Source organism: Medicago sativa, chromosome 3 (assembly GCF_051527215.1).
Source record: "Medicago sativa cultivar Bolivia chromosome 3, Bolivia_mono, whole genome shotgun sequence".
Taxonomy (NCBI): Eukaryota; Viridiplantae; Streptophyta; class Magnoliopsida; order Fabales; family Fabaceae; genus Medicago; species Medicago sativa.
This window is the reverse complement of record NC_140751.1, coordinates 31316612-31388700: the sequence shown is the minus strand read 5'-3', so window position 1 is coordinate 31388700 and position 72089 is coordinate 31316612. Positions and strand designations below refer to the sequence as shown.

The 72089-nt window shown below is 34.6% G+C and overlaps 2 protein-coding genes and 2 long non-coding RNA genes across 7 annotated transcripts; 2 read left to right on the top strand and 2 right to left on the bottom strand.

The window, feature by feature from the left end:
* Positions 1–24051: 24051 nt before the first annotated feature.
* LOC146937129 (uncharacterized) lies at positions 24052–26197 on the top strand. The gene is made up of 5 exons (XR_015030847.1): positions 24052–24547; positions 24641–24719; positions 25069–25132; positions 25346–25469; positions 25624–26197. It is a non-coding gene; the product is annotated as an uncharacterized LOC146937129 (long non-coding RNA).
* Positions 26198–27129: 932 nt separating this feature from the next.
* LOC146937128 (uncharacterized) lies at positions 27130–28242 on the bottom strand. Of its 3 annotated transcripts, none has more exons than XR_015030845.1 (3): positions 27837–28235; positions 27609–27759; positions 27130–27481 (listed from the first exon to the last, which is right to left on the bottom strand). It is a non-coding gene; the product is annotated as an uncharacterized LOC146937128 (long non-coding RNA). The 3 variants fall into 3 exon arrangements; XR_015030846.1 differs by having other exon boundaries at positions 27609–27734; positions 27837–28231; XR_015030844.1 differs by having other exon boundaries at positions 27609–28242.
* Positions 28243–34930: 6688 nt separating this feature from the next.
* On the top strand, positions 34931–38680 carry LOC146937127 (IQ domain-containing protein IQM3-like). Its single transcript, XM_085751587.1, has 9 exons — positions 34931–35381; positions 35512–35620; positions 36149–36214; positions 36319–36407; positions 36870–36957; positions 37118–37264; positions 37353–37445; positions 37589–37690; positions 38044–38680. The coding sequence occupies exons 1-9, from the start codon at positions 35104–35106 to the stop codon at positions 38548–38550; spliced, it is 1479 nt and encodes a 492-aa protein (XP_085607713.1). The 5' UTR covers positions 34931–35103; the 3' UTR covers positions 38551–38680.
* An 11752-nt stretch (positions 38681–50432) lies between these two features.
* Positions 50433–64674, bottom strand: LOC146937126 (uncharacterized). 2 transcript variants are annotated; one of them, XM_085751584.1, is made up of 16 exons: positions 64361–64674; positions 61600–62758; positions 60927–61062; positions 60724–60776; positions 60459–60549; positions 57954–58939; positions 56653–56778; positions 55613–55685; positions 54505–54550; positions 54297–54369; positions 53212–53277; positions 52272–52349; positions 52016–52188; positions 51706–51752; positions 51043–51283; positions 50433–50954 (listed from the first exon to the last, which is right to left on the bottom strand). In XM_085751584.1, exons 2-16 carry the CDS (start codon positions 61920–61922, stop codon positions 50596–50598), a joined length of 2871 nt encoding a protein of 956 aa, XP_085607710.1. In that variant the 5' UTR covers positions 61923–62758; positions 64361–64674; the 3' UTR covers positions 50433–50595. The 2 variants fall into 2 exon arrangements, with proteins under 2 accessions (XP_085607710.1, XP_085607709.1); XM_085751583.1 differs by having other exon boundaries at positions 61600–62060.
* Positions 64675–72089: the final 7415 nt, after the last annotated feature.

Below are 72089 nucleotides of genomic sequence, written 5' to 3'. Positions count from 1 at the left end.
TTTGTTTCTAATTCTTGATATACACTTGTGATGCATGGTATGTGTTCCTCTAACTTCTTAACCACTGTTTGAACATGATTTTGGTACTTGTGTGTGAAATTTAGTTAGTTGCTTAACCTACAAGTTAGTTGTATAGTTAAATAATGTAAATATGCCCCAAATTTGTTTTAAAATGCCAAGTAAATCATGTAGCCTTAATTTCCATTCCAAGACTTTATTATAAACCTTTTAAAATGTAATTGGAATGTGAGAATTATAGGTCACTTGGTTCTTGCATTTTATGAATAAATTTTAGCTATATTTGCACTCTTTTGCCTTTATTTTCTATCCTTTATGTCCTAGTACTTCTCTTGCTTTATTTCCTTTGATATTGCCCTATGCTACTAACCTTTCCATTTCATGTTTCATATTCATCATAAGCATTCCCACTTCATCTTCTTCTTCATCTAGTTTCTTGCATTTTAGGTTTCAATTTCATGCCAAGTGTAAAATGTAAATACTTAGAGGTTTTGTAATATTTTACCTTCATGCAATTTTAATTTCTTGGCAAAGAGGCCATAGAATGTATCTAGGGTATGATGTAAAGGACAATGGACTCTAATGATGTACACCGACACAAGCACCGACACATGCACACACATCACTAAGTAGCTAGAATATGCATGTTTAGATGTATGTTTAGGATTGTATGTTTAGATGAATGCCTATGACTTATACTTAGAAAAAACCAATTTTCCAAACAAATGTGAACAACTTCACTCAAACCTTTTCCAAATAAACCTTGGGATCCAATATCCCATTGTTTTTTCTTTTCCATTTTTCTTAATCAAATTTCAATGAAAATAATCATACTTAGACCATATTTTGCAAATGACTAATCAAACCCCACTTTTTCTTAATCTCATGCCCTTGAGGCCTCTTTCTATTCTTCAAACTCCATTTTCAAACTTAAAATCAACCAACAAAAACAAAAACATTTTTGAGAGAGAACTACGGTGGATTTGATCCCTTAAACGGGTACGTAGGCAAGGAACAAAATTCCTTCAATTCAACTAAAATAAAAATCCAAAAACATTCTTCTCCCTCCAATTCTTCATTTAGTAACTCTTAGGTTTAATAACATCCTTTCAAATAGCATTTAAAAATAAAAGCGCGCGCGTAGAAATTAAAGACGGTTCCTATAGGATACTATAGTCGTTATGGGTGCCTAACACCTTCCCGTAGCGAAAACAACTCCCGGACCTCGATTCTCAAGGGTTTTGCTTACTTTTTCCCTTCCCAAGAAAAAAATAAGATATCACCGGTTTAAAAGGTTCAAACGTAATCAATGTTTGACACCCGAAAACCAAGATAAAACACGTTCTTCTTCTCTCTCTGTTTTATTCCGCTGCATTTAGATTCTGATCATCACTTCAGAAGCTGTCTCACTTAGCTTCTGATCAGTGTGTTCAGTTTTTAGGAGAAACGAAGAATTTTTCAAAACACAATTCAACCCCCCTTCTTGTGTTTTTCTCACCTTCAATTGGTATCTAGAGCCTTGGTCTGTTGTGAAACACTTAACCGTGCAACAGTCAAAGATCTGGGAAAAACATGTCTACTCCTCCTCCTACTGGTTCTGGTGATACTAGCTATAAAAATGTCTCACATGATTATAGTGATAGTAAGAAATCCAGTGTTGGAAAGATTCCAAAATTCAATGGAGATGCTGAAGAATTCTCTTGGTGGAAGACCAACTTTTACAGTTACATCATGAGCCTAGATGAAGAATTTTGGGATATTCTGGAAGATGGTGTTGGTGATTTAGTCCTTGATGAAGAAGGAGCTGCTGTGGATAGAAAGAAACATACTCCAGAACTGAGGAAACTCTACAAGAAGCATCATATTATCAGAGGAGCCCTTGTCACTGCCATACCCAAAGCAGAATACATGAAGATGAGTGACAAATCCACTGCTAAAGCTATGTTTGCTTCTCTCTGTTCAAATTATGAAAGGAGCAAGAAGGTCAAAGAAGCAAAGGCTCTCCTGCTTGTACATCAGTATGAGTTATTCAAGATGAAGGATGATGAAACTATTGAGGAGATGTACTCAAGGTTTCAAACCTTAGTTTCTGGGCTACAGATTCTAAAGAAGAGCTATGTTGCTTCTGATCATGTAAGCAAGATACTCAGAAGCTTACCTGCCAGATGGAGACCAAAGGTGACTGCCATTGAGGAAGCTAAAGATTTAAACACTTTAAGTGTCGAAGATCTTGTTAGTTCTCTCAAAGTTCATGAGTTAAGTCTTAATGAACACGAGTCTACTAAGAAGAGTAAATCAATAGCTCTTCCATCCAAAGGCAAGTCATCAAAAGCTCTCAAAGTGGTTGAATCTGAAGAGGAAGAACAGTCAAGTTCAGATTCTGAACCAGATGCTGCTGAGATGGCCATGCTCTCAAACAGACTTCAATATCTGGCCAAGAAGAACAGAAAGTTTCTCGCCAAAAGGGGTAACTCCAGAAGCTCAAGGAAAGAAGATCAGAAGGGATGCTTCAACTGTAAGAAGCCTGGACACTTCATTGCTGAATGCCCTGATCTTCAAAGTGAAAAGTCAAAGGACAAGTCAAAGAGGTCTACATTCAAACCAAGCAAATTCAAGAAGCAGATTAAGCAGAGTTTAATGGCAACCTGGGATGATTTGGGTAGTGAATCTGGATCTGATAAAGAGGAAGCTGATGAAGATGCAAAGGTAGCTGTTGGGTTGGTAGCAACAGCAACTTCAGAAGCTGGATCAGATTCAGACTCAGAAGATGAAAACGAGGTATATTCCAAAATTCCCAGAGATGAACTTGTTGAGTCACTTAAAGAACTTCTTACACATTTTGAAGTAAGAACCAATGAGTTGAAGGATTTAAAAGAAAAATATGCTGATTTGGTACAACAACAAAAATCAACTCTATTGGATCTGAAAGCTTCTGAACAAGGACTTAGGGGCTTTGACTTCATGTGTAAAACATATGAAGATCAGCTCAGGTTCTTATGCCAGAAGCTACAAGAAAAGTGTAATGAAAAACCTTTAAGTAACCATGAAATTGCTCTTGAAGATTTTATTATATCTGGCATTGACAGAAGCAGAGTAGCTTCTATGATTTATAGCATTTACAAAAACAATGGCAGAGGAATTGGTTTTCCAGAAGTGAAACTTGAGAAAACCAATCTAAAATCTTGTTGTGAATGCATCAAGGAAGGTCTGAAAACCTTCTTTGTACCAGAAGGGGCTGAGTTGGAAACTGTTGTTCAATCAGAACCTGAAGCTTCTAGTTCTAATGCTAAGATTACTTCAAAGCAAAAGAACTTTAAGTCAAAGGCTATGATCAAATATGATTCCAAGATTTCAAAGGTTAGGATCCTGAAAAGATCAGAACCTATTCCTCAGAGTCTGGTGAAACCAAAATCTGGGGTTCTGAAGTCTAAATTTCAGAAGAATTCAGTTACTGCTTCTGAAGTACCAAAACCTAAGGTGATGGTTAATCAGAAGCAACCCAACTCACAGCACAAGGTACAAGAAGTGAAGAGTAAAGCCTTAAGTACTAACCTTCCAGGACCCATAGGACAATGGGTACCTAAATCTAAAAATGTCAATGATGCAGGTATGTCTAAGAGCAGTGCCAAAGCAAAGATCATGGTACCTAGACAGCGGTTGCTCAAGACACATGACAGGAGACAAGTCCATGTTCCTCAGCCTAACAATGAAAGAGGGAGGAAATGTGAAGTTTGGAGGAAACCAGACAGGCAAGATCATAGGTACAGGAACTATTGGTAATTCCTCTACCTCAATTAATAATGTATGGTTGGTAGATGGTCTTGAACATAACCTCTTGAGCATTAGTCAATTTTGTGATAATGGTTATGATGTGCTTTTTGAAAAACCCAACTGTACAGTAATCAACAAGGAAGACAAATCCATTGTGTTCAAGGGAAAGAGAGTTGACAATGTCTATAAAATCAATTTTTCTGAACTGGCTGATCAGAAGGTGATTTGCCTACTATCAGTGAATGATAAGAAATGGATGTGGCACAGAAGGTTGGGACATGCTAACTGGAGGTTAATCTCTAAGCTTAGTAAGTTACAACTTGTGAAAGGGCTACCAGACATTGACTATCATTCAGATGCACTCTGTGGTGCATGTCAGAGAGGGAAAATTGTGAAATCATCTTTTAAAACCAAAGACATTGTTTCAACCTCAAGACCTTTAGGATTACTCCATATTGATTTATTTGGACCAGTGAGTACTGCATCCTTATATGGAAGTAAATATGGATTAGTCATTGTTGATGATTACAGCAGATGGACTTGGGTGAAATTCCTGAAAAGTAAGGATTATGCATATGAGGTATTCAGTAACTTCTGCACACAAATTCAAACTGAAAAAGAGTCAAAAATTTTGAAAATCAGAAGTGATCATGGTGGAGAATTTGAAAAAGAGCCATTTGAAGCTTTTTGTGAAAAACATGGAATTATCCATGAATTCTCTTCTCCTAGAACTCCACAACAAAATGGGGTTGTAGAGAGAAAGAATAGAACTTTACAAGAAATGGCCAGAACCATGATCCATGAAAACAATTTGGCTAAACATTTTTGGGCAGAAGCAGTGAATACAACATGTTATGTTCAAAACAGGATCTATATTAGACCTATTTTGGAGAAAACTGCATATGAACTATTTAAAGGAAGAAAACCCAATATCTCTTACTTTCATCAATTTGGATGTACATGTTACATTCTGAACAACAAGCTCTACCTAAAGAAATTTGATGCCAAGGCCCAAAGAGGAATCTTTTTAGGTTACTCTGAAAGGTCAAAGGCATACAGAGTGTATAATTCAGAAACACTCTGTGTTGAAGAATCTATGCACGTTAAATTTGATGATAAGGAGCTTGAAGATAAAACTTCAAAGCAAGATGAAAGTTTTGCAGAGATACAGGTTCCTGAAGTTACTTCAGAACCTGATCAGATAGCTGAATCTGAAGATAGTCCAGAAGCTGAACCCACATCAGAAGCGCAAGATGAAGCTGCTTCTGATGAAGCACGAGATGGCTCACATCAAGCAGATCCTCCCAGAAACACATTCAAACACAAGTCTTCACATCCTGAGGAGCTAATCATTGGAAACAAAGATAGTCCAAGAAGAACAAGATCACATTTCAGACAAGTAGAGTCAATGATTGGACTAATCTCAATGATTGAACCTACAACAGTTAATGAAGCACTTTCAGATGATGGATGGATCCTAGCTATGCAAGAAGAGTTGAATCAATTTCAAAGAAATGATGTGTGGGATCTGGTACCCAAACCTCAGCACAAGAACATTATTGGAACAAAATGGGTATTCAGAAACAAGCTGAATGAGCAAGGTGAAGTAACAAGAAACAAAGCCAGGCTTGTTGCACAAGGGTATAGTCAACAAGAAGGCATTGATTACACTGAAACGTTTGCTCCAGTTGCAAGATTGGAAGCAATCAGGTTACTTCTTTCCTATGCAGTTAATCATGGCATAATATTATATCAAATGGATGTCAAGAGTGCATTTCTAAATGGTGTCATAGAAGAAGAAGTGTATGTCAAGCAACCTCCTGGATTTGAGGATATTAAATATCCTGACCATGTTTTTAAACTGAAGAAATCACTATATGGCTTGAAACAAGCTCCCAGAGCTTGGTATGATAGACTAAGTAATTTCTTAATCAATAATGATTTTAAAAGAGGACAGGTTGATACTACACTCTTCAGAAGGACCCTTGGGAAAGATATTCTTGTTGTGCAAATATATGTTGATGATATAATATTTGGTTCTACTAATGCATCTCTTTGCAATGAATTTTCTGAGTTAATGCAGGATGAATTTGAAATGAGCATGATGGGAGAGCTGAAGTTCTTCCTTGGCATTCAAATCAATCAATGCAAAGATGGAGTCTATGTTCATCAATCAAAGTACACAAAGGAGCTTCTGAAGAAGTTCAAACTTGAAGATTGTAAAGTGATGAACACTCCAATGCACCCTACGTGCACCTTAAGCAAAGAAGATGAAGGAGCTAAAGTTGACCAGAAGCTGTATAGAGGTATGATTGGTTCTTTGTTATACCTCACTGCATCTAGGCCAGATATTTTATTCAGTGTATGCTTGTGTGCGAGATTCCAATCAGATCCTAGAGAATCTCATATGACTGCTGTCAAGAGAATCTTCAGGTATTTGAAAGGAACAACTAATCTTGGACTCCTTTATAGGAAATCCTTAGATTATAAGCTAATTGGATTCTGTGACGCTGATTATGCTGGTGATAGGATTGAAAGAAAGTCAACCAGTGGCAATTGTCAATTTCTGGGTGATAATCTTATATCCTGGGCTAGCAAAAGACAAACAACTATTGCTATGTCTACAGCAGAAGCAGAATACATTTCAGCTGCAAGTTGTTGTACACAACTACTTTGGATGAAACATCAGTTGGAAGACTATCAGATAATTGCTAACAGTATTCCCATTTATTGTGATAATACTGCTGCTATTTGTTTGTCTAAAAATCCAATTTTGCATTCAAGAGCTAAGCACATTGAAATCAAACACCATTTTATCAGAGATTATGTTCAAAAAGGAATTTTAGATATACAGTTCATTGATACTGAAAATCAATGGGCTGACATATTTACTAAGCCTTTAACCGTTGAAAGATTTGATTTTATAAAGAAAAATTTGAACATGCACTACGTGTCTGATTAAAGTTTGCTTGCTCCTGAATAGGATTTTAGGTTCTGAAGTTAGTTCAGAAGCAGTAGTCCATCAGAAGCTCTGTATTGAGGTTCTGAGGAAAACTCGCTTCTGATGATAACGTCAGCATCTGAAGTCCAGAAGCTGGATTTATTGCTTCTGAATAGTTGAATTAGTGGAAACGTTGGGAGTTACTTTTTAAAAGTAACTTCTGGCCCACTAACTTGGTAGTTACTCTGTGAACTTCTTACGTGGCCTGTATGTGTTGGTGTATAACTAAAAGGGCAATGACGATTTAATAGCTTTGAAAGTACTTTTCACGCGCCCCCAATTTTGTCATTAATATTATGTTTGTTTGTCTCTTTTGAATTGCAAACGTTTTTACTCTTAAACACTTTTTCGATTCACACACTACTCACTCACAACAAACACATTTTGCTCTCAAACCTCTTGCGAAGTAAGCGCAAAAACCTTTGAACCCTAAATTCTCTAAATCTTCTTCATTCATCATCAAATGGCATCATCAAGCTCAAAAGTTTCTGAATCTACCTCAAACATGCAAAGCGCACCAGAATCTGGGTCCGTCTACAAAGAGAAGACTATGGATATTCCATGGAAATCCTTAACAGTTCAAGTAGAATCACCGGTGGACTTCGCTTCACTTAAGAAGTACAAAGTGAACATGGAAGGATTGATAGAAACTCAGAAGCTGTCTGAGTATTTCAAGATGCTAAATGGGCCAACTTATGTGAACTTGGTCAAGGACTTTTGGTTAAAAGCTGAAGTGTACAATGAAAAGCCTGCAAAAGTTGTAAGCAAACAAGCTGGGTCAAAGAAAGGGAAAATGACCATGGATATGAATCCTACATCATTTGATAGCTTAGAAATAAGGTCTGAAGTGATGGGCATTCCTATAAGCATCACTGAGGGCGTTATAGCTAAGGCTTGTAGAATGAATGCAGAAGGAAGGTTTCAAGAAATAGTTAAGAAGGAAGATGTCCTGCTGCAAAGCTACTACAACACTCTTCTGGGTGGTAACAAAGATGCTAAGCCTTCTGAAATGGAGATTCACAACAGAATGTTGGTGAAATTCAGTAACGATTGCTTCTTTCAAAGAGCAGGTGGGTCTGATCAACCCAACAACCAACAGAAGCTAGCAATTTACTTCATGACCAATCTGGAAAAGATAAACTTCCCAAGATATGTAATGGATCATCTCTGCTGGGCTATAAATGAAGGCACTATTAAAGGAAGAAAACAAGTACCTTATGGAAGATTATTGTCTGAGATCTTTCATCAAGGAAGAGTGCTGGACTTCTTGAGAAATACAAGGAGTGCTTCTGACAAATGCTTTGAAGTGTCTACTGCTGAAAGGACTATTAGTAGTAGGAGCTTATTCTCTATGAAGTTTATCAAGAAAGCTCCTGAGAATGAAAAGTGGTTGGAGATGACCACAGAAGAAATTGAGATTATCAGGAACTTTCCTTCAATCTTTGAGGAAAGTAATTCTAAAATCTTGGCTAAATCAGTAGCTGAGTATGTCTTGGAAGAAGATGCAAGCACTCAGAAGGAAGCTGCTCCTGCTAAAGTGAAGAAGGTTAAGAGTGCTACTGCATCAGAAGCAACTACTGATAAGGGCAAGCAACAGAAGGTTGCTAAGAGAAAGAGAGGGAAAGCTGAAACCGTTTGTCATAAAGAAAGGTTGGAAGAAGCTTGGGAGGAAATAGAAAAAGAAGAAGCAGAGCCTAAGCTGAAAAGAAAGAAGGCTCCACTTGACAAGAAAAGCTCCATGGTTCAAGTGACTCTAGCCATGAAAGAACTTGAAAGAGAACATGAAGGAGAAAGAATACTAATCGTGGATGAAGCTGATGCTGAAAATGTAAAGCAAGTTCAGAATCTTGGAACTTCAGAAGCAGTAGATAACTCTGCAATGTTATCTAAGGTACCTCAAGTTTCTCACACATCTTGTACCACATCCTCTATTCCTTCTGAAGACACTTCTCTTTTAGATCACCTAGAAAGTCATTATCTAGGTGAACTACCCCAATCTGGCTTTGACTCAACCTCACAAAAAGCCTCTGAGACAACTCCAGAAGCAGCTGCTTCTGATAAAGCTGTTTCAGAAGACCCCCCACAACAAAAACCTTCACCAGATAAAGCCTTTTCACCCCCTACAACTTCATCACCCCCAACTGTTCCTGAACCATCTGTTCCTGAACAAGTCTCTCCTCAAAAGACCGTTCCTGAACATACTGTTCCTGAACAACCAGTTACTAAACCCACTCCTGAACCTGAATCCATACCAGAACCTGCATCTGAAACTGCCGCTCCTGAACACATTGTTCTTGAGCCAACTCATGCTTCCATAACTCCTTCACCAGTACAAGTTATCAAGATCACCCATCATACTGGTGTATGTGATATGGACACAGACTCTGAGGATGATCAAAATGATCATGCCTCTGATATGGTAGTTGACCCCACTTCTGACCAACCATCAACTAGCTATTCCTTAACTACAAATGACCAATCATCATCAAACCTACCAATTGTTCCCCTAGCCCCTCCAAAACCCTCTAAACAACCTTCACCTCCCACCATTTTCCTGGATTCTCAAGTACTAAAAGATGTGTGGGAAGATATTGCTTCTGAAGTTCTCAGACTGATAGCAGGAAGAAATGACTTGGGTCATCAAGTTAGCTATCAGAAGCAATGGAGAAGGATAAAAGAAAGGGTCGTCAACCTAATTTCAGCTTTGCATGATTCCTGCATTGAGGCTCAAGAGCAAGCCAAGCAGAAGCTGGAAGATTGGTTGAATGGAATAGAAGAGAATACTGGAGATGTTGAAGTTCTTGGTACTTGGGTGAAGAATCCACTCAGTATCAGAGGCAGAGAACCTGATGAATTCCTGCCTAAGGAGCTGCATCTGATTATTCCTTCTGAGATCCTGGAGAAGATTGATGCACCTAACCTGGCTCTAGCTCAGGAGAACAAGGTGCTCAAAGAAGAAAATGACAGGCTTGAAACAGAGCTACTAGAGCAGAAGCTGAAGATATCAAAATTGGAAGCTGATATGCAAGAAGCCAAGATCAGAGAAGACAACTACAGAAAAGATATGGACAAGAAGTATGCTGATGTTCAAGAGCTTCTGAAGAAGATTTTAGAGAAATAAGCCAAACCCATAGTTGCACACTTTTAGCTTATTTTTTTTGTCTCTTTAGGCTTTTAATATTCTTTGATCATCTCTGCTTCTGATTTAGTTCTTTTCGCTTCTGATATTATAAGCTTCTGAATTCTTCCTGCTTCTGAAAATCTTTAACTGTTTATACCTTGTGTGTTATTATTTGCTTTGATAATAATGCTTGCTATGCTTGTTTATTTAATTTTTGAAGATGGTTAATATGCTTTAAAATAATTTGAATTATGCTCTGAACCTTTAATCTTACGTTTTTCTCATCTCTTCTTTTTGTTTATGTCTTTTTGCTAATGACAAAAGGGGGAGTATATGTGATAGTATTTAAAGGCTCTGAGCCCCATTAATAATATTTGAAAATTTTGAAAAATTTCTATCTTTTTGTTTTACCTTTAAAAGGGTGTATCAAAAAGGGTGAAGTATCAAATTTCAAATAAAATTAATTGAACCATTCTTCTTATCGATAAGTCAATTCTTTCAATTTTTTAAGCTCTGATATTATTGTGCGAAAAATGAATTTAATTAACCTGGATAGAACTTAGGGGGAGCTTACAAACCTCGCCTTAAAAGCTATCAGACTCAGGGGGAGTTAGAGCTTACAAACCTCAGACTCTGAGCTTACAAACCTCAGAAACCCCAAAGTCAACTCGTTAATTAGATTAACAACAATTGACCAATTTTAAATACTATTGTTTGTCATCATCAAAAAGGGGGAGATTGTTGGAACAAAACGTGTTTAACAATGAACCTTAAAGAGTTTTGATGATAACAAGGTATTAAAAATTGTAAATTGGACTAGCTAATATTTGTTCAAGTGTACAGGACCACAGTTAAAAAGTTACATCATTAATTGGTTCTGAATGAGCAAATAAAGAGCAAAAGAAGATGAAGCTTAGACGATTCTGAAGGCAATACGCTCCTGAAAGTAAAAGTGCTCCTGAAGTCAAGCTGCTCCTGAAGAATAGTGCTCCTGAAGACAAGAGGTCCAGAAGCCACATCATCAGAAGCCACATCATCAAAAGCTGCATCATCAGAAGCTGAAGAAGGTGCACCATCAGAAGCTGCAGAAGCTGCTTCATCAGAAGCTGCACCATCAGAAGCTGAAGAAGCTGCACCATCAGAAGCTGCAGAAGCTGCTTCATCAGAAGCTGCATCATCAGAAGCTGCCTCATCAGAAGTCATTTCACCAGAAGCTGAAGATCAACTGGATTTGCAGAAGATTCAAAGATTGAAGAATCTACATTGCAAAAGCTGTCTATTGGATTCGAAAACACAGCAGAAAATTAGTGGAACATTGCAACGGTCATTTCAAAGGTGTTTGAAGGCATGTGCTTGCAATTTGGACGAAAGCGTTGACATTGTACTTTGTACGAATTGTACAACCACGTTCTCCACTACTCTGTTTTGTGTCCACGCTACAAGACAAGAAAACAGCTTCAGAATACGGCTTCGCCTGCAAAGATGTTCCTTTGGATAAGGAATGGATTTCAAATTTGTTCTTCATAGGACAACAACCAAATCAGGCAAAATATCATTGGTGAGAGATCAAGCTTCAACAACGACTCTTTGGTGTGCTGGCAATTTCACAACGTCTCTTTCACACCTCTATATAAAGAAGTGAAGACTTAGAGTTTTGGTAATGCAAGAACGCTGAACGAAAGACTCACAACATTTTTTACAAGTGCCAAACCTCTGCTGAAATTGTTCTGCATTCACTTAGAATTTCTGTGTCTCAAAGTCATATCTTAGAAATTCTTAAGTCCATTGAGTCTGTATCTGATTTATATTGTGAGCACCTCTGATTGTATATCAAGTGTTCAACCTTAAACAATTTTCTGTGTAATTTTGTTTAGTTAGGAAGTCTCTTGCAGTTGTGCTTGAGCAGGAAGTCTCTTGATTGTGTTCTTGAGCAAAGGAAGTCTCTAGCTTGTGTGCTTGAGCAAAGGAAGTCTCTTGCTTGTGTGCTTGAGCAATTGTAATCAGATATTACTCTTAGTGAAATCTCCTTGGAAGTGCAAGGGGGACTGGACTACTTCCGGATTGTGGAAGGAACCAGTATAATTGCTTTGTGTCGTTCTTCTTCTCTCTCTCTGGTTTATTCCGCTGCATTTAGATTCTGATCATCACTTCAGAAGCTGTCTCACTTAGCTTCTGATCAGTGTGTTCAGTTTTTAGAAGAAACGAAGAATTTTTCAAAACACAATTCAACCCCCATTCTTGTGTTTTTCTCACCTTCACCAACACTCTATACCAAAACCCACCTTTATCCACCAACAGCCTCCAACACCACTTCCCTAACAATGAAAAATTAGACTCGCTCAACTGCCTCACCCCCAAACCACCATACTCCTTTCGTAAACAAACAGAGCTCCAAGCGATCCAGATATTTTCCTGTTATCCTCACTCCCTCCCCAAAAAAAATTATTAAAAATAGATTCAATCGAAGAGATTATACCTGACGGAGCTTTGAAAAAGGAAAGAGCACAGACAGGTAGATATGTCAGGACAGACTTGAGCAGAACCAAGCGGCCCCCAAACGAGAGAAAACAACTTTGCCACACCGATAGTCTAGACTTAATGGTATTAAGAACTGGTTCCCAAAACGTTAACCTCCAATCGAAAGGCCCAGATACATGGACGGAACCTTTCCTACCTTACAGTTCAAAATAGAAGCCGCCTCATTCAACCAAGAATCCGATATATTAATACCCACCAAAAGGTTTTTATGAAAATTCACTCTCAAACCAGATATGTCCACAAACAATGCCATAATCGAACGCAATGCTCGCACATTTTCCCAACTCTTGACACCTAATAACAACGTGTCATCTGCGAAAAAAGATAAATAAAACTGAAACTCGTTAACGTAGATAAGGAATCCTTATTTATTAATTTTGTTAGGTCTGCAGCAACTTAACCTAATATTTTCCCTCCCATTTGCTGTATTAGGTTAGCGGTAATTTAACCTAACAAATTTCATCTAAAAAAATGCATCGCGCCAATTTCATTCCTATCCTCTTGCTTTTTTTTAACAATATTTTGTACACTTTTTTTTTTTGGTATAACAATATTTTGTACACTTATTTAATACTAAAAAAATGCATCACACCAATTTCATGGCTTTTTTTTTACAATATTTTGTACACTTTTTTTTGAAAGAAATATTTTGTACACTTAATTAATGTACACTTATTTAATACTAAAAAAAATGCATCGCACCAATTTCATGCCTTTTTTTTGACAATATTTTCTACACTTTTTTTTTTAAGGAAATATTTTGTACACTTATTTAATACTAAAAAAATGCATCGCACCAATTTCATTCCTATCCTGTTGCCTTTTTTTTGACTATATTTTCTACACTTATTTAATACATTTACAAATAGAATACCCTAATTTCCATGCAAAATTGTAATTATTCTTTTTAGAGATGTACGTGTAATTTAGAATTTCTATTAATTGAAGTGACTTTGTTTTTCATGTTAGTAACAATATAATATTGTATTCTTTTTATATTTTTTCTCTATAATTTTTTTTAAAAAATGAGAAGATAATGCCCCAATAATATATTCTGATAAAATAAAGTAACAATCTTTAATTGATTAGTTTTTCAAAACTAAAATGTAAAATTTGATAAGATTTAAGTGTCATTGAAGGACATAGTAAGACAAATTTGATTATAATATTGTATCTCTAATAATCTAATTTGCGTTTATTGATCGACCCATGATCTTACGGGTTAAAGATTATTCATTGGTCTCTATTATAGTCGACAAGACCCGTGCATCGCACGGATCAAAAGTCTAGTTTATTTTTAAATGAAGGAGAGGGTTGGACATATTTGTATATTGAGAAGGGATTAGAAGTCAATGACAGTTTATTTTTAAGGATTTTTGTTTTTGTTGGTGGCCGGGGTTCGAACCTTGGATAGGGCCGACCTAACAGATTAAGAGGTTTAAAGCAAAGATTTTAATGAGGCCTTTAAAAATATATTTTTTAACAAAATATTTATATAAAATCAATTTTGTAGAGACCAAAATTTGAATTCATGACCAATAGTAGTTGAGACCTTTTTTTTAGAGTAATTGAGGCCTGTTTGGTAATCAGTTAAGCTATGCAAATTATAACCAAATTAATTGAGACCAATATACTTATAACCAAATTAATTTTTTAGAGGCCTTTTTTTTCATCCAAAATTTTGAGAGTTAAAGTCTTTGCTTGGGTTGCTTGGCCCTTAGGTCGGCCCTGACCTTGGACCTTGCATATTTTATGTGTTGTCCCTACCAACTGAGTTGAGTTCACGAAGACTTTTTAAGGATTGAAGTCAATGACAACAATTATTCTCTTTATCCATTTTACAATTTTAATTGAAATAAGTAATATTAATTCAAAATACCAATACATTTTATCAAATTTAAAATGAAAAATTATCATCACGAAATCTTCAAATTAATATGTTCAAATTACCCTAATATTTTAATCTAACTATACAATATATTATTTGAACCAAAAATTAATATACTTCGTCGCATAAAATTAATATACTTTTATGTAAATTTGTAGATTACTTGTACCAAAAGAAAAAAAACTATAGATTATAGATATTTGAAAAAATGATTATTATATTTAATATATAAGAAATACTAATAATGATTCCCTCAAAAAAAAAATACTAATAATGATGTCAAATGACATGACAATTCCTCTTAAAAAAAATGACATGACAATTTTAATCATCTAACCTTATTTATTATTGGTGTAATACTTTGGAATTAGTCAATATACTCAATTAATTAGAGGTGCAATTAAAAATAAAATAATAATTCTACGTTGAAAAGTGCAAGTGACATTCATTTTGAAACTTTTTTTTTACTAAAATGACTCTCATTTTAAAACGGATGAAGTAGTAAATTATATTATTTATATAATTAAAGGATAAAATAGAAATGAAAAAAGTCAAAAAAAATAAAATTGTGATCCATTTATAGTATAGATGTCTAAAATTACCATACTTAATAACAATCAATAATTTCCCAAAAAGAGAAATCAATCAATAAAATCATGCAATCATTAACACCAAATCAGATTTACTTTGTAAATAGAAATAAACAAACAAAACCATTCAATCAGCATTAATGTGCATTTAAATTGCAGCGAAATTTACCAAGAATATCTTCTTTTATTTCGCATGCTAATTATTTTTTTAGAGGACTTTTTTATTTTGGTTACTCTTACTTGTTCTATTTATATATAGGCAGACACTTATTGTTCTTGGAAGAAATTTTTCTTTTTAATTTCAGAGAGAGAGCAAGAGATGAGAAGTAACACTATGATTCATCTTTATTGTTTTGTCTTCTTTTTTGTGATCTTGATCAATACAACTTTCTTCGGTAGCACTGTTGCTTCAACGTGGTTACCTGTCTTTTTCGAGATAGAACCCTACGAACAAGGCAAGTGTCTCCACTTTCATTTTGAATTTTTCTTTTTCTATACCATGTGTTTCTTCATATAGTATACATGTAATTTTGTAACGTAATATTGTTTTTTGTTTTGTTTTGAAGGAACTGTAATATTTTTTGACATAAATGGAACCCTAAATTTTTTTATTTTTTTTTAAAGGAGGAACCCTAAAATTGCTATGTGTGTATTTTGGACTTTGATTTCCTACTGTCAACAAATTGAATAAAAGTCATGCATGTGTATTTGTTTGATTGAGATCCGTTGATCAAGATGTTATTTAACATCGGTATTTTTTATTATAAAATAAAATTAAATCTGTCTTTTTTATAACCATTAAATTGAGATCAGACAATCGTCGATGTGCATGATTGTGAAAAATCAGTGCCACGTCGGGTCTTATACTTTTGTGTTTACGTTGATATATTTTTTCAAACTCTTGTTGTATAAATATATTGTTCTCACTAAATTTATGGGTCTGTCACAATCTCAACCATTACATGTCTAAGTATATAATTCTTCCACATTTAATCTCTAATTTTTTTCCCTTAACCTACGATTTGGTTTCTAATGATAAATAATTATATGTATTGCATCTTTCTCATATGAATAACATCTTTAGTCTTCATTTTTTTGTTGCTAATATCCTTTAATGTTCTTCATTGCAGATATTCCGATGCCAAGACATCCAAGTTATTTTGATGTTTGGGTATAGCTCCTCCTATTTTGTCCATCAGATATATAGTTATTTTTATATCTTATAAAACAAGTTTAGAATCAATTCATGGTTAATCATTGTATTTTTTTTCCCCTTCTAGAATGCTATTCGAGCTGATGCAATTGATAAAGAGAGAGCGGCCAAAGAAAAATCAAAAGTCTTTAAATCAAGAAATCCTCTTGTTCCTCCAAATTGCAGAACAAAGTGCGAGCAATGTAATCCTTGCACGCCCATTCTTGTGTTGACGGAGAGGCGAAAACCACAGTTCACAGTGCCCTATCCAACTGCATGGAAATGCACTTGTAACAAGAAGAGATATGATCCATGACAATATTTAATTTTCTCTATGTTGATATATTTTATTTCTAGGTTTTAATTTTCTATGTACGGCTAGTACTTTGTTCCAAAATGTGAGAGTAGTATCACTTGTACTCTTCTCCAATATCCTTTTTCAATAAATATCTTTGCTATTAATAGAAAAGTATATGTTTATTTTAATTTTAGGGCCAAATACCATTTTCAAACTAAAAGGACTTAATTGAAACTTTCGAAACTTAAAGGACTAACTTGGGATTTCTGTCAAACTAAAAGGACAAAAAATGGTATTTGGCCTAATTTTAGTGACTAGAAGAACTCATATGACCTCTTTTTGGTGAGTTGTTTTAGTTGTAGCTTATGGTTTTTTTTTTTATGAGTTGTTTTAGCTTTATTATGTTAGATTTTTTTGAGTTGTCACCTAGACATGATAGCATTTGGGTGATGGTTGATGACATTGGTGACATTGGTCAACCACAATGTCAAATTGTAACACCCCTACTAGAAATTACCTATGATATCTAGCATGTGTGTTAAACTTGGTATTGGATACATTAAAATTACAATAATAAAAATTTCCTCTGAATAAGATATGGAAATTTCTCGTCTTATACCTCTGAAATAATAACACTGGCGTGAACTTTATATGATCCAACGACTTCTTCTTCATCACGAGCCATTCTGTCGTCTACTAATCTGAATATCTGAAATAAATAAAAGGAATTGGGGTGGGACAGGCAATTGTACAAAAAAAACCATGTGAAAGAGAGAGAAGAAAGCCACTTGTGACATTATGGTTGGCCAATATCACCAATGTCATCAACCACAATGTCACACAAGTAGTACCCAATGTCACTCAATTGTTGAGACACACACAAGTTCGTCGTACAGTTGAGTACAGACAGGAAACACATGGATTCATAGTGATCAAAAACAATAGTTATATACAAGTGAAGTGAGAATTTTATTATTTTGCACATGAACACAAACACACACATATTTCTGATTTTTCTATAAGTAACAATATTTGAAATTTATTCATAAACTTTGAGTGATTTGGAGATTTTGTAGTATGGCTGCTTGAAATCAGTCACACTCACACCCGGACCTTACGATCAAGATTGAAGAAAATATTGAGCTTGAAATTCGGACTGTCCAATCTTGATTTGACAGTCTAGATGTGGCCGCTAGTATGCAGTCACAGGCTTGTAACCGTACAAAACTCAGTCACATCTCCATGATGAAGTCGTATGCTTCACCCAGATGCCTGCTTCTACATAAGAGATCCACCACGCTGCCATAATGAGGCTCTCATGGTTGTATACCAAAATCTTTGGTAATACTTCTGAAATGGTGTTTCCCTTCCTCGACCAACCCCGCATGGCTGCAAGCCATTGAAACTCCTATAAATGTTACATCGTTCGGGGATACAACAAATTTAGAGGAACTAAATTTTCCCTTGTCATTCCTCGTGTTCATTTCTGAGAAAAGTGAAAGTCCAAGTTGTGACATCTTTGTTTCTTATTTTATCAAACAACTTGCGGACTTGGATCCTCTCCAGTGAGAATTTCACTGGATGCTCTGCAGTGAAAATCTGAGCCTTTAATTACCCTTTTAATAATTATAAATGCTTGCAATTAAAAAAATTGAATGGAGAGGATTTCACTGGACTCTCCAGTCACAGGAGAGAATCCCCTCCCCTTCCTTGCATTTCCAATATCACCACACTTAGCATGGGCGGACCTGAATAGGTCCTGGTGTGGCAAGTGCCACACCAAACCCAAATCCAATTTTTTTTTTATTTTTTTTTGTTTGGTCAAAATTGGTACTCTTGATTCTTGAATTCTTGCACAATACACAGAAAACAGAGAACTCACAACTCACGTACCAGTGCCATTGAGTATTAAAAAACCTTAAACTAGTTATTATTATTATTATTCAAACAAGTACTAGGAATAGCCCACAAGTTGCAGTGCCTTCAATGTAGCAGAAAGAGAGTTGTTCTTTCTTTGCTTCATGGCTCATGTTGTGCACTTATTTATATTGTAGTTTGGCTTTGTAAGCTTGCAATGTAGTTTGGCTTTGTAAGCTTATTTATATTGTAGTTTGGCTTTGTAAGCTTGCAATGTAGTTTGGCTTTGTAAGCTTGCAATATAGCCGATGTGGGATTTAGTATCTATCTATCTATGTTTTACAAAGCACATGCATATAAAAATAATAATAAGTAATATATGTTTTTTGTGATTATCAAGCTATATTTTTTGTGCTACTTATTGGAAAGTGGTTTTACAAAAGACGGAAGTATTGAGTTTTTATCGTTAGCTTTGTCAAGCTATTATTAGGTTTTGACTACTAAAATTGATATTATATCATTTTAAATTGAAATTGTATCAGAATGAAAAATATACGAAGAGTCAACTAAGTAACAAGATGTGTGATTAATGGTTAAATGATCGTCTTGTAGCATATATAGAAAGAGATGTCCTTAGAACAATTTAGTAATGATGTAATTTTATCTCATTTTCAAACAAATGAAAAATAGAGTATTTTCTTTGTAATTATGGTTGCTACAACTACTTATAATATAACTTCTTATTAAATTTAGTGTTATTTAATTTTTTGACAAAAAAATTTGTGCCCCACCAACCTTGTAAGTCCAGATCCGCCCCTGACACTTAGCATACATATTTATGAGAGCATTATTCAAACGCAAATCAATCTTCATCTCTTGTTTACGCCGAACAAAATCATAGATGTAGAATTAAAAAAGGTCTAAAGAGTAGAATCACCTTGGTGTGGTTGTTGCATTCAAGGTAATTCTTAAGAGTTTGGTTTGGTAGTTTAAGGTTATTATTGTGAAACTGAGCCTTATTGCCATGACATATGGGAACATAAATCAACTTCTTGTTGCTCCTTTGAAACAAAGTGTTGAACCATGTCATGCGTGTCATGAATGTCACAAAGTGATATAGTTAGCACGTATGTTTGGATTGTGCATGGTTGGATTTATTCAAAATCCTTATCATATTCATTTATAAATATGTTTATACAATTCACTCTTCTTTTTAAAAACCATTACTAATTCGGTTATAAATATTAAATACGTTCAACGGCACTATCCAAAAATGTGCAAGGTAGACTATCAACCGCGCCGCATCCAAGATAAAACAACTCAATTCAAACTGTGTGATTACCTACTGCACAGTAGATAATTGTTTGAGAATTAACATGTATGGTATAAAACTACTCTGATATGGTAGAATACCACTCAATCTGAAGGAACAAAAGGAGTAGATGAAAAGAAGAAGGACTCAACACAAGTCGAAAAGGGAGAGAGAAGAAAAATGTTGGAAGTTTCAGAATATTTTTCGGTGTCTCAAATGAGTTAGGTGAGCTCTCCTTTTATAGGGAGAGTTCGTAATAAATCCGAAGTGATTTAATTAGTAAAAAACTTATTCATTTCACGCGAGCGGATATATCCGAAATTTTCTAGATATTCTGTTGGATTGGATTTTAACGAAACTTTACGTTAAGAAAGCGATTTCGGATAATGATAAAAATTAATTTAACATTTTGAGATAATAAAAAATACATTTCTTTTTACCCCGTACAAAAAAGTAGGTACCCAGGGGTACAACGTTGGAGGTGATCCCCGCCTATATAAACACTACTGGTTTAATAAATCAAAATCTTATATTTTTATATTTTCAATTTAATTAATTAATTTAATAAATAAACATTGTCAAGTTATTCTTTAAAAAGAAAAATTGTTGAGTTAGATCAAATATGTGCCTCCAGGTGGGATTTACAATGCACAAGGAAAAGATTTGTGCAACATTGAAATTGGTGCTGACATTCATTTTCGGCCGTTGATATATTATTATTAAATTCCAAACGGTCCAGATCTGTTGCTTTAATCTAACAGGTTACCTGCTGTGTGCAATGTTGGTTTGGTGCTTGCGGCCCCCACCAAGTGATTAATTCATAATATTTTAATACACTTTTTTTGTTGGTTTGTATTGGGCTTGGGCTGATATATTTTGTGGTAACTATTAAGAATTTGGGCTGGTATTTTGTCTACGTAGGTTTTTTTTGAAGAAAAATATGAAAACATTTTTTAACACATTTTCTGGTACCTATTAAAAATACGAAAAATATTTTTATGGTACCAATTAAAAATACGAAAAATATTTTTTAGTACCTATTAAAAATATGAAAAAAAATCTTTTTTCTGCATATTTTTTGTTACCTATTAAGAATAACTTCCATTTTATCTTAATTTTTTTTAGCACCTGAAATTGCATTTTGTATGTATATGGAAAAATCTGAAAATGTATAAAAATTTAGTAGAAGTTGTTTTAGTAAATTGGATGCTTGTAATTGGATTTTATTTTTTTTGGAAAAATTATAAGATGAATAAAATATGTGTAATATTTGGCTAATAAATACACAATCCGGTCGGTATTATAAACAAAATTTAACATTTTAGGTTTTTGTATGTGATGTATATTAAAGACCACATACATCATTTATTAATTATCGATTTTCAGTTTTTTGTATTTTGATGAATTTTGGATGCTTGTAATTGGATTTTATTTTTTTTGGAAAAATTATAAGATGAATAAAATATGTGTAATATTTGGCTAATAAATACACAATCCGGTCGGTATTATAAACAAAATTTAACATTTTAGGTTTTTGTATGTGATGTATATTAAAGACCACATACATCATTTATTAATTATCGATTTTCAGTTTTTTGTATTTTGATGAATTTCAGTTGTTGTATTTTTAATCTTAAGTTTTATTAATAAAATTGTTTTTTGACAAGATTAATAAAATTAGTTTTGTCGTTATAATATAATATTATTGATGTTTATTTATATTAAAATACAAATTAATTATAATAATAACTGTAATAATAATTAAATACAAACCAAGTTGTGATTATCTTTATAAATCGATTAACATTCATCAAAGTACTTTCTATATAAGATTATTTCTATTATGGTGAGAGTTGTGAACTCTTGATTGATCAATTAACAATCTTCCAGGTAGTTTAGATCGAAGATTCTTCTTGTTGGGGTTAGAGTTGTAAACTTGATTAGTCGATGAACAATTTGATTAGTCATCGAATATTCATTAAAATACTTTATGTATAAGTTTCTTTCAATTAAGGTAAGAGTTGTGAGTTTGATAAGTCGTACTGAAGTCTTGGAAGTAGTTTAGGTCGAAGAATATTGTCATTAGGGTTAGCGTTTTAAGCTTGATTAGTCGGTAAAAAGTTTGATTAGTCATTGAACATTCATCCAAGTACTTTGACTACATGACTCTTTCAGTTGGGGTAAGAGTTGTGAGTTTGAAGAGCCGTTCTGAAATCTTGGAAGTAGTTTAGGTCAAAGAATATTGTTATTAAGGTTAGATTTTTAAGCTTGATTAGTCAATAAAGAATTTGATTAGTCGTTGAACATTCATCAAAGTACTTTGACTACAAGATTTTTTCAGTTGGGGTAAGAGTTGTGAGTTTGAAGAGTCGTTCTGAAATCTTGGAAGTAGTTTAGATCGAAGAATATTGTCATTAGGGTTAGAGTTTTAAGCTTGATTAGTCGGTAAAGAATTTGATTGGTCATTGAACATTCATCCAAGTACTTTGACTACATGATTCTTTCAATTAGGGAAAGAGTTGTGAGTTTGATAAGTCGTTATGACAATTGGAAGTAGTTTAGGTCGATGAATCTTTTCATTAGGTTGAGAGTTGTAAATTAATGAGGCCTATTTGAAAGTTTTGGATGAGTGGTAGGTATATTATGAGAGAATAATTCAATTGAATATTTTGAAAAGCTGACAATTATTAATGTAGAATATATCATAAAATTAATGAGGCCTATTTGAAAGTTTTGGATGAGTGGTAGGTATATTATGAGAGAATAATTCAATTGAATATTTTGAAAAGCTGATAATTATTAATGTAGAATATATTATAAAATTAGTGAGGCCTATTTGAAAGTTTTGGATGAGTGGTATGTATATTTAGAAAATTCAGTTGAGTGGTTTCAATAATTAAGAAGTGTGATTAGTCGTTTTGAAATCTTGGAATTAGTTTAGGTCGAAGAATCTTGTCATTAGGGTTATAGTTTTCATTAGGGTTGGAGTTGTAAGCTTGGTTAGTCTATAGCAATAGTTTGATTAGTCATTGAACGTTCATCCAAATACTTTGACTCCAAGATTCTTTCAGTTAAGGCAAGAGTTGTGAGTTTGATCAGTCGTTTTGAAATCTTGGAAGTAGTTTAGGTCGAAGAATCTTGTCACTAGGGTTATAGTTTTCATTAGGGTTGGAGTTGCAGGCTTGGTTAGTTTATAACAATAGTTTGATTAGTCATTGAACGTTCATCCAAATACTTTGACTCAAATATTCTTTTAGTTAGGGTAAGAGTTGTGGGTTTATTTGATCTTACTTTTTAAATTCATCATTTTTTTATTTTTCACAATTTTCATTCTTTATACTAGGGTTGGACTTTATTTGATCTTCCTTTTTAAATTCATCATTTTTCTACAAGATTGATCCAAGTACTTTGACTACAAGATTCTTTCTGTTAGGGTAAGAGTCGTTATGACATCTTAGAAGTAGTTTAGGTCGAAAAATCTTGTAAGTAGGCTTTCTATTAAATCATTTTTATTTTATTTTATATGCAAAACACCATTCAATATTTGCAGGACGATTATAAAATTAAGGAGATTATGAGTTTTAATAAGGACAGTTATTAAATAACGTCGGACTTTGATTATCATATATTGTTAGTAGACATGACTATTATACACATAAAATTAAGGAGATAATGAATTTTAATAAAGTCGATTATGATATTTTGTTGGACATCGACTTTTATACATTGTTAGTAGATAAAAGTGATTTCGACATCAAATAATTTAGAGATTATTTTTTAGAGATTTTATGAAAAATTATAGTCTATTTTGCATTTGATTACCGCAGTAAAAATCAGTCCAATCTATATTAGTTTTTTTTGGATACAACTACATAAAACAATTTTTTATTGCAAAATAAGTTCAATTTATTTTTTGAGAAGTTACTCTTAACAACTTCCCGTTGAAGTTGTTTTTAGTTATTTTTTAAATCCAGTTTTTTTAAAAAGCAGTGGCAAACAAGTGTAATATTCTTAAAAGTGATAACTTCTTTTTTTTTAAAAAAATTATAATAAATGGGCTCTAGCTTTCTAATACAATGATTTAGAGATTAATTTATCTTCGATATAATACATTAAAGATCAATTTAAGTTTTGTTTTTTGTCAAAGACTAAATTGACCATCAATAAAACTACAGAGAAATGAATTGAGTTTTTGCTAAAAAAAAAAAGAAAAATCTCAATTTCACTTTAACCACTTTTTGTTTGGCGGAATTTTTTCACTTTCCCACTTCTCCCAAAATAATCAAATTTAATTTCCCTCCTAATTTTCGTCAAAAACAAAATTTCCCTCATAGTTTTTCCCTCCTCTTGATTTCATCTCTTAACATGGCTCCAAAATTTGATTTCACCATGGCTCCAACATTTCACCTTATCTAATTTTCAAGAAATTCCAAATTCAAAGAGACAAGATTTTCCATATTTTTTTTATGAAAAAAAGATTTTCCAAATCTGAAACTTTCTCTGTCGATCCTTCTCTGTCCTTCTTTGTCGTTCCTTCGATCCTTCTCCGTCATTTCTCCCAAATCTGAAACTTTCTCTCATTTCTCTTTCTATAACCACCTCACAGACCCAATCAAGCCCTTCAAACTCCTAAATCAAACCCATCTCTCAATCTCACAAACAATCGAACTCTTAATCTCAAAACACATAATCAGATCCGATTCATTCCCCCAATCGCATCCACAATCGAACCCTTCTCTCAATCCCGTCGATGATGGTTGATTCTTTCAACGATGAACTTGTATGCTGTTTTGTTTTTTGGGTAATGGGTGTTGATTGATTTTGTGTTTTTGTTAGTGTTTTTTTTTTTCGATCTTGTGTTATGGGTTTTGCAGGAACGTGAATCGGACGAACTTGAACGTAGTGTGGAACTTTCGTAGCCTAAATTGGTAAAGTTTAGTAACAAAGTCAGAGAAATTCAAGTAAGTGTCATTATGATATTAAAACTACAAAATTGTAATGCTATCTTCCTGTTATTCTTACCCTGCACTCTTTTCCTGGTTTAAATGTTGTAGGAATGCTAAATACGAGGAAGCATTAGACAAATTTGAGTCTGCTTTGGGAACAAAACCAGAACCCTAGGAAGCAGCAGTAGTAAGTTATAATGTTGCATGATGTTACTCTAAGCTAAACCAAGTTATAATGATTGAAATAATTTTTATGCAATCCCAAGTTGATCCAAAGAAGTCAATATTGGTTTATAAGTTCCCTCATAACCTCAAAATACTTGTAAATGACCATTTTAAGTTAAAGATGCCAAAGTACTTATCTAATAGGGACGGATAACTATAGTTGTTATAATATTAATTTAAAATTTAAAACAAAGGACAATTAGCTCCCAATTTTTATGCACATCAGATCAATTGGATGTACAATTTTTATTTATGGATTTAATGCAGTTTATTTGTGAAACAAATAATTATTCCGAGTTTATGCTTGTCAGAGGAGTTTGATGCATTTCCAACGTACTATGTGCTGATGGGTGTTGTATGATTGATCATAGAATGGTGAGTTTTATGAATTTTATTCATAAGCATTGATGATAGAATAAAATGATTTTTCTATGTAGATTTTATATCACAATGACTTCAACCCTGTGTATCAAAACTCAAGTAGTAATCTATTTTTTTGCTAGTACTGAATCCAAAGTGAATGAGGGTAACAATCTAGCAGAATTACTTTAGACGTACTACTGCTAACACGGCATATTTCTGCACCAGTTGTCCTGATCCAAGCGCTCAAGCTACTCTGAAGGTTGTCTGCGATCTTTATGCTCTTGATCGAATATGGAATGACATTGGAACGTACTGCAATGTTGATTATGTGGCTCCTGACAAAGCCAAGGTACATAAAAAATTTCTTTGAAATAAAATTATTATAAAACAAGGGAAAACAACGCCAGAATCACATAGTTGAATCTGAGATTTAGGATGTAGACCTTACTCTCTTTAACGCTATAATCTAAATTACTGTTTAATGATGTTTTTCCATTTCACAGGCAATCCACAAACTGTCAGAATATCTAAGTTTCCAAGTGATGAATATTGCAAAGGAACTTGTTGATGTATTTGATCTTCCGGATCATGCAACAACTAACAAGGGCACCTATTGCCAAGCAATCAGGAGCTTACTCTCAGTACACACAATCTGTGGGATTCCATAAAATAAGGGCCCCAAAGAAGATGAATATGTATTTGCAGGAATTAATATCAAAATTCATTTAAGTTCATTGTTGAAATTGGAATAATAGTGGTTGCATCTGACCAAAGAAACCGCACACACAGCTCATAATCTGCGGCTATTACTATGGATTGAAATATGATGTGTTTCAGTCAGACATTTGGTGGAATATGTAAAACACTAATAATTTCATTTTTTTAATACTCTCGTCCCTTTTTGAAAATGGAAGTGATATCAGTGCTGGATTATTGGAGTGTTACTCAATCATAAGCTACACCTTTGTTAAAGTTGTGAATGAGTAAAACCCCTTGTATTTCATGAACTTCTAAAATACCTATAAATTCTTGCTGCCATAATCTAATGATGATATTCATAGTTTTCATCTGCAATAATTCATCCAATTATGAAAACTACGTACAGTCAAAGTTTATTGATTTCTTCTATGTTTCTTACCTCGATGCATAAAATAATTAAGATTTTATCAATTAATCTTTGCTATGTCAAACCAAGTGTTTTGCTGTCCCAAAACAAACATCAATGAAGTAATTATAGTTTTTTTTTTTACAACGTATGAAAAAATCTTAAGCCTTTTTAACATGAACTGACCATCATTTACAGATGCTCCATCTTACAAATTTCTTTTTTCGAACAAGTACAAGGAGTCAAGGACCATATATGTTCATAGTTTTTTTAGGGTGTTTTTCATATACGTTTAAAATCTCCAAAGCATATAGCAGCCCAAAGCCTGTAGTTCAAAATTAACATTATTCAGCTCTGATAGTTCTGTAATATGCATTTCGAGCCACTTCACTTTTTTTGCCTAATATCTTCAACGATGCTTCGAAAAATTTGGTCAGTCGATCAAGAACCTTGGTTAAACTTGCATGTACACAACACATTTGAAGACTAGCCATAAATCTTCACTTTTAAAATATTTTTTGCCTGATATCTTCATACATCTTTTAGATATTGAATCAACAGAATAAATAGCCACTCTTATTCGCGATTGAAGATCCTTCACAACCCTGGTCTTGTCGATCACTTGAGTGCCTTGGTCTTTTGCAAATTGATGTCTAAGCTGGTAACATTTTCGATCATAGACCTTCCTGATGGGTATACTAGTAGAAAAAAATGCACATTCAATGTCAGTAACTAGCGCACGACCGTGCCAATATATAGCACGACAATGCGTCAATAAGTTTCAAGCTTTGAGTCGAATCTTCCAGTGCAAACGAACACGACCGTGTCATAATTGAGCACGATCGTGCGTTACTGAAGAACAACAAATTGAAAAACAAACATGGAGAACACTCAAGAACAACAATTTCAATGGTGACCACCTTCTTCAAAATGCATTGCAATAATGAAAACTACGACTAGTATTCAACAACCTTACATCATAATAAAGAATTAAATTTGGTGACCCAAAAACAGAGATCTTAGCACAACTTACACTCAGGACTGGTATCTGAAGCACAAACAAATATGCTTGGCCCAAAAACAAAACTAGGGTAGAGTTAGTACCATCTTGGAATTGGACTTAGGTCTACCTCAACTCCAAAAACTAGTTTAAGAGGTGAAGGTGTTCTAGCCTTATACGAATAATTTAGCCATAACTCTAATCAGCTGGGAATCTCGACAGATCTCATATAATTGTCAGACAATTGCATTTCAGTCTGTGACAAATAGTCAATAAAAAAACAATATTTAACAAGAGAGCAAGATAATGCATTAGCATATGTGAAATCAATATTTAGATATATAAAAATTCCTTAATGATGCAATTTCAATCTGTAACACAACCTGCTTTTTCTTTGCCTTCTTTTCCCTCTCATTGACTCCACGTTTTGTTTTCTGATCACCTTCAGCTTGCCATGATGCCTCTTCTTCACGGATGAGTTCGTCTTGTCTCTTTAGAGCAACAGCTTCCTGTTAAGCAACCTCAATTTTTTTGCTGAAAATATGAGCAATTAAATTGTAACCAAAAAAATAATAAAAAATTAAATATGTTTAACAAATTCTTATACAAACCTTCAAGTTAAAAGTTTTCAGAAATCAACAATGAGATTTAATGAATCCAGATCTAGAAACCAAACTAAGTTGCAATCTCCAAACTTTAATGGAAAGTGAAATAAAATTTTACAATCTTGTTCAAGAAGATGAAATTTAAGTTAATGGGTAGGTTGATAGTGAGTATCAATTTCTGAAAATATGAAGAAAATGGTGGTAGATGAAAATGATTCTTTGTGAGATTCAAGTGAAGGAAGAGAGAAAGAAGACTCACGTGAGATTCAAAATGGGGGTTGATGGTTAGTAAGTTTGAATTGCTACTCTGCATTTTCAGTTTTGGGGGGTGTTTCCAGCAAAAAAAATAAAACCAATATTTTCTATTATAATATGTTTCCCTTTTATTAATGATTTATTTTCAGCAGGTAACCCCACCCCCAAACCGCCACCTGTCCAAAAAAAAAGCAGCTTGTGTATGTGCACAAATCTTTCCCTTGTGCAGGCTAAATGCCACCGCATCATTATTATAGATAAAGAAGGTACACAATCAAATAAATGATGGGTTGTTTTCTTTTTTGTCCATTTTTGCTTGGCATAGCCCCCACACCTGTATAATGGATTCAGTATGCTTTGTACTCTCTATTAATAATCAAACTTTTTTGCTTTATAAAAAGAAAAAAAGACAATTAAATGACAATCATGTCTCAAACTTAAGGTTTAGACCGATTAACAATTTCACTTAGTATAGATGAAACTTATGAAATTTCATGTAAAACAAAAGGTACTTTAATAGAACATGAAATTTATGAAATTTCATGTAAAACAAAAAAAAAATGGTACTCTACTATAGCACAAGTTTTTTATAAAATAAAATTGAAAAATTGTTTTTTTTTAAGGAAAATTGAGAAATTGTTATTAATTAAAGTTACGCTAATGACGATTATACAACCATCTCGATAAAATTTGAGCTGTCCTCTATAGGGTGATCAGGTTCAAGAACACACTTTCATGACCAAACAAATTGTGACATTCTTTAATCTAAACAATTGAATATTTATGATATATCTATAGCCTAAAAAATTATCCTTTGTGGTCCTTGATCCGACCAGGATTATGAGTTATTGGACCGCTAAATATTAGGTCGATGGTGTGGTCAATGTCGAGTCCGAAACAGTAGGTTTTTTTTTTTTTACTATTTGTAAAGCTAAATGCATAGCAAGCAAGAAACGAAAAAACTCCTTATCCTCCTTTCTAATATATGAGTCTCTTCCCAAGAAAAGTCGAAGAAAAGGGACCATCATTTATGTATAAATAATGTGGGCAACAAAAAAGGGTACAAGGGTGTTTATTAAAGCAAGGACACATTGTTGTGTAGTACTCCCTCTGGTCACATTTATAAGCAAAAAATGACATTTTAGATACATTGAATAATTAATGTATCGAGACACATTTATAAATTAGATACATTAATTATTCAATGTACCTAAAAAGTTGTTTTTTGCTTATAAATGTGACCGGAGGGAGTACTATACTAGTCAATAATAGCATTAAAAGAAAGGAATAGGGTGATGAAATATACTACCTCCGTCCCAATTTAATTGACATAATTTTGTTTTTCACACATATTAAGAAAAATGTATAAATAAAGGGGAAAGTGGAATATATTGTATTGGGAATGATAAAAGTAGTATTATTTAGTGTTATATTGTATTGGGAATGATGAAAGTTGTATTGAAAATTGAAATGAGTCAGATATTTTGGGACACTTTTTTTTAGAAAATGGGTCAGTTATTCCGGGACGGAGGGAGTAGTAAATTGTGATATGCTTCTATTGGCCCGCGTGTATTTGCGTAGCTAAGCATTAGTTATTGCACCGGTGAGTTGTCTTTGGATTGCAGTGAACACAGTCCAAAGTGAGGCAAAATGTGCGCAATTCATTAAAAATGAGTGCTAGAAACATTTTCTTTTTCTGATGTCTAATCTTTTGTTGAATGAAATTATTAATGTTAGAGTGAATGTTAACAACAAATGTTTTTATCATTTATCTTGGTTAAAACAATACATGCACTAGTGTTTCACCAATAAATATTGGTTTAATTCCCTTGAAAAATATATTAACTTAATTAATAAATAGTTGATTCATACGCTTCAAAAGTGTGAGTTTAACTTTTATTAGTAGTGTGAATACATCATTGATGAGTGATTTGTAAATATCTCTATTGACGTTTTTTAAGTTTTGAAGTTTACTCTCACTCTAATAAGTCATGGAAACTCAATGCATATGAACTTTTTTATTCCAAAAATAAAAACAAGCTGATTGGTTGATTTCACTGACAATACTACCATCTTGTTTGTATGCACCATATGCATGCTTCCATGTCAACGGTCAACTTTAACAAGAAGGAAATAAAGGTATCGATTTTAGTTTTTCCTTTTTTTTAGGGAAGGTATCGAATTTAGTTAAAAACATATTTCATTGAATTAAACGAATTAAGTAAACACACAATGAATAACGTTATATTACTGTATTATCTAAGATACACTGGTTTTACAATTTTCAATAGTAATTTTCACTTATACTAACATGTTCTTTATTGAAAAATAGATAAGTATGAAGTGTATTTGAATTTTTAGTAAAAAAAAAAAAAGGAGTAATGATACATAGACATCCTTAGGTGGCAATACATCATTTGACACCCACACAAAAATTTGACACCTGGACATGTGGACCTCACACAAACACATTTTCTCTTTCATTTTCTCTTTTCTCTTCCTAATGCATGGAGTGTACAAGGGTGTATGGGAATAAAGGGTGTCCACGTAACATTATTCCAAAAAAATATCTTTTAATTTAATTTAATCTTTTATGTTTGGATAAAATAGTTTCTAAACATTTTGTGCATTATAAAAATGAAGTAGGAAATCAAGTATAATTCAACTACGGTGGGCGGAAGTTAAAGTTTTCTCGACCATATCTTGAGTATTGGTGCTTCGTGTGATCTTCGATCTTTCTATTCCAATTTTTCTCATTGTCTTCTTCTATTCTGAATTTCTAAGTTATTGCCTATAGCCAGCAGAGAGGTAGAAATTTGATTTTGGGGGACCAAGGAATGGAGTGGGTATATAAGTTTGTTTTTTCGTGTGTTCAATGTTTATTTTTATGGGATGGGATGGGAAATGCCAACAAGGCTCATACTATTGACTCATATTGACTCATGTTATATGTATCATTTTGTAATGGAAAATACTAGTACACCACAAGAGAACAATAAAAATAGCTATTTTATCTCTTTCATCTATATTATTGTTCTTGTTTCGAGGAGTTTCATTGCATATTATCAATACGAAACTCTACCATATATTGGTTTGAGAAGTTTCATCTCTATTACATATCTAAACCTAAATAATTAATAAATAATATTATCATGTTTCTTATCATATTTCCATTAAATAAGGAGTTGTGTTATTTGAACATCCATATTTGTGACAACCAAAATTTTACAAAGGAAATGAGGTAGTGACACAAAAACCAAAGCAATAGAGAAAGAGAGTAAAAAGATAATATGAGTATGAGAGATAAAGTTGTCACAAAAGTTGTAAAAAATGGTTGTTCAAACATCATTTCTCTTAAACAAATCATATGATAAATGTCTATCATATCATTATTCTACCCTATTCTTTTTCAACTCGTTATCATATTGTATTTGTTTTATCCTACTAAGTACACACCAAATGGACCTTTAACAACTTTATTAATTTCTCTAATTTAATCAAAGGAGTTGTTACTTGTTAGGGATGGAGTAGTCCAAACTTAAACTTAAGTATACTAAAACAAAATTTATTGAAGGAATTCAATATGTGCTACCAACTTTAACGTCGAGTAGTTGAAATAATCAAATCAAAATTAGACAAACAAAGTTGAAGTAGTAAAAAAAAGTAGCCAATGCCATTCAATTGAATGAACGAGTGGGAAGACAAAGCCACGAAGGAGGCGCGTAGTGGTAGATATACAGTAATGAAATCAATATTTTTTAGCGGTTATATATATTTTTATATCTTAATTTTATTTTTTTGTCATTGATACTAGTATAATAAGAATATTTTAATAAATAAACTATTTTTATCATTAAAATCCACAATTAATCATTATCTTAACAAATTTTAAAAATCTCAAATGAAAATATAAATGTGACTTACGAAGGTGAACGTAAACTCAAATTTTCCACAAACTCAGCTCACGTAAACATTCACAAAATAATTTACGCAAGCATTCATAAACTCTATTTATATAAAATAAGTGTTTTTCTTTCAAAAAATAAAATAAGTGTTTAAACATACATGATTTTTTTTTTTTTTACAATCAAAAACTCATATTATTTCACTTCTCAAGAGTCTCAATACAAGATGGAATTAAATCAAACTGTTGGTGACGAGCATGTAATCTTGACGCCCATGCTAAAGTATGAGCGACATAATTAGCTTGTCTCCTAGCAAAACTTATCTTAAAGTTTGGATGTTGTTGTAAGAGAGCTTGACAATCGGATATAATACTACCAAACTCTCCTTGGTTGGTATTCCTATCAACTATATGCTATCGACCACTAGCTTACATTCGATAGGCCTAATCTACCAAACCAAGAAATAGCATCACGTAATCCTATTGCTTCCGCTTCTTGAGGAGGGGGTTGCCTTCATGCCAACATGTTGATGCCTTTAAGAAATGGCCCCTAGAGTTTCGAATACACATACCAATACCAAAACACCTTTGTGCCTCAAACATCGCCGCATCTACATTGTGGTTGTTGGTGCTAGACTGATGCTGCTGGTCTGGACCGCACTTCCTGCCATTGGAAAAGAGATTCACGTGCAAGCTGGACAGCTATATTGATAATCTTTGAATCACCGTCCCACACTTTGTCATTACGACGACGCCATAAACACCATAGCATCATAGCGATGTCATTAATTTTGTCACTTGTTAACCTGCGCAACAAAGAAAAAAAACAATCCGCAAAACTAGTAGCATTATTCACAGTGTCTCGAATTAATTCCCACAGGCCAGCCGTTTGCCAAACGGATTTTGCCTCTTCGCACCCAATAAAGACATGTCAATCATTCTCATAATTTGTTTGTCAAAAAGGGCAGCTGTTTGTACACGGCACACCCTTATCTTGAAGACGCATACGTGTTGGATGCACTCCTCGCAATGCTCTCCATAAGAAAACTTTTATTTTTTGTGGTATCTTCAATTTCCACATCGTTGTCCACTATCCCGGTATTCTATATTCTTCGTTGTCAACAAGTGTTTCCATCGCACATGTATGCTGATTTTACCGTGTAACTTCCTTTGTTGTTGAACTCCAAATAAGTTTGTCTTCTTTGTCGCGGTTCATCACCGACAACTTCGAAATTGTCTCCCTATCCTGCGCATTAAAAATGCCTTCAATCAGCCCCCAATTCCAGCTAGAACCATTTAAATCCATCAGATCTGCAACCTTCATGTGTTTCCTCCCTTTGCACTCGTGCACTTGAAACATACGAGTTCCCTTCCTCTCTCAGCCAAGGCATACTCCAAACCAAAATGTTGTTACTATTTCCAATTCGCCACCTTTGACCTCCTCTAACTAATACCTGTGAAGCATGGATACTACGCCAAATATAACTTGGGTTGTGGCCGAGACGGGCCCCCAAAAAATCTGATTTTGGAAAATATTTAGCTTTGTAAATACAAACAATAATAGTATCTTGATTGGTTAAGAGATTCCAACCTTGTTTCCCTAGCATAGCTAAATTGAATCCAAAAAAATGTCGAAAACCCATACCTCTGTATTCCTTCCTCATTGTTAATTTATCCCAACTAAGCCAATTAATCCCTCTTCCCCTTCTTCTATTTGATCCCCACCAAAATGAGTTGATCATCCTCTGAATCTCCTCCCCCAAAGTTGTTGGTAGAAGAAACGTGCTCATGCAGTAAGTTGGGATTGCCTGTGCTACCGACTTAATAAGAACTTCTCGTTCTACTTTTGAAAGGTGTTTGCTAGATCACTGGTGTATCTTCCTCGATACCCTATCCCTCAAACAACCAAACACAGCTCTTTTGTTACGACCAATTATTGACGGCATTCCCAAGTACTTTCCACTCCCTATTGTTGCTATCACCTGAAAAACATTTATTATTGCCTCTTTATCCTCTTCTGATGTATTCTTACTAAACAATATTTCTGACTTCTGAAAATTTATCGCTTGCCCCGACACGACTTCATAAAACATACATGAATTTTAATAACATAGACACACATGAATTTAGTCCAAACGAAGAAAAAAAAAGTAAAAGCAAAAATTATTGCCTAAAACCTAGAAAACCCCTATATGAATGTTTGAAAGATGTTGTGATTTAATCTCTAGATTTCATTGAACTTCATCACATATTCATAGATGCTTGTCGGCGAGAGGAGGTGAAAATTAAGAATGAGAGATGAAAAGAAAGAGTTTTTGAAAAATTTAATATTAATAAGAGTAATCTCAACATTATTATTAAAATTTAATTAAGTTTTGATATAATATTAATTTCTTTCCTCTCTCTACTAGGTTAGTGGTTAGACTCACACATCGTAAGTGTGAAGATGTGGAAAATATGTGGTTTAAATTTCGATCCTTACATTTTAATATTTAGTTACCAACTGAGTTGCATTTCCGAGACAAAAATATTTATTTAACTATTAAAAACTAAATAAAAATAGTCTATTAAAGAAAAGTATTTTAGTCCCCGTGAACATAGCTCAGTTGGCATGAACATGCATTGTTATATGCAGATGCTGGGGTAACATGCATTGTTATATGCAGGGGCCGGAGTTCGAACCTTAGACACATCACTTATTCACTTTGAAAAAGGTAAATTCTAGTCACTTGATAAAAAAATATTTTATTTTATGATTAATAAAGTTAACAATTAATCATTATCTTTCTTCAACAAAAAAAAAAAAAAAAAAATCTGTAAAAATATAGAAAACTGAAATAGAAAAATGAATGAATAAAAATAGTAAAAAGAAGTGGACAAGAGAGGACAGAGTTGTTGTTTTTTCTCTATATAACTCTACCTTAGCTGACTACAGCCTCCTGTGTGCCTCCCCTCCTCACATTCCAACTATTCTTCATTTTCTTTCCTCCTAATAATAACTCCTCTCTTCAAAACACATTTCAATCTCAATTTCACAATCTCTCTCTTGAAAACACAAAAACACAGTTTCATTACTACTCTTCAAAACAAAAACTACTACAAGGTTTTGTTTTAATGGAGGTTGAAACTCACTCTTCAAACCCTTCTTCTTCATTCTCATACGACATTCACCCTTCGGATTTTCGGAGCTCCGAATATCCCGACCCGACATTTCATCTCTCCCTTCACGATGATCCGCCATTAACTCCTCAGCCCTTCCAGTTTTCCGGACCTGACGCGCTTGAAAGCGCGTCTTCTCATTCCAACGCCGCCGTTCATGTTCAGAAAGTCTACCGTGGTTACCGCACACGGCGGAGGTTGGCTGATTCCGCCGTCGTCGCCGAAGAGCTTTGGTACGCCTTGCATGCAATCCTCTCTCTCTTCTCATGTTTTTTATTATATTTTATTATTTCTGCAATTTATTTAAATTTTTTTATATATTATATTTTGATTTCTGAGAAAAAAAATTGAATTGTTGTTCAGGTGGCAAGCGATAGATTTTGTTCGGTTGAATCATAGCACAATTTCGTTCTTTAATTTGCCTGAAACTGCTGCGTCTCGTTGGACACGGGTCAAACTCAATGCTTCCAAGGTCCTCTTTGACTTTTTCTCTCTCTAATTCACATTTTTTTCATTTTTTTTTTTTTTGCTTTTTCTATTTTTTAATCATTATTTTGATTTTTTTGTGACATGCATGTATATATTGTGCTTTTGTTTTTCATGATTATGATTATGATTAAGAAATGTATAAACATGGTGTGACACATGTGTGGTAGATATTTGAGTTAATTTGGATTCCTCGCATTCATGCAGTCAACCACATCAGTGGTCATTGGATCAAGATCGGACAATGAATATTTCAAACACCGTTATAATTGAAATAAAAATAAAAAATTTGATTGAAATTTGCACCGTTCATTCTTGATTCTACGACCATTGATGTGATTGTACTGTTAAGAATCCAAATTCATATTTTGATCTATTAATCATGTGGTCGGGTGTTCGATCCGATGAAAATATATGTTTGCACATAGATACCTTGATTTACCTAAAACAATTAGGGAAGGTAGGGTTTTTTTGGTTTGGATTATTTCTAAAGTCAACCATTTTTTTGTGGCAGGTCGGTAAAGGTTTGTCCTTAGACGCCAAAGCACAGAAATTGGCTTTTCAGCATTGGATTGAAGCTGTGAGTATGATTGTTTTATTTTTTATAATTTTTTGTATGACCAATTATCATTAATTGTTTATTATAGTTTTTTTTATTTTAATTGGCCTTGAATTGAAATGTAGATTGATCCACGCCATCGCTATGGGCACAACTTGCACTATTATTATGAAGAATGGTGCAAAACTGATTCTGGTCAGCCTTTCTTTTACTGGTGAGATTTTTTTTCTTTTCCCTAAGGATTGAATTGGATATGATTTGAGTAATAAGACAGTTTTTCTATTGCTAATTTACTGTTGATGTTATATTTTTATTGGTGAGATAAATTTTTTCCTAAAGGTTGAATTGGCTATATAATTTGAGTACTGTTCACAGCCTTTTTTATTGCTTATTTTCTGTTCATATCAGATGATTTCAATGTGGAAATAGTGAAACATGATTTCTTTAACTGTAGCATCTAATTCCCATTAGTTATTCAGTGTTTTTCATACTTTTAATGGATATGCTTGTGCATTCAGTGTTTTCCATTTGAATTATTTTTCACATTGGTGCTTATACTCGTCGACTTATAAAGGTTTACCTGAATTTTACATACTTCTTTTGGAAAAAAGGTATATCAGATTCAGAGGACACGGTGTTGAATTCTGTAACTGAATTTTTCTCTCTTAATTTACAGGTTGGATTTAGGAAATGGCAAAACTCTTGATCTTGATCGCTGTCCCCGACCAAAGCTCCGAAAACAATGCATAAAGTATCTTGGACCGGTATGTGCATGCATCTGTTCATTGGACTTAGTATTTTCTTTGTTTTGTTAATTGTAGTTGACATTGACTATAATATTGACTTATTGTTAATTTTTTCAAAAGTTATTGCTTCTTCCTGCTTTTCTAACCAGTTGGTCATTTCTTAATAATTCGTAAATAGCAAGAAAGAGAGCACTATGAATACATTGTCTGCGAGGGAAAAATTATACACAAGCAATCTGGTGATTTATTTCATACGAAAAATGACTCTGATGATGCCAAGTGGATATTTGTAATGAGCACCTCTAAGAAACTTTACGCTGGCAAGGTAACAATTTAAGCTATGTCACTGTTTCAACTTTTCAATTTTCTATTCAATTCAATCCTAATATAGATACATTGTTGTAACCCTACAGAAAAAGAAGGGATTGTTTCATCATTCTTCTTTTTTGGCTGGTGGAGCTACCTTAGCTGCCGGACGGCTTGAAGCTGAGGATGGAATTCTGGAGGTATAATTAACTTCATAGGGTTTCATGATTCAATGTGTTGGTTTGTATTTTTTCATGGGTGTATATGTGACCATACTCGTATTAAATTTCAATTTATGTGTGATGACAAAAGTGTTTGATTTTTAGTATCTTTTACTTTTCAGTCCATCTCTGCATATAGTGGACACTATCGGCCAACAGACGACACACTCGATACCTTCTTATCATATCTAAAAACAAATGGTGTCAATCTTGATGAAGTAAAGGTAATTGATTATCTTCAGAACATATTTATGACTTAACTATAGTATTACCGACTACCGTAGTTTTTAATAGGTTCTTAGAATTATTTTAGGCCAGTGGATGTTTCTTCAATAAGATATTAAACAATGATTTCATATTGGGCAAACTTAATTATGATAACTAATTTGGAAATGTGGTGTACTATATTCGTATACATTTTGATCTCGATGAGGTTGGTCTACTAGAAGCATGCAGACCAGCATGCTAGGTCCTACCTTTGTTGCTATGTCGGTTTTCGCCTTCTATATTTGTGGATTTTATCCGAAAAATCTGATACATTTTTATTGAATATCGAATAACTTATCTTTTGTTTTAGGTACGCAAACCAAATGATGACCCTGATATGTACGAGGATGGGAAGTTCGGCGAGGGAACCTTAACATCTGAAAGTTCTATGACGTCTAACGTATCTGAGGAAACCGAGAATACTCCATCCGTAGACAAGAAAGACGTGGACAAGAAAGACGCTCCTCAACTCAGTTTGGAGGTTAGTAGTTATAAAAGGACTCTATCAGGTGGTCTTCAGAGTCCAAGAACGGCCGAGGTGCCCAAGACTTCTATATTGCAAAGAATCAATTCCAAGAAGGGTTCAAAGTCCTACCAATTGGGACATAGACTTTCGCGTAAATGGTCAACTGGAGCTGGTCCGAGAATCGGGTGTGTTGCTGATTACCCTGTGGAGCTTAGACTACAGGCCTTGGAAATGCTTCACCTTTCGCCAAAGCTTCCACCCTCTCCTATGTCATACATGTCAGGTGCTCTTATTTCGCCCGCCGTTTCTCCAACGCCCAACACCGTGCACATTTACAATAACGAGAGTTAATTGAATTACTGCTGATATTAGTATTATGTTTTCATCTCAGTGTAGTGATGCTTTAAGTTTTCTTTTTCAAATGTAGAGGACTTGGTGTTGTGTAATAAAATGAAATTTAAAAAAATCTTTTTATCATCCACCTCATGCATGTTTCCACTAAAGGAGAGATAATTGAAGATGTGTTTAATGTGACCCTTGTGGTAGTATAGATTGGTTTAAAATTGAGATCTAACCACTATTTTGTGGCCAAGGATGTCTTGCCACAATAACTGTCTTCGACAACAATCCTCCACGTTTTTCATGCACTAGTTGTTGTACCATTCATTTATTGTTGTTTGAATTTAACCGAGAGAGAGAGAGAGGTAATTTTAGAAGCATAAAATTGGCGAGTCTATTGATTCAATTTTGTGGTATAAAATTGGTAAGTCTACGGATTCAATTGAGATACACAAAATTGATTTTAGTGTATGTTTGGTTTCATTGGAGGGACCCAAATTGATTCAACATGTTTGATTGTTTTCGAGTAGAATTGATTTTGTTTATATGATTGATTCTTTTATTTTTTGAACAAACGTTTTTAAAATTGATTCTACTTGAAGCTAGAACTTGTAGTTTTTTATTCTAGTTTTTTTTTTACACAAATTTAAAATTTATCTCACTTTTACATGAATGTATACAAATCACTTTACCTTTAAATTGCTTTGAGTCAAAATCAATAATTACTGTCTACTTGGAACCATCAACCAAACATACACTTAGAAGTATAAATTTGATATTGATAAATTTGGTAAGTCTATTATTTAGTTCACCATAATTATAAATAAATTTCCATGTACCAAAAAAAAAAAAAAAATATAGTTTCAAAACAAAACATTAATTTCATTAAACAACAAAATAAAGTTCCATGTTAAAGCTTCCCTAAGAAAGTGGCCACATATCAATGAGACAATGACCATGAGATGGGGTTGTGTTTCTCGTGGCTACTGTGGTGACACCATCATCAATATATGAATTGAAGACTCTCATTTAAAAGTCACGCACGAGGCACGACTATTGTTAAAATAGATAATGAGATGTTTGTGTAGAATGTACTTCTAATGAAATTATGGTTAAAATTCATATTGGTTCCACTAATGTGAATCTTATATATGTTTGGTATGACTGATGTGAATTATAACCAATCAAAAAAAGTGTATTGTAAAATGCGTTATCGAGTGTGTTGAATATTATTTATCCTTCTGTAAAAAAACATTATTTATACCAGTTGAATGACGTACTCTATTAAATATTGTTATTATATATGTTTTACTTTAGTGTGTTTAAACACAAAATCAAGAGGAGATAAACAATTCTTATTCAAGGAATAGACAAGCCAATTAAGTCACAACAATCTACCCCTCAATTGTACCACACACATTGAAGATAATAAGCAAGCCAATACCCAATCTCAAAAGGATGGTGATATGAAACAAACACGAATTAATGCCAACCGAATAAGCTAGCCGTACCATGCAAAAGTGGCATTTTGATTTGTAATCAAGTGAAGACCGACATCTTTGCAAAAAATTGGCCTTCAGATCTAATTCCATCTCCAATTTTAATAATGCCAAACAAATTAATTTCTCCCATATATTAGAGTCACATGCAATAGAATGCATGCAAATAAAATAAAACATAAAGATGGGCATTATTCTTCATAATTTAATTAAGTTTGGTGGAGATCATAGGTACAAGAGAGTATTTGCCCGACATAGACAAATTAAGCAAATTTGACCACCTTAAAAGTCGCCATATTCTTAAATCAACGAGACAATAACCATGTGATTCTACAATTTTATGTCTCTAGAGTCTTTTTCTTTTTGCAGTAAAAAAAGAGTCCTTTCTTTTTTGAAAATTGCTGTTCACACATTTGAGAAAGCTGTGGCACACATGTAAATTACGTTTTTGCCTCCTCGGCAGTTAACTGCCGAGGATTTCAAAATCCGGCTGCAGTTAACTGCCGAGGAAATCCTCGGTAGTTAACTGCCGAGGAAAGCATTTATGCAGACAGCAGGTTCTGCATTAATGCTAACCCTTACCAAGCCGTTTTTAGGCCAGTTTTGACCTGTAATTTTACCAGAGCATTTCCATAGGCAATTCAAATTATACAACAATGAAACTCGGTCATAAACAAGAAAAATACAATATCTTTTACATTTGTCCATAATTAAATCAAACCGACATTTGGTTCAAACCACACAAAAGTTTGAAATTCATCAAAACGGAACATAGTGTCCATAATCAAACAACACATTACAACACATTACAACTCATTACAACTCATTACACATCATTAAATTAAATCCCTACTTACATTCATTACAATTGCATATGGAACGAACATATATATATATATATATATATATATATATATAATACATTATTTTCCACCATATTCCTAAACATAAATCCGACGTCGCTATCGTCTTTAATAAGCCAAGGCATATAGCTTGCTGTTTTCCATGCGAATTCATCTCTATCTTCTCCTAGGTCTATGCATGGCATTAGAGCAGACAAGTGACGTGTATATTGATTTTCACCAAGATGCTCAAAATAAGTGTTAAGTTGTGTCTTCAAATCATCAAGAGAGTCCGTCGGTGTTATCATAACCTTAACCGTCTTCTTAAACGCGCAGTACCTAACACGTCCTTCAATTCTTGCAACCTCAGACATGTTTCACTTGACAAAAGCCTTAACAAAATAATCATAGATTAGAACAAAATTAAATGGAATGTAATAATAAATCAAATGCGTAAACATTAATAAGCTATAAATAAGTATTGCACTAGTTTCAAGTCAATAAAAGTCATATTATCATATATATCAATATAAATTACATAATGTTACTTATATATTGGCCACAAAAAATTGACATTACAATTTTGACCCCAAAATATACGTCGGTGTAATTTCTACCAAAACAAAAGGACTAACACCGACAAAAAAATCACTCGTTAAAGGCCAAGTGATTGGAGAAGATCAAGTGACATAAAATCTTCCTCATCTTCCGCAATAACTTCAAATTGTTGCTTTGGTTTTTCGGGAGTGTCCAACAAAATAGGCGCCGCTTTGTTTGATTCCTTTTGTGGTTTCGGCGGTTTGTTTCCACTTTCAATAGCCATGAGCTTTCGGAACAACTCATGTTGATCCAAATACTCATCTTCCCAAGTCACGACATCTTGTTTCTTGTGATTGTGCCACTCCGTAGATGATGGAGGTAGTGGACAACCATCCTTCAAATAAATAAGCACGAAGTGATTCGGAATTACCCCAAGGCACATGATGGGAGTTTTTTGCTTACCCGACGGTGGTAGCCCTCTTAGTGGGAAAAAAGATTCCGAGTTACCAACTTCAAGATTTGTCAACACGACCACACACCTTTTGTAATAATTAGCAACAATGTGCCCCATGTCCGGAAAAGTCAACCACTTATCAACAAGATGTGCACAACTTTTTGTATTTGCGGGAGGATGTAAGCCATTTAAAATGTAGTTATAACGATCCTCACCCGCAAATACTTCAACCTAATCATCTCTATGATCTTTCAATTCTTGAATAAGATGTGTACGAATCATGAGATGATTTTGTTCGGTTAAGCCCATGAACTCGGCTATAGCCCGGAATCCACAAAGTCCATCGCCAATAACATCCACCACTTTTTCAATAAATGGAAACATGAAGCGTGGCATATAATCAATAGGCCTCATAACCGGGATAACCTTAGGCTTTGGATACCAAGAAGGTGGTGGAAGTGGGGAAATTGGTGCTTTACCAAGACAAGCACCTTTTTTCCTTTTATATGATGATGTTGTTGGTGATGGTGACGGTTGACTTTCCGGATTTTGGGAATCAACAACCTCCCAAGAAGAAGGGATCCGACTAGTGGATGTAATTCTTCCTTTAGACCTTGCAATGTCCACTTTTTTCTTGGCTCCCTTGGTTGTTGCTTTTTGTGGTGGTGGAGACATCATGGTAGTTACAGGAAATGCCAATTGCCGCAAAGCCTCTTTGACTTCAAGCTTCATTTGGAAAGGGAGTTTCTTGAGACGTTCAACAATACCCTTCAACTCATCATCGACAGAAAAACCAAGTCCATTACTTTCTTCTCCCATGCGTAACCTTTGCCAATGGTGGTGTATCTCATCCAATAAAATTGGCTTTTCTTCAAGGAGTTTAGTTGCAATTTCGCATGCACATGGTAGGCCGTAAGATGTCCTTTGAACACAACCTCAAATTTCCTTGTCCATGCACAACGTTTCCCTACAACGTGACTCTTCCATAGCAATGTTGTCCAAAGCATATCTAGACACATGACCACCTAAGACGGAGTACAAAGTGACATCTTTGAATCTATGTTCCAACACGGTAACGCTCTGACCAAAGGTTGTTTGTATCGCAGTGTGTTGAAGCAACAACATGTCATGTATTTTCTCCCAACAAGTACCCAAATCACCCACACTATTGTCCAAATATTTCTTCACCAAAGCATGAGCCGATTCTACGCTATTGGTGGATCTACAACCAAGATGCAACACACGATCTGTCCATGCCCTCACTATTTTCTCCTTCACTTCATTCAAGGTGGTCATGGCATAGGCTAGGAAAGGTGGGAAATCACTACAAGCATCTTGGAACTCCACTAATGCATTTGCATATAACTCTTGAGTGGACATTTCAACTATATCTTTCCATGCCCTCATGATCTTCTTGACAACATCGCGATTACTCACCTCTTTCTCATCCTTCTTTCACAAAGGATATTTACAATCTAAGACGCACCTTTGTTTAACATTTGCTTGCACATGAAAGTAACAATTCATAGCATAACTTTCCGGGAAAACAATTCCAACCGCTTTCATCAAAGACCCATCCCTGTCGGTAACAATCACCTTAGGCATATTCATCTTTGAAGTAAGAAGTTTACGCAACATTTTTAAAACCCAAACAAAGTTTTCCTCTTTCTCATGCATCAAGAATCCAAACCCAACCGAATATGTCAAATCGGTCGAAGTTACCCCAACTACCTCAAACATTGGCATCTTATACATGTTGGTTTTGTTGGTGGAGTCCATAACCAAAACCGTTGGAAAATTGTTAAACAAATTAACGGATGTTGGATGAGCCCAAAAGATATCTTCGATTGTATTACTTTCACCATGTGTTCTTGAGTAATAAGTATAGTTGTGCTCCTCCAACTTCGAGATTAGATATTGCAACGACTTCTTGTCACCTCTATTTGCCTTCCATATTTTTTGACGTTCATTGTACACTTGCTTCACATTTGTCATGCAATGTGGTCTTTTGTTCTTCAAGTGTATCAAAATATTTCTTGGAAGCATCTTGCTCTTGGTCAAGTCACGTACAATCTTCTTGTCGTCCTCCTTTAATCTACCGGCAAAAATGTGTCCTTCTAAAGCCGTCTCCATCGCATGGTTGTGAACTCCATTAAGAATGTTCAATCCCCATTCCTTTGTTTGCGTACTTTGATATCCACTAATCACGAACAAGCACCCGCATTTTCTTGAGCCCGTTGTCGCATGCTTCGGTTTTTTTTAGACACTTTGTGAGCTCCACTCTTTTCACACACTAGGCGCAATATTGGATGGATCAAGCTTGATCTTTGTGTAACAATTGTAAATCCCGCCTTATTTGCTTGACAACGTACCCACCCAAGCAATTCTTCTCTATCTTTAAACTTAATGTCGTCAGAAAAAAACCTAGCCGTGTCAACTTCGTGGGCTTGAAGAGGGACGACACCGGGGCTAACATATTTAGAAGCTTCAACATGGACGGAAGCTCCATCAATGTTTGGTTTGACTTCAACCTTAGGCGGTTTGACATCTCCGGAAATTTGGACAAAATTACGTTTTGTCTCTCCCGAAACATCTTCCGCGTTCTCGGTCATTACTATAATTAAACAACTCAAAAATATAAATTAACAACTTACTAATGCATAAACATCAATGCCATAATGAACTAAAAAAAACAAAAAAAAACAGAGAAAAAAAATTTGGAAAAAATGGCAGTATGTTCCAAAAAAAATTCCCAAGAGTTCCTCGGTAGTTAACTACCGAGGTTTTCCTCGGCAGTAAGGTACCGAGGTTTTCCTCGGCAGTATACTACCGAGATTCCCCATAACAGGGTTCTACGTAACTGACGTAAAAACCCATTGCATAATAAAAAAATAAACCGATTAAAATGCTCAATACCTGTTTTTTTACGTCAAAAGTGTGTTGATACATCCTATGCTTGATGCTTGAATCATTTTGGAGCAAGATTTGATTAAAAAAAATGTTGGATTTGGGTGGATTGAATGAAGTTGTATGGAAGATGATGAAAATAGTGTGTAGGGGGAGCAGGTGACTGTTTCATTTGATGAAACAGTTTTTCTCGGCAGTTAACTACCGAGGAAATCCTCGGCAGTTAACTGCAGCCGGATTTTGAATTCCTCGGCAGTTAACTGCCGAGGGGGCAAAAACGTATTTTACATGTGTGCCACAGCCATATGGAATGTGTCAACAACAATTTTCTTCTTTTTTTCATGAAAATGTAAGAAAACATGTCACTTCAAAAGCAGAAAAAACAAACTCACGTGTAAGAGTCTTGAATATTCTTTGATCCATTCATTTCGGATCCGGATTCCATAACTTTTGAGCGGGAAAAGTTATGTAACTTTGCCACAATATCCACCCTTGGTTTAATCAGATGGTTCATATTTTGACACATGTCCCAACCTTTGTTTGTGCTAAAAAACAAAAACAGATTGAGACCTATTTTAGAAAATCCAATACCCATACCCATGACCCATCGCCCCATCCATGAACCGCCGCCGTTGATCGTCGTGTGCCGCCCCTTTCACTGCGAAACAGTGAAATCAAAATCTGGAAAAACCAATTAGCTTCTTCCATATCCTCTTCTCTGAGAAAATTTTCCAAGAAAATCCAATCCAATTTAAATTCAATTTGCATAAAATCAAAATTTGGAAAATCCAATCTGCTTCTTCCATCTCTGAACAAATTTGCAAAACAAATCAATCCAATTTCAATCTACAGAAAATCAAAATTAATATCTTCTTTCAAATATATGAACAAATCAAAACTAGTAAAGAGGAACTGCCAATGCTCTGAAGAAAATCAGAGGCGATTCAAACAGATTCAGTGACAAAAGGATTGTGAAAGTTGCAGGATGCGGACGGCGCGTCGGATAAGATGGTTGTAGAAGGGAGATGGGTTGTGATGTGGGTTGATGAACGAGGCTCTAAACTGAGTCGGTGGCAAGAGAGTGGTGGTGGTTGGAGGACGGCGGCGCACGGCGGACACTGAGAAGCTGAAGTGATAGAAGGGCGGAGTCATGAAAATGGGTCATGAATGGGTGTTGGATAAAGTCTTTCAATCTGATTTGTTTTTATTTTCTAACACAAAAAAAAACTTGGACACATGTCAAAATATGGAGCATAAGATTTATCCAACGGTGGATATTAAGGCAAAGTTATGTAACTTTTCCCTCTCAAAAGTCATGGAATCCGGATCCATTTATTTCAGTCTCGAGCTAGCATCTTTTGCTCTCCTCTCCAGTCCATTGTATAAATACTAGGCTAAAATATGGTATTGGTCCCTGCAAAATAGGTCAGTTTTGGTTTTAGTCCCTGCAAAATTTTTTTATAGTTTTTGGTCCCTGCAAAAATAGGTCAGTTTTGGTTTTAGTCCCTGCAATTTTTTTTTATAGTTTTTGGTCCTTGCAAAAAATTTTGTTTTTGGAAATAGCCCCTGACCCCAGTTATGTGATGATTTGTCACTTTTATAAATTAAAAAATAATTATTGTATCTGTTTTATTATTATTTTTTAATTAAAAAATAATTATTGCTATATAAATTATAAAAAATAATATTCTTTTTATTAAGTAAGCACATATGCCACATATGCACAAAAGTGACAAATCATCACATAATTGGGGTCAGGGACTATTTCCAAAAACAAAAATTTTGCAGGGACCAAAAACTATAAAAAAAATTTGCAGGGACTAAAACCATAACTGACCTATTTTTGCAGTGACCAAAAACTATAAAAAAAATTTGCAGGGACTAAAACCAAAACTGACCTATTTTGCAGGGACCAATACCATATTTTAGCCTAAATACTATTATCTTGAAATACCACAAAAAAAAAGAGAGAAAGAATTTTTGGAGTGGCAGCTAAATTTAGTTTTTTAAAAAAAAGAAGATAAAGTCAAATAAATCCCTCTAGTTCACGTCGAGATCAATATATCTACATTTTTGACGTGGAAGGAGAACACCACTCATCTTATAGTGAAGAGTGACTTAGATCATGATGGACATGATTACTTAAAATTGCAAATTTAATGGGACGTTTATTACTTTGGTTAGACGTATTCAAAACTTGAGTTTGAGTTGGACAATCAAAATTAACCATATTTGACGTGTAGCTCCGTATCCATATAATAAGATGGGTAGTCAATTACCCGTTTATTATACCCGTTTAGCTACCCACCCCGTGTCCGTGACGGATTTTACCCACGGGTATCCGTGAGCATGGGTATTTTTGCCACCCCTAGTGTAGAGCACAAAAGTGTAATCAATAGTATTTTTGCTTATTTCGATGATCCTCAATACAGAAGACAGAATTCAGGAATTACTAAATATAGCACTCATTCCAAAAGGAAATTCTCAGATATCTATGAAGGATTGGCGACCTATAGCACTTTGCAATGTGTTGTACAAACTTGTCTCAAAGGTGTTAGCAAACAGACTCAAGCTGGTTCTCCATAAATGCATCTCTGACAATCAGTCGGCCTTTGTTCCCGACAGATCCATCCTTGACAACGCGATGGTTGCTATCGAAATTCTCCATTTTATGAAGACAAAAACTAAAGGTAATGATAAGTTTGTTGCTCTTAAACTTGATATTAGCAAAGCCTACGATAGAATGGATTGGGATTATTTAAGAGAGGTTATGATGAAGATGGGATTTAATCAGAAGTGGATTCAGTGGATGGTTATGTGCGTCGAATCTGTTGATTATAGTGTCCTTGTTAATGGGGAACATGTTGGACCGGTTATTCCAGGGCGAGGACTTCGACAAGGGGATCCGCTTTCTCCGTACCTGTTCATTATTTGTGCGGAAGGCCTCTCTTCTTTAATTAGGAACGCAGAAGAGAGTAACACTATCTCAGGTACAAGCATTTGTCGCGGGGCACCATCAGTTTCTCACCTTCTGTTTGCAGATGACTGTTTTCTCTTTTTCAAAGCAGAGGAGAGTCAAGCTCTTGTCATGAAAAATATTCTGAATATTTATGAAACAGCGTCTGGCCAAGCAATTAGTTTGCCGAAGTCAGAAATTTTCTATAGCAGAAATGTGACAGATGATTTGAAGAATAACATCACAAACATTTTGGCGGTTCGAGCTGTTTTGGGTACTGGTAAGTATTTAGGTATGCCGTCTATGATTGGTCGAGATAGGACAGCTACCTTTTCTTACATTAAAGACCGCGTGTGGCAAAGAATTAATTCTTGGAGCAGTAAGTGTTTGTCTAAAGCAGGTCGGGAAGTAATGATTAAGTCTGTTCTCCAAGCCATTCCTTCTTATGTTATGAGTCTCTTTCATTTACCAACTACGTTGATTACATCTATCGAAAGAATGATGAACTCATTTTGGTGGGGTCACGGGCGTACTACGCATAGAGGCATAAATTGGCTAAGTTGGGAAAAGTTGTCAATGCACAAGAATCATGGTGGACTTGGCTTCAAGGACCTGTCTGCTTTCAATTTAGCGATGTTGGGGAAGCAAGGTTGGAAATTCCTAACAGAGCCACATTCCCTTGTTTCCCGTATTTTCAAAGCTCGGTACTTTCCGTCTAAATCCTATCTTACTGCCACCATTGGTCATAATCCAAGCTATGTGTGGCGGAGTATTTTGCGTGCCCGTTTTATCGTTCGTGGTGGGGCGCGTTGGAGTATTGGTTCCGGTGCAACAATTCCAATCCTTGATGCACCCTGGTTATCTAATGGTGAGTCTATTGATGGCAGCATAGTGGGGGGCTCGAATGTCCGTGATTTTAAAGTTCAAAGCTTAATATCCGAGCATGGTAAGGTTTGGAATGCACCTATTATCAGACAGGTGTTTAGTAATGACATTGCCACTGCTATTCTGAATACGCCCTTATATGATCAAGTCCGGACTGATCGTTTTGTTTGGAAGGTTGAGAGGAACGGTTGTTATACGGTGCGAAGCGCCTATCGTCTGTGTGTTGAAGAGTTGGTTGATGTTTCCCACCTCCACCGACCGGGAAATTGGCGAAACATTTGGCGGCTTAAGATTCCACCTAAGGTAAAACATCTGATTTGGCGTATGTGTAGGGGTTGTCTTCCCACTAGAGTTCGATTGCAAGATAAGGGGGTTGTGTGTCCGACGAATTGTGCTAGTTGTAGTCATGCTTATGAGGACCTAAACCATCTGTTATTCGAATGTCCGTTTGCCATTCAAGTTTGGACATCAGCTGGAATTTGGTATGATATTCAACAGGCATCCATAAATTCTGATTCTGCTGTCGACATGATATTCTATTTGCTTCAGAATTCAACCACGAATGTTCAACAGATATTTGCTGCGACTTGTTGGAGCTTGTGGAAGCATAGAAACCTTAAAATTTGGGATGATGTAACTGAGGTGAGTGCTCAAGTTGTTGACAGAGCTAGACAAATGATTGAGGATTGGCAGGAAGCTCATTCACCACAGTTAGAGGTGCTGCAGCAGCCGGCTATGCAGCAGACACAGTCTGCCGTGTCTGTGCAGCCAGTACCACAACAACATCAGCAAACTGGATCTGTTGCTGTCGTGTCTGTGCAGCAGTCAGTTCTGCAGCAACAGCAGCAAACCGGACCTGTTTTACCACATTGGCAACCGCCTAGTGCCGGTAGGTTCAAGTGCAATGTTGACGCAGCTTTCTCTGACCATTTTAAGCGAACTGGTATAGGCATTTGTGTTCGGGATGACTCCGGAACTTTTGTGTTAGCTAAGGTGCATCAATTTAATCACATTTACCCGGTAGCAATTGGTGAAGCTTTGGGATTATATCATGCACTACAATGGATGAAGGATATGCAATTTGATCATGTTGATTTCGAAGTTGATTCGAAGATTACAAGAGATGCCTTCCACTCGCGCACAACGGATGTTTCAGAATTTGGAAATATTATTGGTGCATGTCGAGATTTGTTCTCCACTTCTTTCACAAACTCAAGGGTTGAGTTTATTCGGCGACAAGCGAATGCGGCGGCTCATGCGCTAGCAAGGGAAGCCACTTCTTTAGCTAGTCCCAATATTTATTATGATATCCCATTTTGTATTGAAACTATTATTATTAATGAAATGCTATAAGCACTTTTCCTTCAAAAAAAAAAAGGAATTCATTCCGTTTTTCAAAAAGAAGATTTCATTGAGTATCGAGGAATCAAAGAATTAAAGCAAGACTAAACTCCAAACTACTTCAATTAATTAACAACCATTGGTGTCTTAAGATGATATTGAAATGTTGTACTACTTACTCAATGGTTTCAAATATAAACAAATTTAACTTTTTTATTGTATTTATTGGCAGAACTTTTTTGTTGTATTTAATAATGTCATTCCTAAAATAATTCCAAATTAAATAAGTTTTATGTTTAATGACTTTATTTTTCATATAATAAGTTCCTACAAAGAGTAGTTTTGAAAGTGTAGATTTTTTAACAATATCAAGAAAATTGATCACATTTAATTAAAGTTTTTATTTTGGTCAAGACGTATAATTAAAAGTTTTTAATAAATATGAAGTTAAATAAAAATAAAAATTCTAATAGAGGGAATTTTTTTTTTTGGTCAATACCAGAGGATAATAAGTTTTTACAGATTGACTAGTCACTATTGACTACGATTTTAACTTGAGTGATGTCTGATCTATATTTACATATTCACATCTAAGGCAACTCAAGACCTAAAATTTACGTGGATAAAACGCTATCATCTCTTCAAGGCCATTTTCTTATCAATATTAGAGTAAACAATTTCCTGACAACGTACAAGTCCATTAGCTCCCCCAAAGCACAACCATCTCTCACTACCCTTGTTAATGTTCCATCTCACTTTATGCAATGCTGCCATCTTAGGAGGAAAGACTTCGGGAGTAGTCCCAGAATCCGGCTTTTCATTATCAACTCCGGGAGTATTTGTCGGCGCACCATCTCTACAAGCAAGAGCTGTGCTTTCAGCTGGTTTTTTCTTTCTGCTACAGCTCAGTTTTGGTCTTTTGGTTTGCTCCCGAGAAGACAATGCTTCCTCAGATACAGATTCCAAATCCATATTATCACCATCACAAAGAGCTGCAACAAATTGAAGATTGGATGAATATTCTCAAAAAATAACGACAGTTGATCATATTAGAATCACATCATAATTAGCAAGGCTGACCTAAAATCTGACAATCATCAGTAGAAGCTTTTATCATTTGATTAAACGCAATTCTGCTTTTGGATAATAAGTCTCGGAAAGATTCTGAATATCTGCCTCTTTCTTGCAGCTTCAATGGGAAAGGAGAGTTTGATACTGGAGTGTTGACAATGATAGTTGATTCCTCTTCAGTCACTGATCCACATAGAAAGAATGGAAGTCGATTGTGCGAATGATCAGTCTCCACTGATTTAGTTGTTAGCTGAATACATAAAACAAACTCATAGTCATAATTATTTTTATTCTGGGATGGATTGGTGGAGAAAATTCATGTACCTAATCAAGGATTCTGTTACAACTACAAATTTGAGGAATATATGAAGCAACTAAACGAAAACTGGAGTCCTCTCAAATTCATACCAAGGCAAAAGATCCACGTCTCAGAGTTTTAAAAGAAAATGAGGGATATCAGTCACTGATAGATAACTGTCGTAAGTTAAGTACTCTTTTAAGGGCTCACTGTCATTTATTTTGTATTTCTTAATTCATGTCAAAATAATAGAGTTCAACTTAAAACAGTGGCATGCAAGGGTTGAAATCTTGACTATCATATAAAGTTCTAATACCACGCCAGAAGAGGTGCTGGTAATTGCAAGTATATCTCCAACAAAATGCTACTCTTACCTGAAAACGGACAGCAGCACCATCTGCACCACAATATGCAACCATGCCTGACATGTTATTATAGAACAGGTCATTTAGATGGTTAAGTAACAGTAATGTGCTGTTTAAGTGGCTCATTATGATATTCAGACAACTTAATATATATCATTACTAGATAGCTTGTTTACTGAGCAAAACTAACAGATGCTTTACGCCACACCGTATTTTTCATAGTATGCAACTTGCAAGTTTATCTAAACCCAGTTTTTTCTAAAAGAAACAAGATCCATTTTGATAACATCACAGAAGTAATGCATACCGAAAACAGTACCTGTTATCGGTGACACTTGAACACTCCAAATGGCATAAGATGAATACGTAGTACCATGCAACCAAGGTTGTTTCTTTCCAGTGTATATCGTTCCGGTGACAGGGAGGTCATTTGCAGCCTTTGCCAAGCTAATGGTTTTCATTGTTCCATCCTCAAAACACATAATGATGCAGCTACAAAAGCATAAACAAAATAACTCAGTTAACTATAACAACGAGCTCAGACATCATATGATCCAGTTAAAATCATGGATTACCTTGGCTTTGACTGCCAATCCAGACTGTAAATGATTCTCTGGGAAGGTTGGAGGAGCCTCAGAGGACGAAATGGATTACTACAAATAAATTTCCATCATGATGCAAACCATTGGAAACAAGTTTAACAGCCTCCAAGGCTGAAGGTACAAATATAAATGAAGAGATACTAATAGTTGTAATTTCTAATCAAGGAGACAGCAAAGCTAACAAAGACATGCTCATATAGATAATACAAAGAAATATTGACTCTCCAGTTGACTCATTCGCAATGCTTACATTAAGAATGCAAATGAACTGAGAGTAAATTCAAGAGGATGCAATATTAAAGAAGACATATGTATGCTTATATTTGTATATACAAGTCAAGTTTACCAGCTCAAGGTTCATGGAGAGAACATTATTTGCATGTAGAATGTAAATAGCCACTTCACAAATAGAAAAAAACAAAGAAAAAGTGCTAAGCAATTTAGCTGGGTTCTGCAGTCAACAAAAACTCTAAATACCTACTACAACTTTTCCTTAGCAGTAAAATACATTCTAAAACCAAATAAAAGCAATTCTGATCACAGGTCAAATGCAACAAAAAAGTGATTTGAAGTAGGAAAAAACATTTTTTTCAACAGCACAGACAAACAATAAAAGCGCCATCAGTTTTAAATTTACAATAAGCTATTTTCAGCAGCAGTAGTAATGTTACACAGAACATGCTTAGAACTCAAGTCCCGCACTGGATAGATATGATTCTTGACAAGAATTTCTAAAGAGAGGCAATCCTCGCCTTACAAGCCGGCTTTGTAAGGATGAGTTAGGCCCAAATTTCAACAAATACAAAGATATTGTAAGAAAATACCTATCGTTCAAAAAGAAATAAAAATACAAAGATATTGTAAGAAAATACCTATCGTTCAAAAAGAAATAAGGAAAAAAAAAAAAACTCACCGTAGGTCCCAAAACTTGAGGCCTTCATGTCCTGCGGTTACTATTAAGTTAGAAGTCTCTGGATCACTGAAACATTATAACAAAAAACCAAATACTATTAAACATTTCAAAGGTAAGAGGATCGTCAAAGGATGTAAATATAGCTCATTTCAGATGTAATATATTCGTCGGTGTAATAAACCAATGCCTTGTTTATTGAAGTAATCTTCATAAAAACAAGGGTGCGTGTCTACACAATGAAAAGAAAATTGCAGCCTTGCAAACCATGTCTGAACACAAATGATGCTAGTTTTATTATTACTGAAAGAGTTTGATTAAAGAACGAAGACAGTTAGTTAGAATTGATTCCTAGCATAATAGTCAATCTCCACAGTGATTTCAAAAGTGCGCGCACACACACACACACACAATAAAGAAATAAGTTAAATAAATCATCTGGAGGAATTAAATAGATTAGGTTTTAGCTGCAGTATCTATTAGAGTTCTTATTTACCAATGAATTTGATGAGGGAATGCAGAAGTGAAAATCGTATACATATATAAAAACATATCTTTAAATAGACACTACATTTGATTCTTAAAGATGTACTTTAAGAGCAACATATTGTTAAACCTCTTATTCGAGAACAAATATAAATTATAGCAGTTATGGTCAGTAATGTTTTTATTTTTATGGCTTGGTTACTGTTTTTACTTGTAATAATTGTCAGTTATGTTGTTTGCCTTGAGGAATAAATAGAGAGAGGAAAGGGGAAAGTGATTATTGGGTAACTATTCAGGGGTTATGGGTGGGAGAGAATAAGCTCTCTAATTTTTGGAATGGAGAGACCAAGGCTCTCAAATTTCTTTGAGGAAACTGTTGTATCTATTCTATCTTTGATTTTCCTTTAATCTATCTCTTGCAATTATACAAACCAGATTTCCCTTTTTAAATATCAATATATTTTGGCCACTGTTAAACAGAATTATTCAATAAAAGTCAGTGTTCAATTCAGTTTCCTAATTATGACTACCAGTTTCTAACACACACTCAGTTAGATCATTCACATCAGTCTTTTGGCTGAGAAGGTTAAATTATCACTAACCCTTCAAAAGGAGCCCATGCAACTGTTCTAATAGGAACAGTATCCCCACCAAAACAAAGTATAGGCTTTGTATCTGCAGATAAACAACTGAGTCAATGGACAATAGTTTATCACTCATATGTAGTAAATTTATTTCCCAGCACAGCTCCCTTCCTTAGCAACCCCAACTAGATAAACGTAAGAACACGTTGGGTAGCAAAATTATTACCATCACATTTAGATGAAGAATTTGTAGAGAATTTCCACAGAGCAACCTAAATATAAAACAACTTATTTTAGTAACATACATTGTTTAAAAAGATTACAGATGACAATATACTGATATATTAAGAGTAATGATACAGCGAATCATAACAGATTTAAGATACAGAATTATTACATAAAGGTGTAGGAAAAAAGATAAACTTAAGAAAGTAAATATAATGGTTTCACTCTTTTCCTTCATAATAAAATATCATGCACAGATGTATGTATTATATGATTATTAAAACGATGAACCAACCAACAACTAAGCCTTTTCCAACTACATGAGGTCAGCTACATGGATCACTTGACGCCATAATACGCTGTCAGGTATTGAGTTCAAAGATAGATCATTTATCACCAAACCTCTCTTAAATGATTGGCCTATAGTTTGTTTTGAACTTCCATTGTCTCTTGAGCTGTCTCCCATCTAGTCAACCTCTCTTACTAATGCTTCTAGTGGGCTTTTCCTCACATGCCCAAACCATCTAAGACTAGTAGACTACCATTTTCCATATAATGGAGACCAATTCGGTGCCTCTTTTACTTCAGAAATTTTGTGGTAGTAGAAGTAATCTTGATCCTCTTTTGTACCAATGTCCATTTGAGTTCAAAGAAATGTCAGTCCTTCATTAAAAAGTTCAACGGAGTAACTCTTCCACCGTTTCTTGATATTTTGTTCTTTGACCATTACGTTTTCCCTCATCACCTTTTAAAGCACCTCACCCTATAGCTCTCCTAAACCACTCCGCTTTTATACATTATAAGATAAGATGCTCCTTTCTCGAAAATAAGTGTTAGATATAGTAAAATCAAAAGCTACAGCCAAATCAAAGACAAATTCTATATTTACTTCCCTACATAACCCATTGACAACATGATACCCACTGGATGCCCTACACAGATAACCATTTATGATTTATAGCACTTAGGAAATCTCACTTTGACTAAACCTATCTTACAAAAACTTTACCTAGTGTTGCTCCTCTATTCCATATTACTAAAGCAAGGTAAATTTCATTTAAGAAAGGAAAAGAAGGCATAAATTGGATAACATTAGGTGCAAATTATACCGTTCCATCATGGCAGCCAGCAAGTAAATAATCATGAGGGGGAGTAACTGACCACTCCACTGTCAGTGGAATGCTGTGAAACAAAAGAACAGAGTAAAATAAACAACATAGCCAGTCTAGAAAAACATATATTAAAAAGCATTGTGTACAACACATTCTTCAGTTGCATGAATTTAACAACAAGAAGACAAGTTGTCAATAACACGAATTACGAGCCACCTTTTTCAAGTGATTCTAATTTTTAACATTCTCCAGAATCAATGATGGGCAGAGGATTATAAACAGAAAATTCAATTCAGTAAGGCAGAGTCGGAGATCTAAATATTGCAATTTCTTTTAAAATTGATGTTTTTAAGTTTTCCTGGGCAGAAAATTTAAATAAAACCAACATTTTTTTCAGTAATCATTTGCAGCACACAACTCATGAAACGCACAATTGTTGACAATCTTTTTTTTTTTTTTACTCAAGGGCTATAGATCAATATTTAGCATTCTATAAATTTAACATTCTTGCAAAGTACCATTTCTACAAAGTATTCTTATTTTTCTAAGCAGCACAGTAGAGTGTTCTATATAGAACTTTTCTAATTCAGTGCCAAGCCATAACAAGCCCTATTATGCAGGTCCACTGTTTTTTACAAGCATAATGCATTAGCATTATAATATTTGTGAATTCTCTCTATTGATACACTTAGCCTATTAATTTGTGTTCCAATGTCTATTACAAATTTGTTATACATAATTATAAAACAAACATCAACAATGTGTTCATGAATTCTTTTTCTTCAAAGATTTGTTGAAAAGAAGGAACCTCTCAATGCATTGGTGGAATTTGCGGTCGTGTAACTGGAGATCACAGGTTTGAGCCATCTAATCGACTTCTTACAAATGCAAGATAAGGCTACCTACAAAAGACCCGTAATGGATCCAACACTTTCCTTAACCTCACTATGGCAGCAGCTCTATGTTTTTTCATTTTAGTTTGTTCAAAAACGTAGATGGGTTTAATGTCCGTTTTAGTTAGAATGGAGGAAAATTACCTCTGTAAGCTGCCACGTTTCAACATTGAGCATTTGAATACAGGCTCCAATTTTATAAAACGAGGATCCGTGCCCTCCTTCTGCGTATAAACTGCTCTCAGTGCATGAGGAAGAGGAACCTCCCACCTGCAATTGATACAAGCAACAACAAAAGTCATCCACGTCATAAGCTCCTCAAAATCACAGATAGTAATAAAAGGAAATTGCTTTTGTTGAGAATAACCAATCACTGAAATTTTAATTAACAAATTAACAATTTATCAATGGCAGTGCTATGATGGGGACTTGGAGATTATGGGGTGCCTAGGTACCACATCAAGTAGTATGAGATACTAGTGGAGCACTTAAGCAGCTTGGTTCACCCCCACTAATAGCTAGCTTCTAAAGGAGGGTTTCCAAAGTGCTTGGGTGCTTATCAGTAGTTGTAGGTGGGGGAGGAAAGGGGATGAATATTATTTTGGATCTGTGAGAGAGGGGTATCTTTCACTGACGAGTCGGGTCTTTGTAACTGGTAGGGATTTCTTCTGATTGAAAAATCATTGCAGGCAATCAGAAATTTGTCGCTAAATGTCTGCATTTTGTGCAGATAAGAAGAAAAAAAATAAACCATGAATTTGACAAATAAAAACAGTGAACTGACTATTGCAACTATTCTAACAGTCAAATGACCATTTCAACGGCGAACATAAAACGTAGTTGAATCTACATGAAAAGAATCGGTTGTGACTATTGCAACTATTTACTTACTGGTACAATTCAATTTCAGCTTTAACATAACAATAAACTATGTAATTTGACTTACAGCATAGGTACCTGGACAACAATTGGAATACACCAAAGAGTAACTAGCTTAATCAACTACATAATTTATTAAAAAAAAAAAAAAAAACTACATTATAATCTTAAATCTTCTAAGTTTAATTTATCATAACATTGACCTGGGTTTACTTTATGATAAGCATTAGTCTGAGAAAAACTTCTTATGCTCCATAGGTTGTGTCACATTTTATTCAAAATATACCAACTGTCAACCCTAATTGTCTATTGAAGTAGTTGTCTTTTGTCCATTATGTCTTATTCAACTTTTCAGGAGAGGTCGTTATGTCACAGACACACAGTCAACATAGTATAACGATTAGAACAATATTTACTTAAAATATCCAAATTTCAAATACCTCAAATCTAATAGAGACGATAGTTCATAGCAACATATAAACACAACAACAAAAATAAAAAGAAATCATTCAAGTATCACCAAGAACATTAACAGAAAATGGAGAATAAGGCCCAAAACATCTTACACTTCCAGAGATCCATTGCCCAACAAGACAGCAAGATAGCCCATTCGATGCTTGCATGAGGAATCAAGATTGCTAAGAGGCCTCCATTTGACATCCCATGCCACCTTTCCATTATGAGCTAGGCATGACACAATTCTAGGCAATGCTACATTTTGTGGAATGGGACAAGTAGATGCTTGAGGTTCCAATACAGGGCTACCATGTGGTTGATGATTTGCCTCATTCTCACACTGAATCAATAATGGCCTACTTGTATCCGGGCTACAACTTCTTTCCCTATGATTAATATCCAACCCACTTCTTGCAACAAGAGTTTCTGAATCGTATGCAGAAGCAGCTTTCTTGGCATTCTTTCCCTTTGTATTCGCAGCAGCTTTCTTGGCATTCTTTCCCTTTGTATTCGAAAATTGTTGTGAATGATGTTCATCAGAACTGCCAGGAACTACATCTGGAGAAATAAATTCAGCTGAATCTGGAAGTTGAACAGTAAGAGGAACAAATTGGTTCTCACAATTTGGATCACTCACTGTTCCATCTTTTGAATTCTTTTTCGGTCTTCCTTTAGGCCTTTTTTTACTCTTGTATGTAATACAAAGTATTTCTTCGTTGTTTTCATTATTCCCATTCGGGACACTACCAGATGATATGTACTTGGTCCCACAATTTGTACTATCCACTGCTATTACAGTTGGATTCTTTTTTGGTCTTCCTCTTTTTCTCTTGTTTTTAATAGGAGATATTTCTTCGTTGTTTTCAGTAGGATTCTTTCTAGGCCTTCCTCTAGGCCTCTTTATTTCTATCGATTTGTCATTTGTGCCCGTGTCTTTTTTAGGTTTTTTTTCCTTCTTCCCGGGGAGATATGATACTTCTTCGCTCTGTTCCCTGATATTTAGAAGACACCATATTTGCACAGCACCTCTGCCAGTAAGTGAGGCACCCATTTTGTGATAAGATGAACCAGGTGGATGAGCAGCAACAGCAATGAACTAAACCAAGTATCAGAAAGAAGGTCATTTAAGTACAACAGTCACAGAAAATGAAAATTATTTCATACTTCAAAGTCTGGAACAAAGGTAAGTGCATCATTTTACTACATATATGAATATAGGTTCAGACACAATTAGAAAGCAGACCACAAAACTATCCAAATAGGTATATGTATGGAGTAGGTAGTATGTAGAGCATTGCAGAATTTTAAAATAAATTTGTTGATCTTGCTGCTGTGTGATCATGACATCGCTTTACCAGTGTCTCCATCATAATTAACAAAAGGATTTAGGTAAGCCAGGTGGTAATTTAACATGGTGTCAACTAGCTATTAGGCCGAGTCCATGGCATTTGACATTTGGCATACAGAAAATGATGAGGAAGATAGTACTGATATGAAAACTCAGTTTTCTACTTAAGCAAAAAAAGTGAACGACAAAAAGGAATTACCCACAACGCAGGGGATAACTACATGGGTCAATAGCAGCAACAGCGACGCTATACCACTATAACGTGGTGGAATTTGGACAAACCGCAATTGTTCCCCGGTATACTATTTAGTACAGAATGCTATCAAATAGCGACTATAGCGGCGATATAGTACTATTGCTCAGAGGAATTTTAACAATCCACTATCTGAGATTGACAACACTGTCAAACAACATTATATGTCTCCAAAATCATTTCTAGTGATAAACCATTTAAATCTAAATCCTTTTAACAGTTTGGAATAAAAAAATTCTAGATCTCTCTACCTCTCAATACATGTCCAAACCACCTAAGGCAGTGTTTTTCCATTTTTTCAAAAGTAGGTGCTACCCAAACTTTCTCTTTAACACATTCATTACTCTAATCATATCGTGTCTTAAATGCCCACTCGTCCATTGTAACATTCTCATTAGTAGAACACCAACCTTTTTCTGTTGGATTTTTACTCCCCAATATTGAGTACCACACAACATTAATTTACGGATCTTACAATTGTGTGATAAAATTCTCTTAAATTGAGAAGCAATTTTCTATCACAAAGCAGGCTAAAGCCCCTTTGCATCTCACCCACTTGAATCCTTTAGGTTAATTTCTCTGTTTCATTGTTATTTGTTTCATGGATCCAAAATTCTTAAATTGTGTTGAATTTGGTATGCTATGGTCTACAATTTCCACCTCTATTCTACAATTATGTGACCCTTGCTTATAATATATGCCGCACACTATGTTTTACTGCTACTTCTACTCACTCATTCGGAAAATTCATTGTTAAATGAGCAATCACCCTTAACTCTTAAAAGGACAATACGCTGGTATGCCATATACTATGTGCCCCTTACCTCACCATCAAACTTCAAATAAAATCTCCCTCAACGTATGAAACATCACACTCAGAACCATGAAAAAGACAGAATTGACTGTTTATATTGCATTCAAACTTCAAAGACTTCCCAAAGAAGCAACAAAACAATATAAAGAACTAATATTAAATGTTCAATATATGTCTAAAACAAAGACAAAACGAAGTACCTCACATTTAATTGAACAATCAGGCTCCCCATGCATCCTGGGACACCAATCTAATGCCCATACAGAACCTCCAACATTCATCACAAAGTCTCTGCTCCAACAAAGTGTTTAGCCAAGTTAAACAATAATCAGCGACAAAATACTTAACTTATCAGCAAGTTAAAAAATAAGTGTTACGCGAAAAATAAAATACAAACATAAACTTAAACTCCATAGAAATGTCATTGAATAAACCACGACAAAATAAGTTAATATCAAACCATACTTGGATTCTTGAGGTTTGGCATCCCCAAGTTGCTCCTCCTTTTGCATATTATGCTGAAAAGAACACACACAATGATAATGTCTAGAAAGTCTAGTTATCACTAATTTATAACTTAAACCCAAAAGCAAAATATATACTTAATATACTATAACTTCATTCCTGGCAAACAATTAAATTAGAGTAAAATATAGGAGGACTTGTACCTTAGGAACAGTGGCAGATGAAAACTGAGGTAAGTTTATGTCATCTTTGATATCATTTTTCTCATAACACTCAGAGCTCCCAATTCCGTAAGAAAACCTAATGCTTTTAGATGGATATTTAAAATCCTTCCATTCTCTGCACATTTAATGGTCAACCAAAAAAAGAAATTAAGGGGTTGTTTGGAAACTTCTAAAAACTATATAGTCAATATATTGAAGATATATTTTAATCTCACGAAATCCAACTTAGAGATTCGGTTCATAAAAAACAAACAATTTCAAAGTTGATTTTATTTTAATCCAACTTTCCCTTCCCTCTTCAAGTAAATATTTGATTGGATAGACATAATTGTAGGAACCACTTAGTCATTCAATGATTATTAGAGACACTCATGTAACTCAACTGTAGAATATAGTAGACCTTACATAGACTAGCACTGCCTTATAACCAACTCATTTGAGTTGGTTAGGATTGATTAGGCGATAGTGATACAAACTGAGGTTACAATATATCATAGTTGTCAATCCACAGCATCATAGCTGATGCATATTAATCGATAATACAACCAAATCGCATTGCTCAAGAACAAAACACATTTGCCATTTCTTCACAACAGATTAACAGCAACAAATTCAAAAAATGCATGAAACAATTAGTTCTTTACAATCATACCTTAAAAAAGTGATGGAAGAAAACATTCTCTTGATCTCGCTTTGCTCAACATCAGTGTTGCGTTCTTCTTCCCCACAGAGTTTGGCAATGGTGTCCATGTCTTCAAAGAAATTCTCGGCAGAGATATCAAACAAAGAAATCTTAGGGTTAGCACCACTGCTGGTACTACCACCACCACCTTCATCATTTGCCGCTGTAGCAGAATCATCAGCAACTCTTTCGCTCTCTTTATTTGCCTTCGTCTTTTTCTTCTTTTTCTTCTTCTTTTTCTCTTTGATATTAAATAGTGTGGCAATACTTAGGTTATCTTTTTCCTCTTCCATTACTCTCTTGTTTGCAATTGCAGGTGAACTTCAAAAAACCCAGAACTGATATTCAAACCCTAGACAAGCTAAAACCCTGTTCTGTTGATAAACAACGCCTTAATCCCTTTTGTGAAAGGTAAATGCCCTTTACTTTACCTAGGTGGACAATTTCAAATAAATTAATTAGCAATTTTCTCAAATATTATTCACGCACCCAACCTCTATAAGCAGTTAGACAAAATTAACTGAAAAATAATTTTAGGCCCGCCAATAAATTAATTCATAATATTTGAGGGGGCAATACAATTGAATTTAAACTTTGTATAGTGAATGTAGCACTTAACAGTTAAAGCAGAACATGAAGAAACAACGATCTGAATTTTAAAGTGATACTTGAAAACCAAAACAACAGTATGAACATATACAAAATAAAGACCGTACAATAAATATGATTATCAGAAGCGTTCCATGACGATCTCAAATATCTAAAAACATTAATGCTAATGATAAAAAAAGCCATCAAAAGAGAATAGCATATGTCATATTGATGCTAGATTTCACATGACCATCCACACAAGCAACTAATGTTGACCGAGAAGTTGCAGATCTGGAAGATATGCAAGAAGAGAGCAACCAAAAGCTGTAACATCCAGAGATTTTAAAGTGAATTTTTTTCCAATAAAAGTCTTCCACAGTGGACATAAATTGAAATATAAGGTTTGAGAACTAAAATAGAACTTTAAATACAAATCAGCCACATTTTACAAGGAGGGAAAAGTTTAAACTATAATTGGGAATTTTAGACTCTAGACACTTGTGATCCAATATCCAATTGACTCCAAGATAAGTTATACCTGAAAAAGAGTCAACAGAGTGGGATGAGATACTACGATCTCAGTGAGTTACCAAACTTGGGATAAAAACATAGTATGCCAATTATGAAAATAACTGATAATCATAACTCTGGAAGATTATGATCATAAAACATAATAATATATACTTTAGCTTTAAACTCTTTTGTTTACCAAGTACTCAGGATTTGCCTTTCTACTGGATATCTTGATTCATCCAGGTTTGCCCTGCAGTTCTTATCTATAAATAACTAAGCGTTCAGGATTTGCCTTTCTACTGGATATCTTAATATATCCAGGTTTGCCCTGCAATGCCTCATAATAACTAAGCAACAAGATATTATCTTGTCAAATTTTACTTCGGATTCCCTTGAGTGTGAGTATTCTCAAGAGTCACAGCCCATCGGGAGGAATCAAACCCCTATCCAATGTAAAACCACCGGGTGGAATCAAACCCTTTCCGGTGTAACCCTCACAAATTATTATTATGCTTTACTTTTCAATACTCAAGTACATAAATTATGAGTATTAACACTAATCACATTAGTGATTCTTTACTAGATCAAGATTCATAAACAAGATCTACTTTCAAGATTATATATAAATCTTGTAACTTCTTTATCAATTAATACGAAGTATACTAACCGATTACTCATTTCTTTTTATCTTTACTTATACACTTGATTAACAATTATTTAATATTCAAAGGACAAGTAAAATAGTCTAACTTTATATATTCTTTACATAACATTTGCCTTAGCATGTTATCAATCCAACTCTACAAATGACAATACTTCATCTTAATGCTTAGTTATCTTAGAATTATAGAACATGCATATGCAATGTGTACTTTAAATCATAAGTCTCATATTAACAATTATTTCATCAAACATCATATACAATTCTACAAACCAGTCCTAAAATTCAGTTTTAAGATAATCAGAACTCAACTTCGCATATTTAATTAACATAGCAAACGACATCCGAATTGAGTAAACAAACATTCTCTAAAAAGCTTAGAATGTATAGACTATAAATATTAATTTTATTTTGTGGTTTAAGTAACCAATTAGTTCAGTTTAACTAAACAATATGCATGAGTACAAAAATAGGACAGAAACATTTCTCTAACTTGTAATCAGAATTTCTCCTACTCTAATTAATGAAATTCAACGATTCTTGAGTCTATTCTGTAGATATTTTTATCTACTTTGAAATGGTTCAAGTTTCACTCTCGAATGATCTCTGTAGCAAGAGTTATAAGCGAAATACTCACAGGCTGTCAATATTACGAGTTGCAGATTTTTCTCTCTCTTACACTCACTCAATTAATTCAACTCCTACAATCTTGTGGTGTTTCAAGACACTCAAAACTGTCCCAAAGCCAACATACATAGTAAAACAAATCATAGCACATATCATACACATTAAATTCTATTCTGTTCAGCAAAACATCAAAAATGTAACAAGCATATTCATCATGTAACAATTTATCAATCCAACACTAATATGCTTGCATGATGATTTAGTTTTCTAATTGAAATCCTAAAATCCCAATAATTAAAACCCTAACCCATGCATGAGGGATGAAGGAGGGGAACCCACCTGGACTTAATGATGGTAATGATGTTACTTCAAGGTATAATTTTCTTCCGTTGCTCCTAGCTTCCTCAATTTCATCTTTTTATTCAAATCTTTGAAACCCTAACTTCTCAATCTTCTCTTTTCGGCTGATTTCTAAAGCTCTCTCTCTTTCTATGGGTCAAATTCTTTAATTAACGGAATGGGTAAATGCATCGGAGTGTTGGGTATAGCTTGCATGTGGAATTTGATCAACAAAGAGAAGGAATGGTTTTTTCTCCTTGTTTTGGTATGGCTGATGCGTGAGAGAAGAAGGTGATGGTAAGTCAAAAATTCCTATTTTGTTGACCTTTTAATCTTATTTATCTAGTTGGGAACTTATGATGTCAGATGGCTAAGTTGCCCCCACTCCTTTGTGTACAATTACTAACATATCCTCAATCTTTAATTCTATTTTATTTCAAAACCATTACTACTCTTAATTAGGTACTAACTAAGTAGTTTTGGTTTGGGGTATTACAAAAAGCAGCAAAGATTAAAATGTGAAGTCCACGACAAAATAATTTAATCACTCATTCAAGAGGAGGCATTGCCACTTGAACTTAACCATTGCAATTATCAAGTTATCAATCACAGGGACCAGTTTACAAGGTGAAAATAGAATGCTGAGTTCTATTTAAATGAGCAGAAAATAGATAATTCTAGTGAAATTAGCAAACAACCGGACCAATAAGGCAGATGAAACCCATGTCCGAAGATTAATGATTTCAATGAGCTAAGAAAGACATCTCAGAAAAATTAACTGAAATAATTTTAGGCCCACTAATATGTTAATTCATAATTTTAGTAACCTAATTATGATATGAAGGGACAATAAAATTGAATTTAAACTTAGTATATTGGATGTAGCACTTTACAGTTGAAAGCACAGCAAGAAAAAACAAAAATCTCATTTTAAAAGTGATACTTGAAAACCATAACAACAATATGAACATAACACAATAAACACCATACAATCAGCATGATTATGAGAGAAGTTCCAAGAGGATCTCAATAGCCACAGATATAAATGCTAATGATAATCAAGCGAATCAAAATAAAATATTATATGCCGTTAATGCTAGTTTTCACATGACCATCCACATAAGCAGGAAGAGAGCAACCAAAAGCGGCAAAGATACTTCAAATGTGAGAAGCCGTTACCTGCTACTGCGACTGCGACGACAACGCTCGGAATTTTCTCAAGTTCACTTGATTAACCTAAAATGCAATTTCATGTCATTATGTAGCTTCAACAAATCGTATAACTAAAATCAGATGTTAAAAAATAGCCTAAATCAAGTTCAGCTTTGAAATTAAAACAATAAACGTAAATCCCCAAAAGTAAAGCATTGATCTCAACGTCAACAACAAAAACAATAAAAAGTAAAAAGGGGCAAAAAAACCCTAATTTGTTCGAAATCAAAATACCATCAATAACATTTTGGGATGTGCACATATTTCTTGATTGAATTTAATTTGATGTAAGCAAATTAGGGTTTTGGTGTGAACTGCTCTTTTCAGAAAAGAAAAATAAGATATAAGGATTTGACGGGGCAAAATTTATTTGTGTAGCTTTTATTCTCAACTAATGTTTTCGCCCGTGCATCGCATAAGATACGTGTTGGATACAAACATAGTCTATAGCTTTTTTTTTTGGTCAAGTAGCGTAGTGGCTAGAGCTCACACATTTTAAATGTGGAGAAGTGGGGTGTCCGGGGTTCAAATCGCGGCCCCTGCATATAATATGCAATATCCCAACCAACTGAGCTAAGCTCACGGAGATAAACATAGTCTATAGTTTATTGTAGGCTTAAATGAACTTTTAATTCCCCTATCTATAGAAAAATGTAATTAAAAAGGGGAATATGTCCCTTGATTAGTGATAAATGATGAGTATATCACAATTTGCATCCATTAGATTTTAAATGATAGAGAAAAATACTTCATTCTTAGCTCTGTGAAAATAGAGTAGTTAAATATGATGTTTGTTGTGCACAAGTCCTAGCTCAGCTGACAAAAATGCTGAAATTGCTACGTTGGATGATGTCACCGGGGTTCTAACTAGGGATGGGCAAAGTTCAGTTCAGACCCAAAACTGTGTCCGAACTAAACTGGTTTTCAGTTTGTTTGAACTGAACTGAACTGAACTACAATGGAACAGTTCAGACCGAACTGAACTGGTTCTTCAAAATGGTGAACTGTTTCGTTTAAAAAAAAAACTGAATTGAATCAATGTTAACTTAAATGGTTTTTTTCCAGTTCTGTTTGAACTCTTACAATATTCTTTGAACTGAACTGTTAACAGGAACAAACAGTTTTTCCTACAAGCAATCCAAACAATTTTTACTAAAATATCTTGACAAAAATCTCCAAAATGAATTAAGAGTTTGAATAAGAACTATTTAAGATCAATGTTGACATTGATTCAATGTTGCAAGCAGCATTACACATAAGTAAACCAACATCACAAATTAAGATCAAATCACTATATAACCAAAAAAAAAAGAAGCAAATCTGATAAGCTGCAAGCATAATCAACGAACCAATTTAGCATTTGAAATGAAAGCAAATAGTGGAAGAAATTTGTAAACGAACCTTCAATTGAAATTACCAGAGAGAGAAGCGCCGAGGAGCATCAAATCTCATCTCATCGCGGTTGACGGTGTCGCTTCGGATTTAAAACCGCTCTTTACTGATTCTTTACACGACTAAACCCTTACACTGTGTTTGGTTTGGTTGAAATATGAGAAAGAGAAAGAGATTGAAGAGAAAGGTTAACCTTCTTCTGTTTGGTTTGAAGAGAAAGAGCATAGAAAGTGATTCATTTTACGCCTTTACCCCTGTCTTCTTCATCAATTTTGCTGCACATCTCCAAATTGCGAACTAACTCGGCACATTTTCTTTTTGACAATCAACTCAGTATTTTTTTTTCAATACATACTAGTTGTCAACCCGTGCTTCGCACGGGGTGGATTGCTTTTTCTCGGATAATTTTGTTTGCAAACACATATTTGTTAACGGTTAAAAGTGAACTGATTGTCAACATAGATATTACATGCTTATAAATATAAAAAGTCATGGTCCATAACATGCCAAATCCTAGATAGTTCTACCATAAACGAAACCAAAACAGAAGTTATGCAACATAGATTCTAAAGTAGTTGTGTTTGATGGATTACAAAGTTAAATTTCCAAAACGTTCCCATCATCTTCAATTCCAAAAGTAACCACCTCCTTTCGTTGTTTACTGGCCGTGGATGTGTCTGACATACATCTTGGTTGGTGGATCTTCCAAATCAAAGATCAACATGTCACCCTCTTGTAAGTCGCGGTCTATGACGAAGTCAGACCATTCACCACCCAAAGATTTCTCGGCATTTCCCCTGCCAGCAGTTGTTACCTTGCAATTAAATGTCTTGTGTGTCTCGACATCCTCTAAAGTCATCCTTAGATGCTTTCTCTTCAAGACCCTTCTGGATATTTGATTAGGAAAATGCTGTATAAAATGAAATGTGGTATGTTATCTCTTTTCAATTATTATAAATTAGCAGATTAACCCTTTGCTAACTTGAACCAAACGACTGGAATGCATAAAAGACAGTGTTAGTTGACATTACAACAAACATTAGTTGTGAACATTAATTTCCTAATCAACATGCACTTCAGACCCTGTAATTGGAGATATTAATAGACATACTTTTGTTCCAGTTTAAACCAACGCAGCAAAAAGCTTTATGTTATGTACCTGCAAAGATTTCATTTTGGGGTGTTTGGTTTTATGATTTTGTGGTTTGGGGAAGATGTTTCAGAATTATGTATAAAATACGAACAAAAGCAACCTTGGTAATAGGGTTTTCAGCAAAGGCTAGGGATGTCAATGAATACCCATGGGTACGGATAATATGATACCTGTCCCCGCCCCGTTGGATAAATATGATACCCGTGCCCGCCTCGTATGTTCGTGGGTACCCACTATACGGGTACCCGTGGGTATTGAGGTATCCATGGGCATAGTTTTAAAACTCGGCTCGGACATTGACTCGGTAGGGGTACCGAGTCACTGGGTCAATGGTCGAACCATTGAGTCATTGGTTAAACCGCATGACTGAACCGGATCAACTCGGATGACTCGGTTAAATAACTCGGTCTATAAATTCAATTTATATAGGTATTTAACTGGATTAAATCGGTGACTCAGTCACTTTAAAAACTAAAATTATGACACATAAAATAAAAATAAATATCCAATAATAATGTGATGAATAATAATAATGTATAAAAATGTAACAACCTCTCTTGACCAAAAAAAAAAAAGAAAGATAGTAAAACCTCAATTAAAGCGTTCGGTTTTCCCTAAAAAAAAGGCTTTCCTTTTTATTACAAATACAAAAAAAAAAGTCTCCATTTAAAATTACAAAAAAATACTTTAGTAAACCTAATTACATGCTGCAAACGCTCATTTCTTTATACAATCTACAACGCCTCCTTCTTCTTCTTATTTTCTCTCTAAACCAAAGAAACACTACACCTTCTCTCTTGTTCTCCAACAAATATAAGACACATATGCAAAAACAAAGAACAGATCTAAACTTCTCTCATTATCCTCTTCAATTCTATGTAATTGAGACAACAAAGTGGTGTATTTGGAAAAATGGGTCATCCACTCCATTTTTTTCTTACCTTTTGGAAAGAAAGCCGAGGAATAGATCTGATCTATTCATCCATCCCTTCTTTTTTTTTTTCTTTCACTTTTCAGTTGAACCGGTCCGGTTCACCAAACCGGCCGAGTCACCGGTTTTTACCGGTTTTGTCCGAGCCACACCGGTTTTCACCGGTTCAAATGCACAGCCGATCCATTAAGCTGCTCGAACCGGACATACCACCGGTTCCCGGTCTGACCGGTCCGACCGACCGGTCCGGTCCGGTTTTTAAAACTATGTCCATGGGTACCCATGGAGTTTTGAATTTATTTATTTTTTTGTACAAATAATAACTTTTTTTAATTACCAAAAAACTTCAACTTTTAAACATCCATACATAATCCACTCAAAATTTCATAAATCATGCATAATTCATAGAAAAGTCATGATTCTTATATAACCAATATGTTTTATGATGTGAATGAAGTGGAAACGGTGAACTTAATAAGATGAATTAAAAAAATTTAAAATAAAAATAGGTTATTATTGAGGATTTTTAGGTGGGCGGTAAAATTTTCTTCAATAAGGTACCAACTTTAAGTGATAAGATATGATATATAAAGATATATTAGTAATTTACTTAATTTATTATCGGTATGAATACCCGTGGGCATGGATACAATCATGTCCGTGTCTGTGTCCATATAATAATGGGAAGTCAAATACCCGTTTATTATACCTGTGGATACCCGTTTAGCTACCCACTCCATACCCGTGACGAAGTTTACCCGCGGGTACCCGTGGGCATGGGTATTTTTGCCACCCCTAGCAAAGGCATATATTAACTGCAATTTAGTACCACGTATATAAATCCTTTCACATGATCTACAACAAAGGTAGATATTAACTGCAATTTAGTATCTAGTCCTTTCAGGTGAACAAACTTCTGAATCAGACAGATAGTTGAATGCCTCTCTACTTGATTTATATCATTTTGTCTTTCAGTTTCAACGTATATAAATCATTTCACATGATCTACAGCAAAGGTAGATATTAACTGCAATTTAGTATTGAGTCCTTTCATGTGAATTATACGCACTTTTAAAAAACTTGTTTTAAAGGAGAGGTGTTCAAATTACGGAATATTACCATTCTTCCTAAATTTGAGAATGAAGGTCGCATAATCCAAATATTTGTGATGCATGGTCTAAGGCATGGGGTTCAGTGACATATTTTGTAAAAAAATTGTTCCGAAGAAAAAATGAACAAATTAATGAATATTGTACAAAAATTATAAATCTTTATCTAAATATTTATGAAAGCTTTATCAAGAGCAGGAAAACATCATAAATTACATATTAGTTAAAATTATAAAAGTGAGCGCGACTGTCATAGAGTTACCAAAAAGGGATTAACACCAATATTTATATGACACAAAATGAACGAAAGATGTAACACCCCGTTCTCGAAACAACGTAATATTAATAAATAAAATCAGAGTAATCACACAACGGAGTGTCACGCTACTTTTCAAAATTTCATAAATAGAAAATATCTAATTATTTAAATACCAACATTTAGAATATCTTAATAAACTGCAGCGGAATAGTTCTTTAAAAATATAATTTCAACCAAATCCTACGTCAACGAAATTATTGGCACAAAGGCCTCAACGTAATAGACATTATCCTCAACAATAATAAATCCAACAACGAGGTCTTTTCAAAATATGATACATAAAAGAAATGAAGAAGACATTCGCGACGATCTCCATCCTAATATGTATCAGATCCCTAGACACTTGAGCCAATCAACCTACAAGCCATCATTACCTGCACATTACCCACGGTCGAGGCAACATATACGCAGAAGGGGTGAGAAACTTATCCAATAATAATAATATATAATTCATCAAATTAATGAAAATAACAACAGTTCAACAACAAGCATTATCAAGTTCATATATACATATAACTCAGCATCGTATTCGTTTTCAACAACATTTAAACAACATCCCCAACAACACAAACGTCATTATCAACAATGAACATCAACTATTCAACCGACAACGACAACTATGACAATACAACTCCGACAACAACTAATGTATTATGCATGTGGTACCAACTACGCGCGTTGAATGCTAAGCATTCCAGGGCATAAGCCCCCAACAGTTTGGATGGTTAAAGCATCCCAGGGCATAAGCCCCCAACAGGTGAACGATAAACATTCCAGGGCATAAGCCCCCAACGGTCTGAATGATGAACATTCCAGGGCATAAGCCCCCAACAGAACATGAGTATGCATATGGACTCGACTTGTGTATATCAACATACAACTCCAACAACGACTACAACAATAACATATGTGCCTACAACAATTATGACACACTCCCCAACTTCGACATTAGACGATACAACGACGTCAACAACGGAAATCAACAACATAGCATATATATAAATCAATTACATTCATCTCAAAGTCCAAAACATCCTTCAAAAGAAATTAAATTTTGATCAATAGGACATAAGCCAAATATCCATAAAACACCTCAACTAAATCCCTAACACTTAAGTTTGAAGTTGGGAAACCAACCATAAGTTTTTGTACTAACTTGGGATTAGTTATGATAAGTTTTCTTAAGGTTTTCTGAAGACCCACCTGGACTATTTTTATCATAACTCAAAAACTATGAATCATTTTCATGTCAAACTAAAACCATTAGAAAGCTAACTCAAATATCTACAACTTCTATGTTTACACCGAAAGCTAATTCAACACGGAAAGGGGTGAAAAAGACACAAGAACGCAACAATCGAAGTTCTGACAGCACGCAACGAAAACACAACAAGCAGTCACCCATGAGGGGCTGCCTTGCTGCGCCCAGGCGTGGAAAACTGCGCCCAGGCGTGGGAAGGCAGTAGCCACCTGCGCTGTAGCTCTGTGCAGTCCCATTTTTTTCGGTTTCACCGTTTCGCGCATAAAATTCAAACCGTTAAGCGGATTTCAGTGCCGTTTTCGCCTACACGCTCCTGACATTTCCCTCTATCATAATCTACAGAAACATTCAA

Excerpts from the sequence above, each read along its gene's own strand:
- LOC146937127 (XM_085751587.1), top strand. The coding sequence starts at position 35,104 with ATGGAGGTTGAAACTCACTCTTCAAACCCTTCTTCTTCATTCTCATAC. Across the intron at positions 36,958-37,117 it reads GCATAAAGTATCTTGGACCG|CAAGAAAGAGAGCACTATGA; the intron begins GTATGTGCATGC and ends ATTCGTAAATAG. Across the intron at positions 37,446-37,588 it reads CTGAGGATGGAATTCTGGAG|TCCATCTCTGCATATAGTGG; the intron begins GTATAATTAACT and ends TTTACTTTTCAG.
- LOC146937126 (XM_085751584.1), bottom strand. The coding sequence starts at position 61,922 with ATGGAAGAGGAAAAAGATAACCTAAGTATTGCCACACTATTTAATATC. Across the intron at positions 58,940-60,458 it reads ATTGTTCAATTAAATGTGAG|TTCATTGCTGTTGCTGCTCA; the intron begins GTACTTCGTTTT and ends TACTTGGTTTAG. Across the intron at positions 50,955-51,042 it reads TGATGATTGTCAGATTTTAG|CTCTTTGTGATGGTGATAAT; the intron begins GTCAGCCTTGCT and ends AATTTGTTGCAG.